Genomic DNA, 57619 nt, shown 5'->3' on the forward strand with positions numbered 1-57619 from the left:
AGAAAAAAATCAGTATTTTTTTAACATATTCTTTCTGTAACATAACACTATTCATACCTCCAAAGTGTTTTCAGCAGACAGGTGTATACTCCAGAGAGAAGTTGGAAATGTTTTGGAGGTTCCATGTCAAAGAGAATTAAAGCAGAAGATGCTGAAAATGTCTTTTTTGAAAATTGTCTAAGTGGAGCAATTGATACAATTTCAAAAGCTGGCCTAGTACTTAGCACTATAGAACTTTTTAATATGTTTGTATTATTTATAGCACCTCCGAGGAACCGTCAAGTGGGAGTAAGCATAAACAGCTCTCTATATACAAGTAGACAAATTAAGGATCAGAGATTTCAAGCTATTCTGGGTGCTTTATTTAAGTACCAGGATGCTTCATTAAGTACCAGGATGCTTCATTTAAGTACCTAGAATAATTATTGCTTTACCTTTACTGTAGGCCCCCAGCTCCAGGGGCAGATCCAGGTATCTTAGAGTAAGAGTCTAAGTTTCCTATAAAGCCTGCTGTGAAATTACTGTGTAAGAAAGAGTAGAAACAGGTACATGCGGACATGGGTACTGGGACCACCAGTGAATTGGGCAGTGGCCCGGCAGACATGGCATGCCATCCTGCCGTCTCCTGTCCCCTGTGCTTGCACTGGCACAGTCATTTGTGCATCTGTGTAGCTAACTGAAGCCAGGAACTGGTTAGTGGCATCCCTGCCCCATGTCAGCTTTTCAGGGTAGAGCACTATGCCAAAGAGGACTGTTGTAAAGGTCAGGACTAATGAAAGACCCGCCGGGCAAAGCCACGTATTCCCTAGCAAACCCCTGACGTGGGACTTGGACCTACTGATGGTGACCTTCTGGTCTCCTGGTGCAGAAGATCAACAGAGCAGGTGAATGAAGTGTGCCTTCTGTCCCCTCACCCCTTCTCAGACTGGTTCGCTTTGGGGGGCTTGACAAACCATATTCTCCTGGCCATTCAACCACTGACACTAAAGCAATGATTATAAAATAATAAAGATACGCAAATAGCTCTCGAAATAGAGCTGCACCTTTGTATGTCAGAGTCTGCGTTAATAACCTTGCTTTATTGCAAAAGCGTGCAAGGTACATGTTTCAGTTGTTTATATTCCCTGTTTCAGCATAGACTCTGTATACATATATATATACACACACACAAACATATATATGCCTGTCATGTGGCATTCTTGAATATTTTCATTTTAAGCAAGAAGAAATAGTTAATGCTTAGCAGGTGAGGTAAGAGTTGGAACCCAAACCAAGCTTTGCATTAGTAGATCCCTAAAGGCTCTGTTGTTCAAGTATTTGAGGTTTATAGAAAATAACTGCCTAGTTTCTCCTCAATGCCTGTAAATGATTCTTTGCCTCAGATTCTAATCCTTGCTAATACTGCCAGTAACAATAATACAGTGCCCGTGTGGTAAACCAGTCATTCGCATATGTATCTTCTTTAATCTTTGCCCAAATCCCCATTTCTGCGAAAGAATGCATCGGGCACAAAGATAACAGTAGAGGAAATTTAACCCTTGCCCCAAATAACCTGTAACGTACTGTAATGTTTTATCACAGGAACTGTACTTTGCACAGTTATGTAAAAAAGAGTATCTGCCTGCCAAACCCTGCTCCCATGCTTGGTGGTGCTGACCCCAGAACTCCCTTCGGTTTTGCCCATGGGATCAACTGCTATCACCCATTTCTTTCCAAAACTAGGGCCATAGGATCCATTGGTGCTCTTGCTCCAGGTGGAGACAGAAAGGGCAGTGCCAAGGCAGTGATGCTGATGTGTTTTCTGTCCACACACAACGCAAAGGGGCAGAGAAGGCTGAAAGGGTCACACAGTGTGGGCTATTCTAGTCACACAGCAGATAGAATAACCCGCCAAAAGTCTTCACACTCAACATAATTTAATCTAGTGCTAGTTATTTTCTTCTCAGGCATTGAAACAAGAAATTGTGTTACCTTTTAACCTCCTTTTTGGTATATTGGTTTTAGTCCCATGGATCTTCCTATGAGAAACCTTTGTACTTCTGAAACTTCTCATGACTCCTGTTCCACCAATCTGCTCTAATCTTCCTTTTCACAAGAGCTGTATAATCTGTGGCACTCCACCAAGGAAAAGGCTTCAACTTAACTGTGTAGGAGTTGCTCAAAATCCAAAATAAAACCCTATTTATTACTATGTGTAACAGGAGGTTAAATTTATTAGTGAGCAAAAGCATGTTCCAGACATCTCACGAGTAAACCATGTTCTCAGCTAGGTCAGCAAACACTAATGAAGCTGAAATGTCAATATGCCATTTCCATTCTGAACAAACAGACCAAAAAGATCAAAAAAGAAGTGTTGGTCTTCCGCTGAATGGTTCAGGTATTCAAATAATTTTCACAGAATCACAGAATTGTAGGGGTTGGAAGGGACCTCGAGAGATCATCGGGTCCAACCCCCCTGCCAAAGCAGTTTCCCTAAAGCAGGCTGCCCAGGTAGGCATCCAGACGGGCCTTGAATATCTCCAGAGAAGGAGACTCCACAACCTCCCCGGCAGCCTGTTCCAGTGCTCCGTCACCCTCACTGTGAAGAAGTTCTTTTGCATGTTGGTGCGGAACTTCCTGTGCTCCATTTTGTGGCCATTGCCCCTTGTCCTGTCCCAACAGGCCACTGAAAAGAGGTTGACCAAATCCCTCTGTCTCCCACACTTCAGGTATTTGTAAACATTGATGAGATCCCCTCTCAGTCTTCTTTTCTCCAGGCTGAACAGACCCAGGTCTCTCAGCCTTTCCTCATAGGGCAGAGGCTCCAGGCCCCGTATCATCTTTGTTGCCCTCCACTGGACTCTTTCCAATTTTGCATCCTACTTGTATCTTCCTTTGGCAGCTTGTATTCCTAGGAAGATCTTCAGCTCCTGAAAAGAATGGGTGGACTATGAGCTCAGTAGTGGTACTTACTACCTGTGAGAAACCATATCGCGTGAAGGAAGAGCTCTGCAAGTTGCTGTCTCACCACTGCTCCCATATGCCATATCAACACTGCTGTTAGAAGATGTAGTCATAAACCATGGGCAGTCGTGGTGTTGTTGGTGTTACCACACTTGTTTCTCGGAATGTGTTGCAGAAAGAAAGACATGCTCCTAATTGACCAAGCAGGTTGTGTGGAGGTGAGGCCTAGGTTCTTCGAAGATAAAAGTGCTACAGCTAAAAAGAAATGCACAGCTCTCAAGGGACATCAAGGTGCTTTGGAAGTGCCTCACTAGATGTTACTGTACATTTTAGGCTTTTAAACACATTTAATATCTGGGCTCTGAGGTAGTTTTCTCTTGAAGTTCTTTATGTTCTTCATATATTACTGTTGCTTACCCCTCTGAGCCAGGCAGTATAATTACTGATGGGCTGCGGATGGCTGTTAAGACAAGCCTATAGGGCAAATAACAGAGAATTAGTGTCTGCAACAAAGCTGCCAAGGGTGAAGTTATGTGTTCAGTCTTAACATGATCTAACAGCTCATTTCCAGGTACAGGAAGAGGCTCTGTGCCCTTCTTGCTGCTCTCCTTGTCTTGGCCCTCTTCCTCTCACTTGCACTGGCTTGTGCACTGGCTTCTGACCTTGCACAAAGCTGATTCCATTTACTGGAAACAAAAGAAGATTAAACTGTTAAAAAGGGGAATTATTTGACTCAAACCATGAAGGTACTGAAGAGCACCAAAGCTAATTTGAATTAGGATTACCTGTTGGGTCTGGGTCTCAGGAAAGGAAGAAGAGGAAGAGGAAACAAGATCTTTATACCAGTGGCAAGCTGGTGAGCCAGCTCTTTTTGTAATGTACCACTGCCCGTGAATAACAAAGGACCAAGTTCTGTTCATGCACAGTCCACCCTTAGCACTATTCTGCATACTTTTTTTTTTTTTTGCTCTTATGGATTTGTCTTTCACGAAGTGATTATATGTGGATAAAACTGTGACTGCAATATTACAGGCTAGCCAGCGTGACAACAGCAAGAAGGCTTTGCTCAAAGGGAAGGAGGTCAATAAAATTTGGGTATTTTGTAAGCTCATCTTTCAGCTTCCCCCAAGAGATAACTGCAATATCTCTTGCCATCTCCACAGGACTTAGGTAGGCTTTCTTTCTCCATCTTTGTTGTTGTTTGTTTGTTTGTTTTTTTGTTTGTATCTTAGATTTCTGAAAACTTCAAAAATAAACTTCTCATATTCCTCTCAAAAATCTGTAGAGAAACTATGAAGCTAGACAGCAATTAATAAATGTGCTGCCCAGAAAGATTTTATGTGATTCAGTCAGAGGAAAAGAAAGAAAGCTAATGGTTGTCAGCAAGTAGTAATCACTCCAGTGTTCAAAGTGTTTTCCAGATGAACTCGGGCATTTTCTGTTTCTACTGAAGTCAAAGCCAGTATTTCCATTGGCTGCAGCGAGAGGAGTTTTAATGTCATAAATTCTGAACTGTTCTCTTTTTCAACCTAAAATAATAAAGTATGGTATTATTTCAGAACTGATATCAGATAACTGATATGTGGATTCATCATTCATTTTAACACTTACCTGACTGTTTCCTCATACTACTGCCAAGGCTGGTTTAAAAGAAAGGCACCTCCCAAGCTATCTTCTCTTGAAAGGTCATATAAAGTTTTCCATCTTTTAAGCTCTGCAGGAAGTGGAGCTTTAGGCTCATTAAAACAAAACCACAGGAAGAACAACTCATCTTCCTCACGCAACAGCATCTCGGGGTGAGCATTGCAATGACTCATCGTTGCCTTTGGCACCCTGCATGAAATAGGCATGTGTGGTGGGCAGGTGTGTGGGAGCATCGGGTGTATGGAAGCAGATGGGCTAAATGCCAAAGGCATGTCAAAACACTGACAGCCTCAGTGAAATGGTTGGTGGGGAACAGGGCAGATGCCTGGACACAAGCTACCGAAAGTAGATAAGGCATCCACACAGTGCTGCAGATACAACACAGGACCTCATGGACCCTCATGCCCTCTGTGCTAGCAGCTGGAGGCTAGCCACAATATTCTAGAGTGTTCAAGAGGGCACCTATGTATGAAAACATGCATCTTTCTTGAATATATACAAGCACTATTATGTAGAAGTCATGGTTGGAAGATGTAACCCTCACAGAGAGAACACTTGTTGGTTTTCCTGAACAGATTCTCCTCTGACAACTTTAAGTGGATTATGGGTTTCCAATTTAGCCTCTTTTTAAAAAACAAGGTGTTTGTGTTGCTTTCTACTTTGCTGTAGTGCACCTCTTAGCAGATTGGAAGTGCCGTAGTGCAGCTGCCACTGCCTTACAGGCGGCTCTCAGCCTAGTGCTCCTGGTACCACAAATACAGCCTTCATGTTGTCTCCTGGGAAGAGCTTTGCCTTATTCCATGAGTTTTGGCCCATCTGCTCACCTTCAGGATCCTTCTAAGAGAGCAGTCCATTATTCTATGAGCATGCACATAGGCATTGGATATGGTGGTCAATTCTGGGATAGATCAGAGGGGATTGCAAGTTTTCAACTTTGCACGTCACTCTGATACCCTGGGGCGTTTTTCTGTACAAACATTTCCTACAGTCAGTCAGAAAAGTGGCAGCCTTAGGTCTTTGGTGGAACTGTGCCCGGTGAGAGGACAAGATGAACATCTTCTGGGGGTGAGCTGAAAGATGCTGTTCCCTGAAGGGTCTTGGCTGCATTTCCTGCAGAACGTGGAAGGTTTCAGGGCTGGGTCAGAAGTTGAAAGGAAAGCAGGACTAGTGCCATGGCAAATGCAGCTGGACATTGCTGTGTCTCACAACCTACGGGAGGCAAGACCTGAAAACAAGTTTTTCACAGCTTGGTTGGTCTTTGTGTTTCAGTTTCTTGTCTTGGAATATTGAGTCTTAGCACTCCTCTGCAGCTGAATGTTACCGGGAGTTGAACTTTCAAAATAAAGTGTTACATTCTTAATTTTCTATTCAGGGTCATGTTGGGAAAGGCTTTAGTAAGCAATGCAGGATGCAGCTCTCTGAATGACAGTGTTAATAAAAATCCTGGCTAGACTCTCCATAAGAAACCTCTGCTGTTCCTGTGCACTGAATGAAGCAGGGATCTCTTGAAAGGAACACTAATGCAGTGGTACCATTAAAAAGGTGTATTTTAATATATACACAACAGAGTGCCACATTAGAGGTGAACTTAATTCTGGTTATTTCATGTGATGTTAGAGGGATTGACTTTGCAATGCTAATTTTCATTCAGTGCAGGCCTATGTTGGGGTTCCTAATTTTACAAGAGAGAAGCTGCAAACACAGGCTTGCTATGTGTATACCAGCATGTGGACACTTAGGTGCTCATCGGCAAGTTAGATGTTTCAGATTTCCCGTGCTGACCTCTGCTATTTGAACACCTGCACCGAGAGAGGCTGTCCTCCCCAGGGAGTCAGTCAATGCCCACAGGACACTAAGACATGTTCCTACTGCCTCTCACAGATTACTTGCCAGTAAAATAAACCTTATTCCTGGCTCCAGAAGAAGTTGATGTGAACCGAGCACAGGACTACACAGCTATTTGCCTTTCACCATTTCTTTGTGATAAACGTGCACCTTATGCAGGTCCATCCAATAAGCTGCTGTCTTTTAGCAAAAGCTCATGGTGCTCTCTGGACAAGCTGGCTAATTCCATCTGACATCACATAGCTGTTCTTGTACCCCCCTAAAATCTCAGCTTTCTGCTTCAGCATGGGACTGCTTGGGGTTGAAAGCAATTAAAACTTGAGGATGGGTTTCCCTGTGGTTGTTCTTTGTGTCTCTGTGTGCCATACGATGGTTATAAGTAGCCATATATAACCATGGTTATATGGTTATAGTGACAAACTACCTTACTGCGTTAAGTCAGCAACAGTACTGTGAAAATCAGTTCTTTAATTCCTTAGCAGTTGGAATACGATGACACTTGGAATAATCTAAGAGAATCAAATCTTCTTTAAGAAAACAAATGAACAGATCCTGTTTATGAGTTCCTTTTATTTTTCCTTGACATACCAACAAATGAAACCAGGAAGATATGGACTTCTTTTGGGAGGAAATTGATCCATTTGCTATCTCTGCACAGCGCTGACTGAGCTATGTCATGCTCTCACTGTGCTAATAAGAAAGATGAGTGACTCAGCATCTGCTGCTTGTAATTCAATATCAGGTGAAAAGTTTGGACAGCATGTCAACATTTCATCCTGATGTTAATGTATTATCTCAAAGAAAGTCCAAAGGGCAGCCTTCTGGAATGTGAATAGATGAATATCTTTAACCTTAATTAGTTTTAAGTTGTCTGCTTGTTTTCTAGTTGGCACCTGTTCTTCCTAAATGATTAAATTACTCACTTGAATTAATAGATTAAATTTGCCACAGACTTTGCCTCTTTCCTACTGAGAGTGATAGGAAGCGGTATAAACCAGAAAAAATGGATAATTGTGACAAATGACATTTTCTCTTCTGACTAGTGTGTTGGTTTGTTTTAATCCTTTGCACTGTAAATTATTTCTAAAAGCTTCAAATGGAAAATCCAGCTGTAAACAGACTCCCAGTACTTACAGGCAGCACAGCTTGCACAGTAGTCACAGGAAAAAAAATTAGCTGCAAGAATTAAACTCATAGGAATCTCAAGTGACTTTCTTTTTGAAGCATATGCCTGTTTGTGGGCAGAAAGGGGCTGGAGGAAGCAGTCTCGAGATAATTCCCAGGGAATTCAGAGTGTAGCAGGAGCAGGATCAATGCCCAGGTCAGTGAGCAGTGTGGCCCAAATCTACTGATGAATTTTACAAAGAAATGAGAATTTGTCAAGCTGCATACTCACTACCAATTCTCTATACCATTACCCATATAGTAAGTCCTCTACTTTCTAAAAAAAAAAAAAAGAAAGAAAGAAAGAAAATCAGGCTCAATGCAAATTCCATCTAAATTTGAAAACACAATTTCTTCATAACATGGTGCTCAATTTGCTGAAGGAGGTCCCTGATCAATTTTTGTGTTAGCCTCCACTTCTCTGCAAAAACGTAGAGCCCTGCTCTCAGGTTGTGATGAGGGTCATGTACCATGTGCCCTTCCATACTGTGAAAAGTCCCTTTAATTTCTGTCCAGTCATTCCCTGTTGGCCCTGTTTCACATGAGCAAACTCGCTAGCAAACCAATAACTTCGTATTTGCACATTATGCGGGGCATGAAACGCCCATAGCCGCGTGGCACTGAGACAGGTTGCCATTGCACAACTCCCCTCTGCTATCAGCACGGGAAAGCTGACACTCCTTCATTGGGCTAATAAGAAATAGTGCCGAAGACACAGGAGAAAGTCTTCATTTTATTAAAATTTTATGTCTTTTTAACACAATGCAAGGAATTCTCTTATTTTACTACTTTTTTTCCCATCTAAAATTCCCTAGTGCTCTAATCTCAACTGCCACAAAATGGCGTTTTTCTGCAACTCTTGGTGGCCCCAGCAACTTGAACTGGATTATGTGGGCCAGTTCCCTGGGGTTTAGGACCTCTGAAGCTTCATAAGGACTGAAGATTTCCTTCTCCCACTTGTTCCTCCAGGTACAGAAGTCCTGGCTGCAGTATTTCTGCACATGGAGGCCAAGGCACTGGGGGACAGGTGCCTGCAGATGGAGATGGGGAAGTCTCCAAAAGATTGGTCTTTAACAGGGAACAGTGGATTCATTGGACAAACGTCTCGTAGACAAACATCATTTCTGAGCAGTACTTCACACCAGAGGGACTTCACTGGGATGGGACACAGCCTTGCTGTGCTCTCTGCCCGTGAGCCGACATCTCACACTTCCTTTCAGCAGAGCTGGAAGAGTGGAAAACATGAGATCCCCAGCTTCGTGAGAAGCTTTTATGGGTTTGCAGTTGCATCCAGAGGGACTAGCCTGGGTAGCTGGGATGCTCTAGCCTCATCCCATGTGAGGAATAGCCCGTGTGTCCTGGGGGCTGGAAGGAGGAGCCCCATGTGATGTTGGCAGCTGACTGCTTTGTCTGGCTTTTCGTAAAACTGGTGGAATGAATACTTTCAGAGTCTCCTCTCCTGATTTTTATTTTGTTATTATTATTATTTTTTTAGTTTGTATTCCGTTTTAAAATAACTATTGCTATTTGCAAACCATATGACTTGCAGAGCCCGGTAACAGAAGCAGTCGTGCCCTCCGCAGTCATGAAGAAAAAGCTGGAGGACTGTTCTGCCAAGGGTGAGAAGTCCATATAGGGGTAGGAATTGTATCTTTGAGCTGACATTAGCAAGAAACAGCGCCAAAAGATGTAGCACTGCTTCTTCCCTCACTTGCTCAGTCTCACCCTCTCCCTTGCTCTTGGTGCACACGCAAACGCCAAGCCCCGCACAACAGCAGGATGCAGCAGGAGGGAAGCACTGGAGCAGCAAGCACACGGCCCCTGAGTAAGAGCCCTGGAAGGGATTTCCCGGGCTGCCTCCAGCACTGAAGAAATGGGCATGGGGCCACCATGAGGATGACAAGCTGGAAGGTGTCCACACCCCAGCTGCCCTGGCATTTTACTCATGAGGTAAGGGAGGAGCATTTATGGCACAACTGTGTCTTTCAGCCCTTCTTTTCACAATGGAGTTGCACAAAGAGGACTTTTGTGTGTGTGTGTTGAGAAAGAAATTCAGTGAACGTGCTGCAGAGTTGTGGAGCACTTGTGGATCTGCTCTGCAGACCTCAGTGGGGATTTTGTGGGCCAGCTCCATGCTTGCAGAAACAGAGGTAACCCAAGCTGAACCCAGAAAGGGGCATGTAAGAGAAAGCTTCAAGGTCCTTTACAAGTTATGTTTTTATCATTATTATTATTATTGTAACACAGAACAAATATTATCATCTTGTCGAAATCCATGCTTGTGTGACTTCTCTTCCATCTTCTGGCTTTCATCACCTTATTTCTTTACCTATGACTGCAAAAACATATATCAATTGCCGGAAAAGCTTGCCAAAGACAAAAAGGTAAGTGAACTCGTTTACCTTTGCAGGATAAGACAGCTTGTTGGTACCTGCTGTCAAACAACGTGCAGTGTTTTTAACAGCTGGAAAGATGGTGGTGACACCAGCATTGGGATGCCTTGTTTTAACTGCACACACATGTGCAGAGCTGCTGAGCAGATGGGGATGGCTCGAAAAGAGGCAGAAAATGGCCTGAGGTCTGGAAGAGCTGCTGTGTAGATTTTTAAAAACTATTAAAGTGATAAATGCAATTTTCTGAATTTAATTTTTCAAAGAAAGAAGGTGTCTCAATTTGAGACATGCTATCTTTTTCAGTATATTCTCTACTTTGATGAATAGTTCTGAATTTTATGCAGGAATTATTGTGCACATCTTTTGGCAGTTTTTCATGTGGGAGATCAGACCTTAAATATTTCAATCTGATGTACAGGCCTGAAATCTACAACAGATTGAGTGATGCAAAAAATAATGTATTCATTAAACGTAGCATCTTCCTCTGTGGAAATACACACAAATTTATTTTTATTTTCTCTCACTTCCACGGTATTTTTTGATTTTTCAGCTTAGCATCCTGAGGAAGGAAGTCTTTGGTGATCATATCTGTCCACCTGTCCCCCTCTAGTAACTTTCAAACCAACTTTAAATCAACTTTCAGATCAACTGCCGAATTTTAGCATTGTGCAATAGTGTGGCACACAGCTCACAGGCACTGGAACAGGATTCATTTCACCTAAGTTTAGCTTTTAGACACGGTATCAGTGTCCTCATCTGAGACAGTCACCTTAGGTTGTCCTTACAGTTAGTGGAGACCAGCTGGCACCTTTCAGCATGATTCAAGCGGCCTGATTTAGACGTCTATTTTGGGGTGGGATGAATCACAGACTAAGACTGCCTTCCTCTCCGTACCTACCATTCAGTTGGGATGATCGGTTGAGATGAAGAATGGCTAATAGTGGAGTTTTCTACAAGACTTCTGAGGACTGGCTGTAGGTAAGAAAGGAAATGTAATGTCTCCCTTGAGGCAAAAGCTGAAGCATGTGCACAGCAGTGGCGGTGTCTGGGGAGCACGTGCCCCATGTCAGGAGCTGGAGGGAGCTCACAGTGCCCTTCACCTAGCTGGTATTTAGGTGAGTGCACTGCCAAGGTGAGGAGAGTCATGCAGGGCTTTTGGGCCAGGAGAGCTGTCAGGGTTATTGTGTTGGGTGGGTAAGAAAATAAGACACGAGTTCATAAAAACAAGACTTCACCGGATTTACTGCTCACAGAATTAATTGCTTTTCCCCATGAACTCACCACAACTCTGCAGGCTGTGACTGCTCAGATAAAACCACTTCTAAAATAACCCTTTCATCATCCAGAGGCCAAGTCCTACCTCTGATCAACATACAATGCCAATTTCCATTTCCAATTTAGTAATTTTCAAACAAACACTTCTGTGTTTTTCCTTACAGCTGCTCTCTCTCCTTAGAAAAAGCCACTATAAACACTTTCAAACTAACTCATTCTGTTCTCTGAAATTCCCCAGGCCTGCCTAAGCCCTGATGATGACTGAGTGGTTGCTCTGCTGAGACTGCTGCCTGGGACTGACCATCTCCATTTCCTGTTGCTGTCCGTTTGATGGCTCCCAGTCCAAGTTCTCTGGGCCAGAGCGTCTCACTGCTGTGTGTGGTAGAAGTCTTGGTCAATAAACCTAAGTTTGTAAAATCTATGGTAATGCAAATAAATAAACAAGAATACATTACTGTTCTGGTTCTGTTCTGAATGCATGAATGTTGGTGGCATTCATTCTAAAGTTAAGGGTCTGGGGCTTGTTATGACAATGTCTCTAAAATAGAATCATAGAATGGTTTGGGTTGGAGGGGACCTTACAGACCACCTAATTCCATCCCCCTGCCATGGGCAGGGACACCTCCCACCAGACCAGGTTGCCCAAAGCCCCATCCAGCCTGGCCTTAAGCACCTCCAGGGATGGGGCATCCACGGCTTCTCTGGGCAGCCTGTGCCAGTGCCTCACCACCCTCTGAGTGATAACTTCCACCTTATATCTAATCTAAATCTCCCCTCTTTTAGTTTAAAGCCATTCCCCCTTGTCCTATCACTACACTCCCTGACAAAGAGTCCCTCCCCAGCTTTCCTGTAGGCCCCCTTTAGGTACTGCAAGGCTGCTATAAGACAACTATATACTCTCCTCTGAAATGTCTGGTTAAACTCAATCACTTGGTTGTTTGTATGAGGAGACAGAGAAGTAAGATCGAGCCATACCTGCAGGAGGGGCAGATGCTGGCAACAGCAACATCTCACAGGAAGAAACAAGAACACAGAAGGCGTATCTCAAGAGCCTGCTAACCCCGGTGATATCACTGAATGAAAAGAGTCATCCCCACCCTAATAACCTTCATAAAGTTGTGCTTTGTCACGGTGACTTTCTGCATTTAATAAAGCGGGGCATTAATCAAGGTTGGCCTTGGTGAAAAGGCAGTTGCTCCCACAAGCATGTTCTCTTCTCAGGATCACTCATTAATGCATATTTATTTAATAATTTACTTTCTGGGTATAATTCCATTCATGTTCACTTTTTCATTATCAGCAAAGCGTAACTCATTGCCCTGCTTTTCAAAAGGCAAAACTGGGATAGCTCGGTGTTTGCTCAAAGCCAGGGAGTGCATCAGTGACTCATCAGAAGAGCAGTTTGAATGGCAGGCAGTTTTTGTCAACATTTAGTTCCAGGAAAATCAAAATAAGTCATACAGGCTGGGAGAAAAACTTCAAAACAAATGGACTGGAGCAATCAGTCCCAAGCTGATGCTGTCCATAATTTGACTTGGAATCGTACTCCGAATGACAAACAGTGAATGCTGGTTCCTCCCTTCACCTGCAAAAGCTTCATTCTCTATAAATCTCCAGCAGGGGTACTGCCCATGGTCCATGATTCCTCCTTTTGGGTATCTGTGTCCTCCCGGTGGGACAGCAGAAGGAAGCATGGCACATGGCATGCATGGCACTAGTTGCCATCCTCTTGCTGTCAAAACACAGGTCTTCTGGTCATGATATAAATGAAGAACTCATCCCTCAGAGCTTTCCAGTTTCACTGCTGCCATCCATGTCCTTGGGTACCAATACTGACCATTCCTTTGTCCTTACTTTGCTGCTTTGTCTGGTGCTCTCACATATTTTCATTTCTGCTTCACCTGTAGCTATCTGACTATTCTTAGTCTTTGCCATAGGGTTGCCTTCCAGAACTGTCTTGCAAAACACGGCTGATGCCAGTTTTCAATCACTTGGAGTAAGTCAGATATAGGAAGGCTTGAAAGGAGTCTCTGAACTAACTGTGTGCAGGTGCATCTGTTGTAAGGCTCAATAACATACGCTGTCCCTGAACAGATAGTTCAGGTTGCCTTGTGGTGGGTGAAACGAAAGCAGGTGGGAGTCTGCAATTAAAAGACACAACAGCCTCGAAACAAAACTTCAAACCAAAGAAACCTTCAAGAGCAGGTACAGATATACAGTATCTAGAGAGGAATCCAGTTCAACACGAATACCCTTAAATGAACGTGTGTTTGTAGGTGTGCATAAATAAACGTGCTGTGTTTTGACTATGGAGATCAATGGGTCAGCCAGAGGAGATCAGTGGCTTGATTCAGTCACCTAAATGTTGGTGCCATTTGAAATATTTCAGAAGTCCAAGACATGGCTGGCACTTGCAGGGAAACTTAGAGGGGAAACCCATACCCTTTCGGAGCAGCTGGATGTCAGCCCAGACACCTCCCCAGTGCTAAGGCAGTGCTGGACACTTACGGGTAAATCTTGTGTCTTGCCAACCCAGTCAGTAAAGCCTAAAGAGCAATTCATCTTTTCCTATAGCAGGACTTTGTGGGTGACTGAATAAATCACTTGATATGTCTGTTATTGGCTGATATTTTATCTTTGACTGTATCGACTATAACTGGAGGTTTAACATCTGCATATATCGATGCCTACATTTTGTGTTTCCTGACCTTGAATTTACTGCAGCATTAAAAGGCAATGCTGACAGCACTCGGCATGCTTGTTCCAAAGGAGCAGTGGCAGATATGAAAACATTTATGTTACGCGACAGATTATGCCTGCGACTGCTCAGTTTCATGACTTGCATGACTTATCTGTTCCTTTATAAGTGGTCTGCCCCTCCAAAGAGATAAGACCACATGGGAATACTTTGAACACTTACTTCTCGTACGAACTGATCCAAATTCTGTTGGTGTGACCAAACTTGCCCTGCTTCCGCTGGATGAACCAGTCCCTTTTTCATGACTCCTTGCAACAATTCAGCCCTGGACATATGCCTATCTTTAGTTTCAAAGGGTGGTTTGATAATGAAGTATTCAAGCTGCTGCTAAGAGCTTAGAGTGTTATTTATTACTCACATAACACCATGAGAGAGTTCTGCACTGAGTTTTAATACATGATTTATGGTATCTGCCCCCAGCCCCCCAGTTTTGCTAAGATTCTTTGGCAGTCCTAACAGCTTTTCTGTTCACCTGTCCTGGAACTTCTCTTTCTCCTTCAGAAGAGCTGATCTGTTACTTCTGACAATGCAACCAAAGTGTCCTTTTGCCAGAACTTGTTTGACAGCAGCAATGAAGCAAAGAGACCCTGAAATGTCACTGACGGCCGCGCTGGCTGCTGCAGTGCCTTTGCTATTGTTCCAGTGAGTGTGATCTAATGGAAAGCAGAGCATTCTTATTATAGCAAGCTATAATTCACTGCCTGAACTCTCAAGTGTATGCTGTGACCAGCGTAAGAGCTTCAGAGAAGCAGCTGGGCCAGGAATCTGCTGGCTGCACCATCCTCCCAGCAGCATGGGAAAGAATTGTTTTTCCCATGTCCTAAACTTTGGTAATTTCCAGTATGTATATCTGTGTTGCACTGGGATGAAAGCATAAAATGTATTCGCAAGTGTTGTCCTGGAGCATCTAAGAGATCAGTGTTTAGGGCACAGGTTTGGGAGGCAGAAAGCAAATCCGTTTGAAAATCCTCTGCAATGGGGATAAATATTTAATTGTTTAGCCAAACTGGAACAAACTCTGGGAGAGGAGATGGAGAAACTTTCAAAAAGGTGGTGGTTGGGACCACGTATGTGAATTTGTGAACAAAGTTCCTTATGTGAGAGCCGAAAATAAAGGAGACATATGCCCTCCCCAGCCAAAGCTGGGCGTCCTCTTTACTGTGGGGATGATGCTCTCTTGTGGTGGCCAGGCATTCATGCCGGAGAAAACTTTTCTTCAGGAAAACGTTGTCAAACTTCCTGCATTTTTGTGTAGTTCATTATTGCGTAGTATTGATTGTACTGAAACAGAATTTTTCAGTTCATCCTCCTTGAATAACCCCCTGCATTTTTCAGATCGTTTCGCCACTCTGTGGGCTGCCCCTGAGTTGCTGTCTTCTCTCCCAAAACGTTTGCAGGCAGGAGATGGACATGAGGTGAGGGGAAGCAGGCAGGACACTACTGAAATATTTTTTTTACATGATGTACCTATGGCCTTTGACTTTCTTCCTCTATTTTCCCCACTTCACTGCTGCCACCAGCTCCTCTGCCCGAAAGAAGCATTTTATGGCTTTCCTCCTGGATTGCCCCTTAGCTGTCCCGAGGTGTCTGCTGGACACTCTTCTCCCTGAGGTCACTGCAGCATTGTGGTTTGTGTGCCAGCGTCTCTGGGCACAGGCAGCTGCGTGGCCCAGATGTCTCCCCCGAGGCAGTGGCACCACGGAGCTGCCAGCTCCTTTCTTCTGGTGCCCTCCAGTGCTCCGGTCCCTTACGGGGCGCTGCAACAAGTCTCTGCAGAAAGGCGACAAGTCCCCTGCCCATGCTTTCCGATACTTCAATGGACACACACGAGGATCAGACACTGAATTTAATTGAAGTTTCAGTGCAGTTTGCTAGCATAAGCACTGTACCATTGACTAAAAGGAAGGAGTTTAAGCACCCAACTGACATTAACCCAGGCTAAAACAAGCCTTGCTGCATTCACTTTTAATTCAGGAAAGCAGTGCAGTGTCTGTGTTAGCTGAATGGTTATTCTGGGGTGCTGCCTTAACAAAGATGTGCACCGTACAATCATTTTCACTTTATTTAAAAGATAATATTAAGATACATGGGATGAGCAGTAGTGATTTGTTCTTTGGCTGGTTTAAACGATAAGAACATGAGTTACAGACTGTGAGGCTTTTATTCTGTGTTTTTCTTTTTGTTTGGATAAGTAACTTCAACAAACTCACTGCTTGGCTCAGAATAATCCCACACATAAACAGCAAGAAGATAAAAGCAGTCCTTTCCATTTGGTTGTTTCTAATTAACAGCAAAAGTCTGGCCCTACTGATCCTCGTGGTTATTCTCATATTGCCACAGGGGGATTCTGCATAACGAATGCAGGATGTCCTTCTGATGGAAGGCACAAACAAAATGCATTGCCACAGGCTTGGGTCTTATTAATCTTGTGAGCATTTCACAGAAAGCAGAAATATACCAATTTATATGCCTTTACAAACTGGATTTAAGTTGGCATAACAGACGCCACAAATGTATGAAAGACCTACAGCTAAATTATGGATAATTTAGGGAAAATCAGCTTCCTCTAAGTGAATATTTCACTCATGTTGAAGGAAAATGATGGCATAATAAGCTCTGAAATGTATCTGGAATACAGAGCAGAAAGTTTTCTCAGACCCTCAAGTAACAAGGCAAATACTATAAGAAATAAAGGATACAGCTAATGTTTACTTTACTCCATGCTTTTTACTTTAGTGACGCTGCCAAATAATGCATTTGGCAAGACTTGCTTAAAATCTTTGTCTTTTATACCATGGTTTATTTTCAATTATTATTATTTTTATTTTTAGCAGCTTTTATTACACAGATCCATGGCTTGACGTGGACATCCTGTTTTTTGCTTCCTCAAAATCATGCCTGGACTTTGATCTGCTCTACTTTAGCTCCTACCAATGATTTACGTTATTCTTTACTTTATTACTTTATTCTTTACTTTTTTTTTTTTATTATTCTTTAACACTACTTAACATCATTATTTCCACCCCAGCTACTTGAACTATTTTGAAGATTACAGCCAGAAGACGAAGGGCCTGCCGATTCAGAGACCGCTTCTAAGCCCTTGTGATGCTCTGTTAGTTTCTATCTTTCCCTTTACAGACAAGCCCCAGATGATCGTTTTACGATCTGCTCCCAACAGATCATGGCTAGCTGTGATGCTGTAGAGGTTCAGGTTGGAAATTTAACATTTCTTCCCTGTTCCCCTCTCTGGCTTCAGGAAGGAGTCATCTAGCGGTGATTCATGCCAGCAGCACATTGTTCGGCCTTTTAGCGGTGGGGGCACAGCAATACCTCACTGGCCTCACTCCCTCCTTAAGGTCAGGACCAGTGTGCTACTAGCCCTGGCAAGAGATCAAGGGAGAGCCTTGCTCTTCCCGTTCTGCACAAGAACAGGTCATAATCCCTGTCAGGCTGCTGTGATCCTAATTATGTTTCTTTACAAATAAATGTTAAAACTTTGGCTTGAATAGGTGAATGACACATCCTATACTGGGTCTCTTTCTAAAGCTTATGCCTCCATACAAAGAAATTTCCTTAGGCCAAGCAAATCAACACTGTCCTTTTCTCCAGCAACATCATTCACACGAAGAGACAAATTTGAGACTATCAAAGATTCACATCCAATATGTGAGGATCATTGGGAAAAGTTTTACGGATAAACATCAACACTTCATGCTTGCTGGGCAGAAGAAGTTCTGCGCTCACGTTCCCTGAATCTTTTGCTTTCTGCTCCACACCATCAACCAGGTGAAATAAAAGCTGCAAGCTCTGGGGATACGTTTGTTCCCTAAGAACACCGCTTTATTTTCACTGGTAAACTCAGACATCACCACTTTGAATAGATTTCTCCCTGAAGGAAATAATGCTTGCACTTAGCATTTGAAAAGCTTTCTTATTAGGATTTGAGATAGGATGGGGAAAACAGCAATGCAAATTTTGATGATAGATTTATGTAGGGTAATTACGGTGAGTTATATTAATTATAACACATAATTTACCAGACCTTTTTGGATAAGAGCTTCAGCACATTTGAAATGCTGTAGTTACCAAGGACTAGTGGGACAGACCAGGGCATGTCAAATAGGACTCGAGGGGAACATTCAGACACTTGATTCCTGACCTTCAGGCTCGATGCACAGCTGAGCACACCTGCAGGCAGGTAGCATCTTTTCAGGCGACCTAAGGAGACAAGCTGCTAATTGCTAATCAGACATCTACTCTGTTTTCATGTCTTGTTAGGCATTTTGATTACGAAAAATGACTGCGAAATGCATTGTTAAAAGAATGTTTTCCTTGTGAAAAAATGAAAAAGACAGGATAAAAGTGGCTTCACTGTCATCCTGTGTGGCTCATTGCGACGGTGGTTTGACAGCCAGGGTCTAACAGAAATGCCAAATAGCTGCTCTGAAAGCAGCGATCAGCACAGGGCTCGGAAAACAAAGGAGATTTGAACTGAAACCAGGAGTTAGCCAGGCAGAAAGAGAGTCTCAGAGTTTCAAACTGACGTGACAATAAAAATAATTTGTTTGCTCTACATGTCAACAGTTTTATTTAAAGCATACAATGAAAAATACTGACATGCTGGTTTATTCCTCTTAACAACAACTGCTGCACCACATATTTTAATTTTTAAGTAGTAACATTCTCACACGACATGTATAGATTTTCCTGTTGAAATATGTTCCCTTGTGTTATCACAGTCCATCCTTAAAGTGTGTGATTAGAAAAGCTATTTGTATAAGCAGGATGTCTAACAGTCATAAGCCAGGGAAATGCTTTACACAAATAAGTTATATTTTAAACTTTTCTTGTTGACAACAAAACTGCCAAGGCAGCAACTAGTGTAATATCCAGTGTATCTAAATGTGTGTGTTCCCATTCTTACCAACAGATATCAACTATGTCTTCCTCACAAGTATACCAACTGCCTGTATTGTTATTGAAAATTTCATTTCCATTGACACAACGAGCTCATACTAGTATTTTGCTTGGTAAAACTCTCACTCAAGCTATATAGAATTGCATGTGTTTTCCTTTATTTTTCAGGGAACTGCTGGGAACAGAGCTCTGAGCAGTGCCACACTTTCAAATGAGCTCCAGCGACTCACTATTTACCCCTTTTTCCCAACAGGCATTTCAGAATGTGATCTTCTCTCTCCTGTGGCCACCAGCAAAGAGATTTTTTGCATTAGACTCACAGATGAGCTTTTATGAGCTCTACAACTCCATGCACTACAAACATCTGTTTTGGTGGACTGTGAGAGAGTCACTCAGTTACGGAAAAGAGAAGAGAAAATTAAAAAGATATGGCCTCATTGTGGCCTTTCTATACTTAAAGGGGTCTTATAAAAAGGATGGAGAAGGACTCTTTGCTCAGGTAGATAATGATAGGACAAGGAGGGGTGGTCTTAAACTAAAAGAGGATAGATTTAGATTACATGTTAGGAGGAACTTCTTCGCTGTAAGGGTAGTGAGGCACAGGAACAGGTTGCCCAGAGAAGCTGTGGATGCCCCATCCCTGGAAGTGTTCAAGGCTGGGTTGGATAGGGCCTTGGCCAACTCCATCTAGTGGGTGGCGTCCTTGCCTACAGAAGGGGGATTGGAGTTAGATGGTCTTTAAGGTCCCTTCCAACCTGAGCCATTCTATGATTCTAGGATAAGAGATACTTCTCCTGCATGGAGGAGTCAGAGATACAAATCCATTCATTAAAATGTTTTTGATTACTTATACAACGTAGGCCTTTGACAAAAGGATGAGAAGATTCATTACAAAAAGGCCAGGGGACTGTAGTAGGACTATTGCATTCTCCAAGCGGGCAGATTCAGAACTTAAAAAAAGATCTCCCAGCTTGGGTAAGCCCAAAAAACAATGAAGTCCCTGGAGCCTACACAGGATTTTACTAAGCAGTTAACCCCAATGAAATAACCCTTATGGGGAAATCTAGTCCCTAAAAATTTCAGGTACAGCATGATAAGTAGGTAGCTGAATGGTAATACTGAGTATCAGTCTAATACCTCCACATTGGCCTTCCTCGTGTATTGATGCTTGTCTCCCCATGGATGTAGTTCTTGTTTGTTTTTTACTTTGCCAAACATAAATGCATAAGAATAACTGTATGTAAGAGAAGCCCCACTGAATTCAAGATGGTTTGCATGCTCATACAATTACGTGTATGACTGTTGGGTTTGCAACCAAACCCAGCCATCAGTAGGGAAATACTCCCTCTAAACCCAGTATGAGTTTTGAGAGTTAAAACTGTAGGCTCAATGAATCTAGGTTTCAGGGTAACATAGTCTTACTCAGTCATTTCATTCATTATGTACTTTTCCCTGCAAGAACTGCTTTTTAAAAATCTCAACACAGAACGCTTTTTAACACTTTATAGCTTTGGTTGATGCTAATTTCGTCCACTTCCCTCTTTGACCAGCTGGATGTTGGCACTTAATCTTACTGGACTCTTCACTCATACATAGATGATCTTACAGCTTAACTACAGGAAAAGATTAAACAACCGTGGTCTCATCTTGATTAAGAACTATGCACAAAAAATTCCTTTCAGCATAACTTTGCAACCCCGTCACACACAACCTCATAACACACTCTCCCATGCACCTATACAAGCACAATTAAACAAGAAAGTAAAATATTATCAAACTGTTTCATTCACAGGCTGAAGAAAGGTCATTTTCAGATTTGAATTCCTTGGAAGCACAGATGTTGTAGACCCAAAAATGCATAGGCATAAGGAATTTTGAAGAGTTTTTTTTTTTTTTTCCTTTTCTATCTGTATAGCATTAAAGAAGATTCTTATAGTGTTTTAGCAACCTGTGTCTCATACAGTTGGAAGTTCTGCTTTACTTAATATTATCATGTCCAGTACTTCCTAAATGGCATTTTAAAATTTCTTTTCGGCATATACAGTATTTTAAGTTCCAGTGAAATGTTCTTATTATATATTTGGAGACTGAAAGAATGGTACTGGACAACGGAAGAGCACTGTCCCATAACACATAACATACAAACCACTTTTTACAGTTCTAACAAAATGAGATTGTACATAAAAATGTCACACCGCTCAATACATTGGTATGATCATAGCAACATTAAGTTCAGCTGATATTGCCATATATTAAAGGCCAAATCCTGGCTCAATGTGCAGTTGAAGCCTAAACAGATGTTTAGAGAAAATAATGAAAATAGCACAATGAAGTGCTATACTGATAACAATACCTTTTCTTAATCTACCTAAGATTTTTGGCCTACGGCACGTACCTAGTTTGTGCAATGGAAGCAACATGTGGCCAGTGGTGCTTGACTCCTGTCCTAGGACACCTCCTTATGGATTTGTTGTGGCCAAGGGCAGTGAGGGCTGAGAGATCAGTCTTCCTTATGGGTATGACAGTTTTGGCAGGCATCTGTATGTATTGTTCTGCCGGAATTTGGCCAAGAGTCTGAAATCCTGTACATCTTATTCAACAGTCCCAGGGAAGTCAATGGAACTTTTTTTTGTGAGTAAGATGAAAAGGATTTGGCCCCCAAAGTTTTTAACCCTTTAAGTAGTTAAGAGAATAGTTTCATTGCACTTAGCCCATCATCCACAAATAACTTTCTATCCAAAAACAGAAGATCAGTGTTGATGTATAGGAAGCATTGGTTCATAGAAGAGGAAAGCGTGCAGCAACATCTGACTACTTGTATCATTTTGGAACTGAAGTCCTAAAGGGAAAAAAGTGACACTTGCATATGACACAATCTTATCCCATATTTATCTGAGGCCAAAATGACTGTTTATTGAATTCCTAAATGCCATCTTAATGGGTATCTTAGAACCGCTAAATAAATAGTGTATCTAAACAGATATAAATGAATTTGTGTATGTGTGTCTTTATTGACCTGGGTGGATAAGCAACTACATCTAATAGTATTACAATATTACAAAAATTATTGGAGCAGATGGATTTTTTGAAGAGCATCTTAAATATTTCCATATAGAACATGTGGTCACGACTTTGGGAAAGGTTGGACCAGGTGACCTGCAGAGGTCCCTTCCAACTTCTGAATGCTTTTGACTGGAGTGGGCAGGAACAGCATTTTTGTATTTAAAACACAGTGATCCTACTCTGTTATACAATTCCATGTTTTGTTCTGTGACTGCGGATTTGAATTACTATTATTTGGATTAGAAAATACAAAGGATAACTATATGCAAATTAAATTAATCAGAACAATATGACTGCTACTCTGACTACAAGTCATCGCAACGCAGTATATTCTAATAGCACGCAGTACTCAGAAATAGAATTTGGGATTTAACTTTGTGTAGTCAGGATGCAGACATGAATTCTAAGTCAGAACTGGAAAACAGGACTGAGTACCATGCAGTGTAATCCCGAAGGACAGGGTGAATCACATCATCTCTAATACTGTGTCATGCTCATTGCTGATGCTCAGTATGTAGCTGTAACAAAGTCCTGTAAATGTTTGTCTCAACAAAAGTCTGCACATACAGACAGTTTTATAGCATTTTTCTTTTGCAAATGACATGAAAGTTTGGCTGCCTTGTAAATGTTGCTAAGAGTATGCCTTCTTATTGGCACTGGAGCCTGGAGGTGTCAATTATAATCCAAGGAAACTGCATGCAAGGCCTTTATGAATTGGTTGAAGTGAGTGAACTTCTACTGTTTTGGTTATATTAAATCATTTTAGTTCCTTGTATTGCCTCTTTCCTTCTCAAACAGCAGGATGTGGACATTTTGTACTGACAGCACTCCTTCGGTATCAAGTTCTAAGGGGACATTATGGGCTGTATGTCCCTTTGCTTAAGCGAGTAGGATTAGGTTTCATAATTCACTCCTCCACTGCATGCTGAGACTGGGAAAAAAGAGTTCTTGGAAAATCATCTGAGTTGATCAGAGACTTCACTCACTGGGAAAACTCCACAGGATTCAGCAAGCACAGCATTAGCCTAGCCTTTGGAAAAACCTGAGTTAGAGCTCCTCAAAATACAAATGAGGCTGTAACAAGGGCTTCAAAAGGAGGTACCTAACAGTATGTCTAGAGAAAGGTTAGTTTGGGTGATGTTGTGTCTACACCTGATAAGAAAGGTGTTAAGGTATCTCTTTGTCACTTCTAAGGAAAGCCTCTTTGATTTCATCCACTTTCCCATTATTCACTGTTCTCCATATACATACACTATGCTTAAAGGCAGATCCTGCCGTCTTTATACATACTTCGTTCCTCACTGCACTGGGAATTTTTCAGAATAATACTGAGTAGGAGAGATGCTCTGTGCGTCTTCTCCACCCTCAGAAACCGCGAGCCTCGGTGCCTCCTGGCATGAACTCAGCTTCTAGATTTTGCCCCTCTTGGCTTCTGGCTTCTCAGAAGCCAGAAGTAACCCCGAGGTACATTCCTGCACAGATGGGTAGAGCAGGAACAGGAGGAGACATACTGCATGGCCTTCACACCTTCCTCTGGGAGTAACAGGAGAGTCTCCCTGGCATGAGGAGGAGGACAGGGTGGCGGTCTGCTCCCTGGTGTACACGTGGGGGTCAGAAGAGGTCTTTGGCACCCAAGGCAGACCTCGGGGCTGGCCCATAAGGCTTACAGGAGCTAATGTATTTTGTGGATTCAGGTCTTGATAAAGCTGTGTCACAGCATTAGAGAAGAGGATTGAAGTGTCTCATTGCAGAAGATAGGGATCTCTTTCTAGCTTCTGAAGGAGAAAACATTGTAAAAAAATTCTGTGAATATCACTGCCCCAAAAGGAAAGTATGTACATGCTATATGCAATTTTTTCTTGTTTTTTCTTTCTTTTTTTTTTTTTTTTGGCTTGTTTCTCAAAAAATAAAATGCTTAGAAAAGAACAAAACTGATAAATTTTATAATGACATGGCACATTTCCAATGTGTATTGAGATTTATTACTACTAATGTTTGGCTTTCATTTTGAGTTCTGAAAGCATTTAAAACTCAGTATTAAAAAAGCCTCACAACAATCTTCTGAAGCAACTTTATCTCTATTTTACAGGTAAGGAAACCAAGTCACAAATAAATTATTTGCCACAGATAACACAGTGAGTCAGTGGCAAAGTCAGGAACAGAATAAAATTCTCTCTACTGTTATGGCTTAACTCTTTTCCTGCTAAGAAAATTCATCTTATCCCTAATATGTTGTTTCACGCCACCTGTCTTAAAGATCAGGAAAAATGGCCAATTTGCACTGTTAAAATTGTTGCAAAGCCAATTATTTTTTTCCACATAAGCACAAAAATGCTACTTAAAGGGTTAATTAAACTGCTGTGCTGGTAAACATTTTTACCGGTTGCTGGTCTGACCAGTGTTTAAATGCTGACTGGTACAGAAGAGACTGAGCTCGCCCTGGACTCCCTTGTCTTGGTGTTGGGCATGGATATAGTACAACAGGATACTCCCACAGTGGCCTCAGGCAGCTCGTCTTCCTCTGTCCACTCATTGAGATCTGGGTTATAGCACTGAATGCACTTCTTATATTTTTTCTCTATCTCATTCCAGCCCCCCACCAAGTAAATCTTCCCGTTCAGCATGGAGGCGCCGGCCGTGCTCACTCCGGTTTGAAGGGGCGCCACGTAACTCCACTGCCCCGTGTAAGGGCTGTAACACTCCACGGGGAGGACGTCCACCCTTTCCCCTCGCCCGCCCAGCTGCGACCCACCCATGACATAGACCCTCTCCAGCAGGGACACGGCGCAGTGCCACCCTCGTGGAGTGCTAAGGCTGGACTTATCCTGCCAGCTATCGTTGCTGGGGTCATACGTGCACACTGAACGGGAGTAGGCGCTGTTAATGTAACCTCCTGTGACCAGGATCCTACCATCCACCACAGCGCTGGCGTGGCAGCAGCGGGGCACCTCCAGGGGTGCCTTCATCTGCCACTGATTAGTGGCAGGCACGTAGCACTCAACCGAGGAGAGACAACCCTCTGAGTTGCGACCGCCCACTGCGAAAAGGAGGCCATTGAACACGTTCAGGCTGAAGTGGGTACGCTTCTGATTCATGCTCGCCAGGTGAATCCAGGTGTTGAAACGGGGATCGTATCTGAAAGCATTAAAAACAGAGGGTAACCATCCCACGTGCAGCTATGGTAAGTTCTACAACTCCTATATCTGTCCCACTACTACAGTGGCTGAGGAATGCTAAATCGCTATTGTGTTCAGCTATTTCTTTAGCCTGGCAGAAGTCAGTGGAATGACACTGATACTCCTGTTAAATTTCAAAATAAATTTAGTTTTTTATTGGAGAAAACTGTGTTTGTACCATCCACATCCAATATTATTTCAATAAAGTAAATCTGTCTCCTTTCTTAATTTGAGTTTGCATAATAACCTCATAAGAATATTGGAAAGCAATAATTTTAACATACAATAGAAATTTTAAAATGATTGCGATTTATGCCTACAGCAAAGATGACAAAATTTACTCAGACAGTCTTAAAAAGTGTTAGGTGGTGGTTTATATTTGCTCCTTTTTAGTAAGGGTAAGTGTTCTTTCCCTGCCACTCCTATCAAGTAATATTTATGTGGAGAGGATATCTTTGTTTCTGAACCTATGTGAAATAATATTCTCTGTCCCTGACATTTCAACAAGCAATTTAGAAGTAGCAAATAGAACATAACAACTCCTTTGGACAAGGAGTTGGGTGAGGTGCATTAGTAGACCTATACATTTTTCCCTTTGCATGCCGAAGGGACCAGAGAATCACACAAGAAAAAGACTATGAGGAAGTGAAGAGTAATCGCTAGCTGTTATATGGCATTCTTATCGGTAGCTCTGAAAGCAAGTTCACAGACACACTGATGTGAATTGACATTGTCAGGAATAAAGGCTGAAGAGGGAGCAGAACACCAAGTGGACCACAAGGATTCCCCCACCTCCTTCACACAACCTGGGTGTGCAGCGAGCACACAACTTGCTGGAGAATGTGAGGCATAGCTTCGAGGCAGAAGGTTGGGAGAGCAACAGTATAGTCTCCTTTAAGTGATGTATTTTTCTGAAAAAGCAGATTACACAATAGAAATGACCTAGAGAATTTTCCTTATTCATTATCTTTATATGTTAGTGGACCTCTCTGGGAGAAGTTATCTTAATGTTCTTTTCCGGGAGCAGAAAAGGAAGCACTGGTAGGTTGCATATTGGCATTGCTTGTCCATAGCCTGTTACATGGTCTGTTACTAGATAAAAGATGAGTTTTCTCACCTCCAGCCTTTGCTTCAAGCTACTGTGTGCCATCAGCTTTTAGCCTGAACTAATCAATAACTAGCACCATTCATCTGACTACTGCATGTTAGGCTACATACCCTTTTGCCCTTGCAATCACCAGTATGGTTGTTAGATGATGACAGATAAGAATTGTAAGCAAGGTATTGTTTGGAGTACCTTGGAGGATAGAAATATAGCTTTCAAGAGGCTATGATGTAGTTTCTAAACTCATCATAAATAAAAAAGCCAAAGGATATGAAATGCAGTACAAGAGCTGTTAAAAATATGGTGAATGGTGCACAGAAAGGCAAGATTATAATAACTCAGAGAATTTTTTGGAACTTTCTGTGAGGCATCATCAGCTCTTGAAATTTAAAAAATCTTACCTTGCCTGATTTCATGCATTTAAATGTTACCTTAGAAACTCCTAGAACTCCTGTTTATTCTCCCATTTATTTCCTCCACTTGGAATATGTTTTCTCAGTCTTCCCGTCTTCTCATTGTGCATGGGTAACCATGGTGAAGTTTTCACATATTTCAGTTGCGTTCTTCTGTTCATTCAAACTCAGTACAGAACAGCATCCATACCTCCTCCACCCTGTCCTCCTTATAGGTACCTGATATGATCACATTGCACATCACAACCCAGCTCAGTCTTCTCCCTGCACTGTGTGGAATGAATAAATAAATAAATAAATTTAAATAAATAGTTACCTGCAGAAATTGCTGACTGCATGCTTGGCTTGGTTCCTGGCATCATTCTGGTCTTCCCCACCGGCCACATAGAGAAATCCATCCATCACCGTCACGCACTGGTTAAAACTTTTAGCAGGCATCTCACTAAGCTTCTTCCATCCCTTTTCAGGATCTCTGTATAAGATGTCTCTGCTAAGAGACTTCTCTGTTAGAGCAGGGCGTCCCCCAACAGTAACTAACACTCTGAAACCTCCACGAATCCTTGTTCTTCTGGACTGCAGTGTATTCTGATGATATGGAAGCAAATGATAGTTCATGGCATCCACCAGGAGCTTATGGCAGTCAGCATCTTGCATCATTCTTGGAACAGTTTGAACATAATTGACAAGGTCTTGAGCCGAGATGGTACCAAAACGGATGTTGCCTAAGAGATCAGCAGCAAACTTTACTCTTTTTTGGTCAAATTCCAGCCATTTTATTGCAATCTGGAATGCAACAATTTCAGAAGGAAGCTGTAAGTCATCATCCGCAAGAAGTTCATTAATCTGATCAAAAGTAAGTTTTAAGAACTGATCCGTTTCTGAAAATTCAATGAAGTTGTCTCTAATAAATTTGTGTGCCGCCTCCTTGGTCATTTTTAGTCCATACGTTTCTGCAATATTGGCAATGTACATACAATTCTCAACACTGATTTCTTGGATTAGAAAATCACAGCACATCTTTACAAGGGAGTGAATCTGAAGATAAATTGCTGTGGAAATAATACTACCTATTGTATAAAGCGAGAGAGTAAGTTTTCCAGTGTAAGCATAGGTGATAACAGTAGCTAGACCCAATGGGGACACATCATTGAGGTCTACTCTTTGGGTGGATGGATCTTTCTTTAAGATGTTGTGAAAGTAGTCACTGATTGAAGCCATCACCACCTTATGAACACTGAAAGATTTGGTTTTGGTACTGATAGTCAAATCACAAAGAAAATTCTCTTGTCTCATCCTGCTTAGACCTTCCAAGAGATTTGGGCTATATGATGAGTCAGAAACTTCAGATGAGATGCAGCTGAAACCATTGCCTCCTTCTAAGAGTCCATTCAAGCCATTTAGTTTACTGAGGGGACCGTCTTCCACAATGATAGTCGTTTCATTGATATCTGCTTTGTTCTTCTTCACATTCTTCTTCTTAGGTGCCATGACTGCAATGAAATATTACAGCCAAGAGGTTGCTAAAAATAAAATGAAAAAGTTTAGAGCTACACTGCAGTTGTGAAATTTAGTATCTGAGTGGTTATGCAACAAAGCTAACCTTTGTCAATACATATAAATGCCACAAAAATAAAACACGTGGGATAATCTACCTCTCTAAAAGCTATTATAAGGTCCTAAATTGTAATGTGGCTGCTTATTCATAACAATGGATACTCAAATTATGAAGAATAGAACTACAAGTAATTTTCCTTTTTTAATAACAAGATCATAAAAATAATATTTCCATATTGTCATCACATTCAAAGAGTTAAATTATCGTCCTAAACATTAAACAAGTTTGCCAGAGTGTAAAATTTTGGAAATATATATTTAAGTCAGCCAGGCTCTAGATCTGAAACATAGGAAAGATATGGTCCAGCTTTGTTCTAGGGCTAATACAGATTTACAGGTAAGTGAATTCAGAGTTTGACCAAGAAATATTGAGAGTTGGGGAAATACTTAAAGAAAGAGTAAAGTAAAACATAAAGGAGAAAGTGAATTCTGGGTATAACGTTATCTTGATTTTAGATTTAGGATCTGCTCCAAATTGCTTCAATTTTTTATAACTTTAGATTTATGAGACTGATGATATTCTGTTTCCCATGACAGATTTGCAAATACCTTCTACTTATAGACCCTTTGCTTGCTTTTCGATGTCAGTAATTTGAAACTATTAAACTTAACCTTCCTTTTAGGATTTTGAGGACATTTAGGGAGAAGAGATGATGTCTAACTTTTATCTGGAAAAAATGTGATGCAAACTGTAGCCGAATGTATTACCTTAAACAGGTTCTTCATGTGTGAAGGAAATAATTGTTCACATACAGTTATCTTAGAAGAGATATTTGAACCACACTTATCAACTCTAGGCAAGTTCAGCTTTTGCTGAAATGAAGACCCAGGTTTTTGTCAAACACAATGTGAGACGGCTCTTAAGTAATTCTCAAAAGGCTTATTTTAAAAAAAATGTGTATGCAAACATACAGTGAAGGAAAATGCTGGTCTTCAATAACAGATTTAAAACAGAATTGCTGAGATCAGCATGCAACCTATTCAAATATAGCATTTCTCTTTGATATATCCATTGATTTTAAAAGAATTTACACAAGATTTTTTTTGTGTCTTGTCTTACACAAGAATTTACACATTCTTTGTGATCCTTGTGCTCACGAAAGACAGAAGATGAAGTATTGTTACTTAATGATAAAACAATCTGGATTACTTCAGATAATTTATAAGAAGTCATATTTCAATGCAGTCACATTTCAGTCTGAAATCTCAGCACATCAATTTTCCCTTAAGCCCGCAGCATGTAAAAAAACAGTAATTTAATTATAGAAAGGAATGGTTGCTGCCTGTGAGTACCAGGATTTTTTTTCTTCTTTTACCGGGTGATGACTGCGTGCAGAGCAGCAGAGGGAGAAGGCCATCCATGTGTGCTGGAAGTGTCAGTGTCAGCGCAAGCTGACGTGAGCTGCGGGCCCTGAATGTCTGGGTGCCAGCACATGGGTCAGCTGCTCCCCGCCTCCCCCTGCTCCGGCTGCATTCCCAGAGCTGCATCTGTTGAGAGCTATCAGAGTCACCTCCGAGAATAGCAACCTCCTAGCAGCTTGCCATTTTAAGACAGGTTCAATCGGAGGTGCATCTGGTGCTTCAGTCTACTTCGTTGTTTAACGCAACTTTTTGCAATAAAACTATGTTATCTCCCCTGCAGTGTATGATTATTGACACAGAATAAAAGCAGAACAGAACTTTTGGATGTCTTTGTATGTCAGCCACATAGTTATAGCTTTTCATATTAATAGCCACAACTTCATAGCTGGCAAGGGCATATTTGTTTGGCAGTCATATTTGTGGTTCTATGTATTTTTAGAGACCCATAACTTAAAAATTTTAATGCATGCACCACTTAATGTTTATTGCCTCACTAAATCATTGCGGAGCACATTTAAATATGTGTCATTTGAAGCTCTCTGTTAAAAAATGTCCACTTTCCAAAGTTTTTTCCTGAACACTACTTTTCTGTCAGCAGAAATTGCACTAGCTAGTTTAGTGTATAAGTGCATAAGTGACAGGAAATGCAAAACCAGTGAAACAAATCAAGCAATCCTGTAACAAATCCAAGTTACTGAGCTTTGAAATCCCTGGATGATTTGGTTTCCTATAGCTGTTTGCCTTCCCCTAATTTCCTTTTGCTTTACAACAACTTATGCCAAAGGACATTGAGGGTCCCAAACCAATGCATTCAAACACACAACCTTCCCCCCTTTAATATGTTATCTTCTAAACACTATCAAAGTGAGGCGTTAAAAACCCCTTACCCTCCTCAGAAAAATGTTGTCCCAGAGCTGTCCAAGAAGCTGTCAGTGAAAATGCCTCTTCCTAAGAAAAAATGAGAAGACAAAGAGACGAAAAGTGGTAAAAAGTAAGGAGAAAGATCGGAGGCCACTTGGTATGTCCCAGCTTGTGGTTTCTAGTGTGACCCTTTTCTGTCACAGTGAGCAAAAGAGACCGGAGCCTGCGCTCGGTGCTCTTTAAAATGACCCCTCCTCTCGGTGCCTTGCTCTCTGCCTCTGCCCAGCCACGGGAGTTAAGTTTCCCTGGCCTGCCCGGCCTTCAGAAACTAGGGGAACAAACCTGGATACTTGAAATGCTCCGGTACAAGGCAGAAAAGGAGGTAGATGAAAATGGCAGACCCACAGCAGACAGTGATTGTGCCAAGTAAGCGTAGGGTGGACCATCAGATTCCCCATCTTTGGGTGCCCGGGCTCCCTGAGCAATGCTGGGAGACGGTGAAGTTTAAGGGTGGGATGTGCAAAAGCCAGTATGCTCTGGGGGACACGTCTAAAACAACCATCAGGTAACACCACGGAGAAGTTGGCACTTTAGTTCCACTTTTCATCGGAATGAGGTGTTTGCCTCCAGGCAGAGGGAAGGGAGCAGACTGACAGGGATTCACTGTCATGTCCTATTTCTCGGCGTTAGCTCACTGCTTCCATATAGGCTTGTCTCGGCTTTCAGGGATACTGGCTCACAACCCCTGATATATTTGCGCAGAGATCTGAGCTCTGATCTGTCTCTCAAGAAGGTATCCCGACTTGTGGGTTAGAAAATACACCGGAGTGTTTTACCTTCAAGACGTCTGGCCAGAAATCCCCAGGAAAAATTTAAAGCCAAGTCTCCACATCCCAGAGGAATTTCATACCATGGGGGTGATAAAGGGGGTGGGGGTGACTGCATGGGGAAGGAGGGACATAGGGGGATACAGACAGCACAGAAAGGGAAGATTTTCTCTTGGCTGGACTTCATGTAATGCTTAATCCGATAGATTTATTAGATTAGCTTCTGGCTTGGATGGGCTTTTACAGCAACTGCTGCAAAATAACACTTGTCATTTCGAACAAAAGGGCATTGCTCCGCTAGCGTAGTTACATGACAAATATGAAAAAACAGAACGGGGAGTAGGATGTTGTCAAACTACTTCTAATAGCTCACAGCCAGACTTTTATCAATTTGTGTAATTAAATGATGCCCTAAAAAGCCAACATTTTTCAGAGAAGGAATATCTTCTTTGTTATTTTTCAGTTAGTTTATTCATTAAAAGGGGCATTTATTCTCCAGAGTGAATATGCTATCATGATCTGTAGAAAATAAAAGATCACTCTAATTTTAATACCATATCATAAAAACATATTTGCAAGATGTAAAATAAATTTAAGTCTTATTCAGAATCTAAAAATGTATTTCTAGCATCCCTATATGATTCACTGTGAAAAAAAAAAAAGCACACAAACTACAAAAAGGAAGTATCCCCCCTGAGAATACAAAACTAATTTCTAATTTCCAGAAAACACTGAACATGCTTTGAGCTGTGCTGTGCTGTATAGAGATAAGCATCACATGAGGCATGCCTCAGCATTTCAGTGTATTAATGCTGACACAGTCAAACATCTCCCATATTTCTGAAACTCTGGTTGTACCTTAGGGCAAAGCCACAAAAACTTTAGTTACTTGGTCTTCAAGATCAGAACACAGCTGATACCACATGTAGCTGTTACACAGCATGCAAGCTGATCTTGGAACCTGTCATTCTCATTTTCCATTAATTTGCATACAGCAAAGTCTCTTCAAAGGTAAACTGTACTAGGATTAGCCTGGCATTGTGATATGTTTTTAAAATTTAGACTTCAATATTTTTTTTAAGATGCTGTTATAGTTAAACAGATGTTCTTAATATTATTTCCTTCAAATGACCTTCTATCTTGCTGATTATTTCCTTTCCAATGGGATAGAAATTAATTACTATGAAAATATTTTGATAATTGTCTACAGAAAATGTAAGTCCCTGCAAACTAGTTACAAATGATTTTCTCATTTAAAAGAAAGGATAGTACATATTTGGCAATATTTTAAGCTTGTCAATATGTATCTTTTTAGCTATAAGTAAATCTCATAAAAAATGAAAAAATAAAATAAAATTGCTCCATAAGCAGCTGTGTGAGTGACTAAGGACAATACAATCAATCCATGCAGCAGTAGCACATCATGTAGTAATGTTTTAACATTCTTTAGGGAAAAAAAACACACAAACGTTTCAAGAGATTTGCTCATAGCCCAACAAGCAAGAATAATTATTATCTGCTCCACACACATGAGCCAGAATTAGCAATAGGGAAGGATCTTTTATCAGCAAACATAGGCCTCAAGGCAATTACAGCAATTATATCCTTTCTAATCCATGTGCAATCACTACTGCACTCTTTCTGGTAAATGTAAAGCCTTTTCTCTAAAGTCAGCATGTCTCAATGTGTTTGTGGAATGCTAGCACCACAGCCATGGCTACATGGAGACTTACCTTGTTCAACTAAAACTGTTAATAAAATTATGGCTCCGCTTTAGATTATTATTGCTTTCTTGGCTCTGAACCCTTTGTGCATACTCAGCCAAGTATTATGCACCTCAAAAGCCCATATTTATTTAATGATGATAATTAGTTATGAAAGATATCTTTAAATGCATTAATCTGAATGTATTGAGTAATCTCACCCATAATGACTTCAGGAAGGCTGAAGCTCCTTCTGCAGATTGGAGATACCACGAAAGCATATTGAATTTCTGTTGCAACTGCAGTCTTTTTAATAAAATGATGGAAAAGAAACATATATTTTCTTTGTAAGCAACAGAATAAACATAGGATAAACCATCATGGTGTAGAATCAAATAACCAGGCTTTGATTTCATGGATGGTGGCTCAGAGAAACTGAGTGCAGTAAACCAACCAACACCTATTTGGTCGGTCAGATCTCCCCAACCACAGAGAGCTCCCATAATACTTGATCATTGCCTAATTTTGCTCAGCCAAATCTCTCACATCAGTTCAGCCCTTGGAACTCCTTCCTAGCTGTTCTTAGCTCATGCAAAGCCAACTTCTCTTCCTGATTCACAGTTTCCTAAGAGCACAGCTGGCAGCACACCACTGTTCTCTGGCAGGTAGTGACACAGAGCAATTATCAGAGCTAGCCTGTGTGCAGCACCCCCACTTCTTCATTGCAGGAGTTCCTCTTTGCAGTCAAACAAATCTTCATGACAGTTGGCATTGGAGGGCCTTTCTGAAGGACCAAGTAGGCTTGTCACTTTTCTCTGTAAAAATTATGACAAGTAATATGAGAAATTTTGCAGTTACGCCTGGGTAAGACACGTATTTCTTGTTCTATTAATGTTCTTGAGATCTTAAATATTTTCTTCTTCACTGGCATGAAATTGTGATCTTTCAGCAGATTTGTGCAGAAACACAGGAAGGAGATTTTCTTCATTCCACAAAACCCAGCGGCTTGATAATTAAGGCTTTCATACAGTGTACGGGAAACCCAGCTTCAATCACATCACTCATATGATGACCCGAGTCTCAACTTCCCTACTCAAAGATGACTTTAACCATAATGCTGCTGTGGGTTGAATCTCTTTCAAGATTTTCTTCTGCACAAATTCCACTTTGTGTAAGTAATTGAATATTATTAGGGCCAGAAAAAAAAAAAAAAAAAGAGCGAGCAACCAGTTGTGGGTGGCTGATTCTAGGGCAGGGTTAATGAAGACTGTATACATAATGAAGATGAGCTAATTATTTCTGCAAAACAAAAGATGAGGATGTGAACCAGAGAGCCAGTCCATGACAGGAAACTGGATCTGTTTTTTCCATATCCAACCCGAGTGCTCTACCTACTGCTTTGCACTGCTGCCTGTTTTGGTTGCTCTACTGATAAATTTGCTACACGCTGTGCCAAGCTGTAATGAGATCTATTTTGCTACGTAATGTGCCAATACCAGACATAAAGGTAATCCTCTTTTGCCTACTTAAAATTCACCTGTAATTTAGACTGGATACACTCTTTTTAACACTTCTCCCAAATGCTGTTTTAAGGAGTGAAAAGTGACCTACATATCTAACTATTCTAATTATATCTACAATAACCTCCGAGGAAATATGGCAAACCCACAGATTTTTTCAGAAAGACTCATTCAGCCTCAAGTCTTTCAAGTGCTGAGCCCCAGTAAACTCTGTGCCAGAGATCCTATTTCGCTTTCACAGTAGACAAAGACAGATTCCCTGCCCAATGTTTTTTGTGACCTTATGTACCTTTCAGAGAAGCCATGCTTCAAGTTGAAGGGCCCAAAAGTGCTTTGTTCTTCTGCAACAGTTGCATTAACTATCAGGCTATAAATAAGGTAGGACAGAAAGACAAATAAGATGCTTTCTTCAGCCTGGCTGCTACCTTTACCTGGGGGTTAAGACTGCAGCAGTGTGCTTGCTGGTGCTGGGCACGTCTTCATGCACTTGGCCTTGCTACTGCTACGCTTGCCATCGTACTTAGCAGCCACTAAGCAGCCTTACAGCCACGCACGGACAACGGACACACCACAGGCCTTGAAATGACCTGCTGATGACCGAACAAGTTCGCGTGGGCAAGTGTAACTGCCCCTGATGCTGCGTCCCATCCATCAGCTGCTGTAGTGGGGACTATGACCACACACCCCTGCAGGGACGCTGCCCCAGCCATACCGATGGATTCATCTTTGGTACTCTTGAAGGACATGTGGAAGGGCCACCACGGGTCGTGGAGCAGGCTGCTGCTCTCCGACTCAGAGCTGCAGGCATACCTGAATTATAACTGTTTGCTAAGTACTAACCATAGTGTGTGTTTAAATAAAGGTAAACCTGAGAGAGGCAGCACAAAGCAAAGCATCTAGTCCATATTACATGCTGATAACAAACATGTGCTGGGAATAGAACAACCAGGTCGACCACAATCACCACCCTTGCAGCCAGCCCCGTGGGGCTGAGGTGCTTTGGGCAGGACACTGTTGGCTGTGCCCTCAGCAGCAGGACAGGGGGATGAGACCCTGCAGGACATGAGGATGAGACCTTGCAGGGCTGAGGCTGGGGCAACCGGGAGCCTGAGCTCGGCACTGGCAGCCTACGGAGAACATGGAGGAGCGGGATGAAGGCGGCGCTCCCCCCAGAGGCCGGGGAGGGCACGGCAGGCAGCCGGCCGCGGGACACCGCCCATGGCGCCGCTACAAGAGGGCCGAGATGGCGGACGTGAGGGCTACGTGCCTGCGGCCATGGCGGAGGGGCCGAGCGCGGCGGGGAGGAGAAGGAAGATGAGGCTGAGGAGGGTGCTGGAGCTGAAGGAGCGCCTGGGCCGCGCGGAGCAGCCCGCGGAGGTAGCGGGGGGCCGGCGGGGGTCCCCCCGGGTGGCCTTGGGGCTTCGTCCCCGGCTTGGGGAGCATGGGGGGGACAATGTGCCTCAGGTCCCTTTGGCACCCTGAGGTCGGTGTGTGGCCGGGCTCTGGCTGCATGGCGTCATATATAGGGGGCCCAGTGTAGGATGAGGTGACAAGGATCTGTGTCTTGAAGCTAGACATAACACTATGTATCAAACCACCTGATGGGTGGTGCTGGTGGTTACATGTCTTGTCCTGGCCAGAAGCTCAAAGCTGAGGTGCTGAGCTCCATAAGAGCTTTTTGTAGCAAAATAGGTGTTTCTGCTGTGCTGTGGTGGTGCACAGAGGGCACCGCATCCTGCACTACGATTCCTGGTACGCGAAGAGCAAAGCTGCGCTTATCTGAAATAAATTAAGTGACCTGTAGGAGAGCAGGGCTCTCCTCGGGAGCTGCAAGAAGTAGATAAGGAGGGCTTGAAACAAGAAAACGTCCTCTGTGAAGTGGGGCAGAGCAGCCGAAGGAGGCAGAGCCTGACACTCGAAGGTACCAAGGTGCAGGGAAGGAGATGAGCAGGAGGGAAGACACTTTGTTCCAGCAGAGGAGTAAGCCCCAAATTTGACTTACTGTTTGCTAATGAATCATGTCTGACCAAAGAAAGCGTATTCTAAAGGAGCTTTTTTCTTTTTTTTGAGGGGTTGAATTCAGCTTGAAAGTACAGAACATGCTTCACGTGATAGATTTCTGAAGTGTTATAACTTGATGCAAGTTAGTGGAAGTGTTTGCAAACAGAGGGCAGGCATATCATTTAACTGGCTTTGTACTTTGTAGTTAATAAAACTTAAAAAGCATCATTACTACATTCATACCTAGTGTGTGTTTATGCATGTGCAAGGAATACTGATTTTCTTAGCCAGTAAAGGTTTATCTTCCTCCGCTGGTGCTGTAGGCTTTATCTGTCCAAAATGCAAATATCAGAGTGCAGGTACTACTTGAGGTGCTACACCTTCCAATTCAGTAAAACTAAAACTTCTTGTGCTCTAGAAGTGATCAGATTTTACTCTTTAATATATCTTTTAATACTTATGTTTGGTGATGATATGCTATTATGAACAGGAGATTGAAGAGGAAAAGAAAAAAAATTATCTCTGGAATTATTTCTAAGTGCTCCCAAAGCGTTAAACTTAAAAACACATTAAACTAAGGAGAAAAATATGACTAGCCCTGGCAGGTTTGGCTCTGTTAAAGAAGGAGATGCCCTGTGTTTGTAGTATGACCAAAAGCAAGTGCTGCATAAAGTAGGTCTAATGGTGGTGCTGTAGCGCTTCCACTGTTCCTGGTAAAGCTGTGTCTAGTGAAATAGAAATAGTTATGGGTAAGGAGTGGAAGGGAAGGGAGAAACTGATAACTGTAAATTGGCAGTCATGAGATGCACTACTAATAAAAGATAAACCTACTAGTAGAAAACATGTAGTTACGTTTAAGGCAAAAAGAGGCTTTAAGGATGTCCTAAATCCTTATTACAGATACATATGTTGGTGTTGTCAAGTATTTCTGCTTCATAGTTGAGAATAATCTTTGTCTAATCATGTCACATTTTTTAATAACTACTGGTTACTTTGATAGGCACCAGGGAAGACGCAGAGCATCAATTGTTTATATCAAAAGCTTCTTAATATGCGAGGTTTAATAGCTACCTGGTGAGTTTTCAGGCAACTGACTAAAAATGAACAGAACTGATGATTTAGAGGTTGAATGATCCTCAAGATACTAGGGAAGTTCAGCAGCTCTGGAAAAAAATTACCGTGCTTCTGTTTATACAGGTAGACGAAATGAGCCCTGTCCCTAAAGTCCATGAAGCAATGCAATGAGCAGCTGCAAAATCTTGCATGTAAGATGTGACTGGTGTAGAAATAAAGGATGGTACCATGAGCCAATGCACTCAACGAGACTTCATGTAGATATGTACTGCTAAATTTATCTTGAATTTATCTTAAATTATATTCAGCTGACACTAGCTGTCATAAATATACATAAGTCTCTTAAGGAATTTCACTTGCTGCTGTATGATGCTGATTACAGTAGCAGTGTTACAGGCCTGATGTAACATCCACAAGATGGATTGAAATTACACTCAGCAAAAATAAGTGACAGTCCTTATCAGAAAGCAATGCTGTTTATTTTTTGGGAGTGTGGGAATAGGAGGGGGAGCAATTATCCATCTCATCTTGACATGGCGTTACTCAAATCTTTCTTAATTTAGAAGACAGCAAGCAGTGCGGGGAGATGTTACAAATACCAAAGTAATTTGTGTCAAATGAAGAGGACTGTTCTAGAAGGCAGCCTTGGTCATGTGCTAGGCTACATTCATTTGAGTGGCGTGCATTCTAGCATGGCTCAGTGGAAAGTCACAGCTAGGAGCCATGAATATAGGTCACTCAGGATAGGAGACTGTATTTTGGAAAGCATTGACTCAGAAAATGATTTGGAGCTCTGGTGTATTACCAGTTGAGCATGAAATTGCAGTACGAGGCAGTGGCTTATGGAATAACTGCTATCTTCGGGTAGCTTAGCAGGGTGGTGTTATTACAGCTATGTAGTATGAGAGGGGCAATTACAGGAATATTATGTCCTGTTCTGGGGGCTGTTCTTAAAAACAAGGCTGCCGAGCTGGAAAGATTTTAGGACAGCAGCAGAACGGCTAGAGCTCTGGTCAGCGTAACTTACTGAAGCTCAAGAACTTGGTCTGGTTGGCCCTAAAAAAAGACCAAGAGGTGACCAATATGCAAAAAAAGACCAATGTGCATGATTAGTGTTTATATTTGTGGGTTATATAAAATATTTGAGAGAGGACTCCCTTTAGTTAGCAGGAAGAGATGATGAGATTCAGTGGCTGAAAACAAAATCAGACTTTTTAAAGGAAACTTTTTTTTTTTTAAATTGAGGGCAACCGAACGTAGGAGTGACTTGCTTGGGATTGTGTTAAGACTTTTCTAAAGTGCTGTCTTCAGAGACCTGATACTATTTCAGACCAGGTGGCTAGCTCAGCACGGAAGCTGGTGAGGGGTCTGGAGAACAAGTCTTAAGGAGGAGCGGCTGAGGGAGCTGGGATTGTTCAGCCTGGAGAAGAGGAGGCTCAGGGGAGACCTCATCGCTCTCCATAGGTACCTTAAAGGAGGCTGTAGAGAGGTGGGGTTGGTCTATTCTCCCACGTGCCTGGTGACAGGACGAGGGGGAATGGGCTCAAGTTGCGCCAGGGGAGGTTTAGGTTGGATATTAGGAAGAACTTCTTTACCGAAAGGGTTGTTAGGCATTGGAATGGGCTGCCCAGGGAGGTGGTTGAGTCGCCATCCCTGGAGGTCTTTAAAAGACGTTTAGATGTAGTCCTTAGTGATATGGTTTAGTGGAGGACTTGTTAGTGTTAGGACAGAGGTTGGACTCGGTGATCTTGGAGGTCTCTTCCAACCTAGATGATTCTGAGTTAGGGACCTGGTGGGGTTTCACCACCCAGCTGGGTTGCTGGGTCCCGTCCTGCCTGAGCAAGGGCCCAGCTACAAGAGGCGAGGTGACCTCAAGGCTCACGCAGAGAGGCTGGAGCAGTGCTGGTGCAGTGGGAAGACACAGACCTGGCACAGCTGGGCCTCTTCATATCATCCCTCTGCTTTCAGCTTTCACTCTGGAGAGCTGCTTGCTCACATGCTTCTTGCTGTTATTCATTGCCTGGGCCCTCTGCTTCCCAAATGCCTGTCTGCTTTCCCTCCTCCCCTTCATCTTATCTTGCTCCTGCTCCTGTTGGCCCCCGTACTTGTGTCTCAGGCTGGTATGTGTGTGCTTGTCCGTGAGGCTCTGGTTATGCTGCACACACAGGCACACGGGGCTCTCTCTCCTTTGGCAGCCCCTCTCAGGCATGGCTGCTGGTCTCACTGCAAGCTGAGCTGTTCCCAGCTTTTGGGAGATGGGGATCACTTCTCTTAACGGGATTGTTAGTGTTTGATCAATGCTTTCTGCTTTCTACCTAATGAAACCCTTATGTTTGTCTTAATTCGCCAAATGGGATACACATTTCAGGAAAGCAAAATGAACAGCGTGGGCTTTGGCTTAAAAATTAAGAGTTTTGTCTTACATTAAAATGTGTTGACTGCTCTCAGACATGCTTGTCATCCAGGTACTTTTGTAATTTACCCCGCTGTTTTGAAGCTGCATTAATAGTAATTGCTTGCTTCCTGAACCCATTTTAAAGATTCTTCTGTGATGAACTCAGCTTCATGAACTAACTTGGTCCACAACCCATCAAGAGGAAATACTCAAAATCCTCATTGTCTCTGTAGCTTGATGAAAGCATCTTTTAGCATTCTTACATGCAGGATTGTGTCTGGGCTGTGGGATTTATTCCCAGTTGGTTTGCACTGCTTGAGTAGCCAGTCATCCTACACAGCGAAGCCCATCCACTTAGCAATGGGCTGCCTCCTTCTGATTGCAAAATGAGTTAAATGCCTGGGAATATCATTTTAGAAAGAAAATCAACTAAATTGACACTGATACCTTAGTTTCTAATGCTTGTCATTAACATTGTGGGTATGTTATTTATACTTTTTTTTCCACTTAACTTTGTAAGCATCTTTGCAGTGTATTTTCTTCCTGATGGGGTTTATTTAAAAGAGTCTTCATCTTGTAAAATGTGTAGTCTATGCCTGTGAAGTGTCTGGGAAAAGTTAAATATTAAGCTTGTGTTGTCCTCAGGAGGGAGAGTCACTTCCTAGAGCTGCAAAATTGGTTTTAACTTAATTGTGCATACGCTTAACACAATCTGCTGGGTCAAGGAATATCTTTATTTTAAATAGGAGATGAGCAGAACTTCACGTGGCTTTTGTGTTGGTTCTGGAGCTGGCTGTGCAGTATTTCTCCTGCACCTCTGGGTGTCTCAGTGACACTACTGCGGGGCTGATGCCTTGCAGGAGAACCACATGCCAGGCGTATGGATGGAGCCCACTGCGCACAGTGAAATTCACAGGGATTCCACTTCTAATGTATTACAGGGACAGTGAAAATTAGAACTCTTATAGAGAGAAGTGACTATTATTAAAGCAATTATTAAAGTTTAAAAAGTTTCAGGGTTGTTGTCTTGCATCCCAGGAGGTTCCTGCCATTGCATTTAGAAGTGGTAATGGTCTGAAAAAACTTGATAAGTATTCCAGGCTTTGTTAGAGCCCTGTGAAGTGCTGTTACTTTAGTTACACATTAATTCTGTCAGCTAGATAACATAACTCTGTAGAAATCTGTCAAAAATGATGCAAACTGTGTAGTCAACTGCAAGACTCAGGTGTGCTGCACACCCATTGCCAAATAAGTTCATACTATTTATAAATGAAACTTTTGTATTATTAAAAAACCTCTCAGAGTAAGATAAGCACTTTCATATTTGAAAAATACTCTTCTGCTTCTACAAAACTCAACATTTTAATCAAAGGTTTATATACTTTGCCAGCGTGAAACAAAGCAGCTGTTCTAGCTTGATTTGGTCTTGTTAATGTACAAATAGCAGTGAAGGCTTCAAAACCTGATAGTCTTTGCAAGCTGAACTCCCACAGGCTCTTTTTTTTTTAATTCTTGGCCTTGAGTGGTGCTGCTGGCTGGGAGACCTTGTGGGAAACTTGCTTTTTTTCTTTTTTTTTTTCAGGGTGCTGCTTCTGCTTAGTGCAGCCTTTGAATCGGTTCGGTGCTGATCGGTCACTGGTACACCAGGAGTGGGGGCATATGTGTAGCCTGAGCTGCTGCATTATTGATCTTTGATGTAATCTGTGTAGCAGTAAAGTCAAACCTGTTGGGATTTCTGGTGTTACTGCTGCTGGGGGTATCACAGAGCTGCACTGGTTCGCAGAACACATTTCAAGCATAGCCCTTATGTACAGTAAAGGAGTGCTTATGTTTTCCTGGAGTTACTGGATATTCCTTCTGTCAAGGTTTTTTCTTTTTTTTTTTTTGGATAAGCATGGGAATGAGGATGAGAAAAGCAGGATGATACTTAGGAATGTTATCTTAAAAAAAAAAAAAAAATCTAACGTTTCCTTCCAGATTCTAAAAGCACTTGAGGTACTACAGGATTTGGATATATCGCTGGATATTCTAGTGGTAAGTGACCAGTAATACATTACACAATCATTCACTAAAAAAGAGTTTATGGGGTCTGCAATCCCAGAAGCAGTGGGCATTGTTTCATTTGGGAATTCTGGCTCTTAGCATGGTTCATTTAAAGCTCTGTATAAGAAGCCATGGAGCCTTCTCCAAAAACCAGCTGGAAGCTGGGCTTAAAACCTAACAAATTCAGCGTTGTGACAAGTGTTAGTGGTGAGCAGGGATCTGAACATATAGGGAATACTCTTACTCAAGGCTGGTTTCTTCTTACTAAATCTGCTTTCAAATCAGTGCTTAAGATACCCCAAATATGGGTGATCTGTTCTTCAGGCCAGTTGTCGAAATCTTCTGTCTCTTATTAGCTGGTCAAGGTGAGTTTCTTGCATCTAAAGAGCAGCCATCCCTAATTGTGGAGTAAGAATACCTGTGATTTGTATCCTTAGCCAAGGTGCATCCTGTCACGTTTTATATCGGAAATTCTCAGTGTTTGGGAAGCTTCTGGTTACTATGGTCAATGTATCTATGTTTTGGGAAGAAGATTTTTTTTTTGAGAGGATTTTTTGCAGAGCAAGAGAAAAATACGGTAATCGGAATATTTGGCCGGCTTATTTGGGCAAAGGCACTTGCCTGCCTAAAAACAGATTGGCCTCTACTATAATTCACCAATATTTTTATTGAGAAATCATCTGAACTGTTAAAAATGACAAAGGGCTTCTTCAGATAATTAATGTTCTCAGCATGCTTCCATCATAGTCTGCCACATTGTAACATGAAAGTCTTCAAGTGAGACAGAGGGAAGAGATGTCTTAAAATTGAGGATTCTACATATTTTAAAGCATTTTTAGGAACATAAATTTCTCACATGGATAGCTTTAGGAAATCCTCCCACCAGTTTTCTCACATGTATTTGCAGTACACTGAACCTTCAAACCAGTGCTTCTGAATGATACAGAAACTGAATCTCTTTAAAGCAAAATTATTTTTCTGAGACTTTAAGGAATTCCCTTCTAACGCCTGAGCTGAGCCCGGAGGAGTAGTACTTGTATAGCTCTTACTCAGACTTCACAGGAGTATAATTTCACTGGCTAGCGAGAACATTAATAGGTTGCTGTTGGCTTTGCAAATTCCGGGGTTTGCACACAAAAGTGTGTCTTAAAAGCGGGGGTTTGTGAGCTGGAGATACTAATAACAGGATTAAAAAATTCACCTGTGATACTTATATATGCACAAAGTCTGCAGGGTAGTTCTGCTTAGACAATGTAGAAATCATTAGAGCAAGATTTGAAGACAATGATAATGTGAAAATAATTGTATGGTGAGTGAACAGAACAGCTAACATGGCATCTTAAACATCAGGGGATTCTTCCTGTGGCTGAGACTTGAGTTTAGTCACATGAACTGTGCTCATCTGGCACCTCTGCCCCATGGTGCTTCATGTTGAGGCTTTTAGATTACAATACACTGATCATTTGTGCTCTTTAACACGCTAACCTGTACCGGTGTAAGCCTAAAGGAAACTTAAATTGATTAATTTAATTCGCTTTAGCAGTATGCATTTTGTGAGCGTAAGCACTCAAGCCAAGTGAGCTTTCTGAAATACATGCATTTAATGGAGAGAAGTAGCTTCTTTTATGAATTAAGGCTGCACTTTGTTCTCAGTATTTTGTTATAAATATATGCTTTTCTTTCAGTTCTGTTTGTAGGGTGAGAAGTGTTTACTTCTTTAGCTGCTGTAAGACTGCTCAGACTGCTATGCTAATGCTGCTTGTAGCAGTTTTAGAGAAGGTTCTGCTTGGGATGTTAGCTGTGATTTATTCCACCCATCTTTCTTGCACTGTCTTCAACAGGAAACTGGCATAGGCAAAACAGTGAACAGCTTTAGGAAACATGCCACTGCTGGGAATGTAGCTAAATCCCTGGTGAAGCGATGGAAAAAACTTATTCCTCCAGAAAATAAAAGGTAGGTATGGGCTTTTTTTTCTAAAGGATTAATTGTGCTGTTGCTTAATTTAATAAAATACTACTTGGATATATTAGAATAATATTTGGAATGACAAATATGCATTATGAAATATACATGAATGGTAGGAATGAGTCTCTTATCAATTACTAGAAGACAGATCAAAGCAACCAGTGTTGGTTTGGCCAGCCAGCACTCAAACTTCACCTGCTTTTTGACCAGCACAAGTTCTTAGGTGCCAACCGGTGTGAGCAGCACTAAGCCAGTGATGGGCAGTGCTCTCCACTCCTCTAGAAAAGTAGGAAGTTTGCTTTTTCTTCTCAGCAATGAGGCTGTTGTTAAATGAAGTATCTCTCTAGTGATTTGGTTGTATACAGGACTTCCCTACAGTATTTCTGCAGATTGAGAAGGGTTTTGTGTGTCAGGGCAGTCACACTCGAAGAGATGTGATTCCTTCTCAGGAGTCCGCCTCCACTGCCATCAGCAGGTTGACTGTGCTGTAGGTGTTTTGCAGTCCTCTGGCAATGGGAGAAATTGATCTGAGAAAGCTGAAGCTTCAGATTGACGAAGCAGTGCATTTTAAATTTGAAGTTGTTGAAACAGCTGGAAAGTGGCATACCAGAGCACATGGGTAATAACAAAGTATCCAGGCTGTTTTGTACTCTTACCACCTACAGAACATGTTTTAAATTCTGCCTCCTAGTTATTTCAGGTACTATCTCTGTATTATATAGCATGCAGGGAAACTTGTGTAAAAGCAGTGGTGTCAAAAGCATTTTGAACAAATAGTACTATGTCAAACATTTTCTTACTGATGCTTATGTCCTTACTCTCCCCTTGCTTTGCTCTCAGTTTCTTGTTGCAGTAGTTAGTGGCGCTGGACCCAATGGTGACTTCCCTCAGATTTCTGTGCTGATGTGGAAGCAAAATAAGAGCACAACAGAGTGCGGTTCTGGGTTCCGTAAGAATTATGCCACGTGGTGTGATTTAAAGTTTTTGGTTTCACTAGTGTAAATAAAAAGATTAATTCTTCAAGAATTTAGCATCAGATGTAGCGTGGGATGTATTTTTTCCTTTGTGTTGCAGTGATCACAGAGGAAGAAAAAATACTGAAAAAGAAAAAGATGAGACAAAATCTCCTGTTTCCAAAGGAACTAAGCCTTCAGAGAAGTCCAAAGCATCTGTATTGGCCTCCAAAAGCTCCAATAGCTCTCCCCTTTCTAAAAAGTTGAATAAGCAGCATACTTACATTGAAAAAAAGCACCGAAATACAGGTTCTGAGTCTCAAAAAGGATGTGATAGTAAAGAATGTAGCAGCAGTGGTTCTAAACATGGTTCCCAGGGTACTGATCCTCAAGCTAAAGAAAGGGACTTGAAAGAGAGAGCCTCCAAGGGCAGCAAGGAAGGCTCAGAAAAGAGGCGTTCCTGTGTAGCCAGTAAGGATGTATCCCCCACGAAGGAAAGGCCTAGTAAGGATGCTCCCAAACAGGGAGATCCTAAGCATGTGAAGAAACCAAAACAAAAGCTCGTCACGGGAAGCAAAGCTAAATTACCTAGCGATGAGGAATTTGAGCCCCCTACTATGTCTTTTGAATCTTACCTTAATTATGATCAGGTTACAAAAAAAAGAAAGAGGAGAGCTTGCTCTACAGGTGAATGTCCAAAGAAGCGCAGCGAACAGAAGAGTAGCTCAATACCGCAAAAGACTTCAAAACTTTGTCACGCAGATGAGGGAGAAGAGAAGATCCAAAACTGTGAGGGTGATCAGTCAGAAACTCCCAGTAAAAAGGTAAACCACTGCATGCTTGGAATAATAGCAAATAAACTGCAGGCAAAGGAGTGTTCTGGTCTATTACTTCCAGCAAAATTAATCTGTGATTAATTTAAGCAACAAATGTGTGGCTTTGACATAGGCCACGTGGCAACGGCAAATAATTATAATTGGGACAAAAAAGATTTACAATCAGTTTCTTATGGTTTTTATGATAACTTCCTACGCAGCAGTGGTCTTTAATTGGTATCAGCTAATCGACTTTTTACCCCTAACTTCATTCTTGACCAGCTTGTTTTTTGACTTTAGCAGATGTTGGCATAGCACAGCTGTTTTGTTGGAAGCTGTGGTTCTGTATTAGTTACGGTCTGTAGTGGAAATGAACAGACTCTTCTTTCAATGCGTTAAAGTAAACCACATTATTACATGTAAGAGTAGCTTATATGAATTCTTAAAGTGAAATATCGTAGTCCCTTGAAGTGGCAGAAAGCTTAAGTAGCTCCTTTGAGCTGAGGTAGATGTAAACATGCTTACTAATTAGACTTTTTAAATGAAGCCCTTTGTACGCAGGGAATTAGAGGTCTCTTCAAGTCTATTATCTTTGCTGTGATGTGAAAGCTCCAGGCTTTATTTATTGTGCAAGATCTGCGATAGGAATGTCTTCTATCCCAAATAGAGGGATATTAACAGGGAGGCTTCTACATGATAGCAGCATCTAGGAACTGGGGAATTGAGGGAAATCTTGGTAAAATTGAGAGGAAAATGTTGGCTGTTCAAGTTGCAAAAAGTTCTTACAGATACTGAAATGAAGTTTAGGGAGATGCAAGCTTTATGTTGTAAGTGCCTGGCTTACGACTGGAAGACACCCAAGACTTAATTTAGATACTGTATGCAATGCTGAGCGTTTGCAGGAACACTTTCCAGACTCCTGAATCTTTAAGTCACTTTTTAAGGCGATATCTGGAAGACTGTATTGCTTATCCAGCACGATGCAGGAGACGAGGTAGAACCAGGTATAAAGCTGTTTCTTGTCTTTCAGGATGGCATTTAGCTTGCCTTTAAACATTTAACTCTGCTTTTTGTCATCCTGCAGTTTTGTCTCATTTGCTGCATGCCTCTAACCTCAGCAGCGATTTATCTGAAAGCCTGTTAGCTGAACACATCTGCTCCTTTCTTTAATCCCTTATTATGTACTGATTGCAGATACCCCACTAAGTTCCTTTTGTGATGTAGTATCGGTAAGCGGAAGATGAAAGAATATGCTGAAATACAGGAGCAAATCTTAGTGCAGAAAAGCAGTAGTTTTGGTTATCCTAGGTAATTTTGGGGCTTGCTTAATTTATTTTGTAGTTTATTTTAAGCCTTAGTAAATCTGAATTTGTAACAATGAAGCAATGTTTCCTTGACTGTGTGCAGACCAAGGTGGCGTCCCTCCAAGATCTTCTTAATACTCCACTGCCTAAATTTCTGCCAAGCATTTTAATCTCATCTCCCCCATATGCTGCTGACTTTAAGGGTAAGTAGTATGTGAGGCTGATAAATGTGAAGCAGTGCATGTTTTTACAGCTCTATCTAGGGTAGTCTTCATCCCATTTCCTAATAAACTATAGTAACTCATCTGTCTGTGGCAAAGAAATGTCTTCACTTGCTCCTCTGTAGAAATCGTTTTGAATCTGAGGAGAGATATAAAGGCTACCCTCTTACAGCTTGCAAGTAAAGAAATGCTGTAGAAGGTTTCCACAGATGTAGAGGAGGTGTAGATCCTGTAGTCATTCTCCAGGCTCCATTTGTCTTTATTCCTGTCTATGCCTTATGCAACTGTAGTAGAAATTGTCACCAGCTGTAGCTTCAGCCTAGAAGCTTGCTAGTATTCTTATTCATAGGTGGCACAAAGTGCCAGTGGTTTTCCCTTGCAGCTCCTGTGAGGTTTCAGTAGTTTCACGTCTCTGTGGGCTAGAGACATCATTGCTATTGCAACTTCTCTGGGATAACCCTTTAACATCAGTAGCATGTGGTGGACTGGTAACTGAGAGTATCTAGATGTCAATGAGTATCCCTGTTGCAAGGGGAAGGCTAAGGGCCCAGCCTAGATGTGAATCTGACTTGTGTAGACCTGAGCTAATTAATGTAAGGCTGGTTTGGGTTCATGCAGATAAAATTACATTTGCAATGTAGTTGCTGTATTTCTGTTAGGTGTATGAGGGGACCTCTGTAACAGAGTACCTGTAAGGGATCAAACTCTAGCATAATAACATTATATAACATTATATTTCGAGAAGCAAGAATATATTTGTCCTGCCAGGCATGTTTCTCTGAATGTTTAAAGCCCTGTAAAATGTCAGGAGCCAAAGAAACCCCACCTGATGTTTTGTTTGATTTCCTTAGCGCCTGTTGTGGAAGCACCCCAGCAAGTCAGCGAACCAGTTCAATTCACGGGACGGAGACTGAACTCTAAAATGCAGGTTTACTCCGGGTCTAAACCAGTCTGTCTTCCAAAGATGCTTACACTGTATGAGCAGTGCATCCGAGTGCTTCAGAATAATATTGATTGTGAGTACTTTAAGGGATTTGTAGCAGGCTGTACTGAAAGACTATTTGATTTCTTTTTTTCCTCCATGCTGGCCTACTGGAAGATACTGTTCCTTCCTACAGACAGTGACTCGGAGCTGGTCAAAAGGCGTTTATAAAACTGAACTTATGATCATGCTGAAGTGCAGTTTTGTTTGGAGGCCTGCCTCTTTTAAAGCTCCAATTCTTAGTTAAAATATCATGTCCTATGAAGTATAAGCCAAAAAGCCTGCTGACTTTTTTTGCCCCTCCAAAGTGTTTGTTCACGTAAACTGGAATGTGTGATCAAGAAACTGTTTATTCCCTTGTGTAGGCAGAGAGGAGACTGATACAGATCAGTAAAGATGGGGCAATAGCTATTCCAGGATGCTTTCTCCATCCTCAGATAAAAACTACCATTCAGTTATGAACTGCTGATTTATAGCTTCATACCCTGACTTCAAAACCTGTGTTCTGTTGGTATTTGCTGAAGTTAATTTGTATTTTTATTTTTTAAACTGTTGGTAAGTGGTGTTACACACCAAGTGAAACAAATGAGCTACTAAAAGTACTGTCCTCTCTTGTAGCGCTACATGAAGTAGGAGGTGTGCCCTTTGAAATTCTTGAGCCTGTGCTAACACGCTGCACACCAGAGCAGTTGTTTCGAATAGAGGAATGTAATCCGGTAAACTCTGCCTTGCTAAATTCAGGGAACCACGGAGGACTTTAGGCATCTGTTTCTGCTTTCCTTGCACCCCTCTTGATAAAGATTCTCTGTGTGTTACGCTGTTTCTGTGTCTTGTATACCTATTTCTTTGAGTTCAGCTGTCATCAAACCTCCCTCTCTTCGCTGTCAGGATGTAAAGCATTTGAGAGAATTATTACTGATGACTAAGTGAAAGCCACTGTGGGTGGAAATGTTGCTATTTTTGAAAACAAGAGAAAACAACAACAAAGAATATTTGCTAGACACAGTAAGAACAAATGTTTTCAGGCTTAAAAACTGTTAAGGCTGCAAAGCATACATGAAATTTCACTCCAGATATTTCCCAATTTGCATCTGGTAGATTTCTTATCTGTAGTGTTAAGACTTCAGCTCCATGGTGCATTTGGACATTGATGTTCTGAATGCGTGGCACTCCTTAGTGCAAGCTGGCCACTTCTCTGCATGCCTGAAGTTGAGAGCTGGCGTGGCCTGAGCCTGTGCTGAGAACACAAATCTAGCCTGTAAGCATGGCTCATGGACTCAAATATAGAGCTCTGCTCTCTGAAGCTACGTGATTTCTAGACTGACGCTGACATCTCTGTGTGGCACAGTCACGCCTCATGGTGGGGGTACCAGTGAGGGCACCAGGTGGGATTTGTTCTGCACCTTCCTCCACTGGGTGATTGGGCTTTGTCGACAGGCTCAGCCAAGCAAGTAGTCTTGGAAATGTTACTCTTAAATTCTTGATCTTAAAATACCTTGTGTTCAAACTAAGATGTTTACAGAAGTGTCTGACCACTTGTGGAAGAAACACTGCCAGAGGGATTTTAAAAATGAGAGCCTCCTGGAATATGAATCTTGGCGTGAAATGTACTTGAGACTCTTCAATGAGAGGGAAGAGAAACTGAAGACGCTTACAAAAAACATTCTTTCAGCTCAGTCTGAGAAACCAAAAGGTAAAAAATATGTGGGTAACCTTCTGGTTTTCAAAACCCAGTCTCTTCTGTTCTTGACACTTACTGTGTAGTGATTAGTGGCTTGTTTGCACTGATCACTGATGCTGTGTCTGAGGGAGAAGGCATCAGGTAAGGATGCTGTTCCTTTTAATTTACAGGTTGCACACAAAGTGAACATATACATTAATACAGTACATTAATGCATAATGCTTGCAGCATGCTGTACACGAATCTTACCTTACTGGTTAGGTTGAGGATTCTAGGCAATCGTACAGAGTGCAATTTTAATAACAAATACCAAAAAATACAGATACAATTACAAATATCAAAGTTAATGTGAAGAAATACTGTATGCGACTTGCTGTGGTTCAGTTACTACTTTGGTACCATATTCTTTTCTGAATGATTTTTTTTGGTATTTAAACCTAGAAATTGCCACACAAATGTTCTCAACTGACTTTCAAACATAAGTAAGGAAAAATCACATCCTCTGCTCCTTGCTTCTGTATTAGGTCGGCAAGTGAAAATGGCTTACATGACTAGTGCAGCAAAACCACCCAGGAATATTCGCCGAAAACAAGAAATCCATGGGACAGCAGGACCTGTCACCCAGCTTCATCCCACGGAGAAGTGCAAGTAAGTGTTCTGTACTGTGCGTTTAATGAGATTAAACATCTCTGTCAGTGCTAAAATTTGTTGGCAAAATATCTTGCTTTTATAAATAGCTCTTGGTTTACTTTTTTAAGCAGCTAGCAGCTAGAAGCTAAGTTGCCTTTTAAGTCTTGTATGCTCCTCTGCTGTGTGTGCACTGTCACCACGTGTTTCTCCAAGTGCCAGGGATGAATTCACCTTCCCTGCTAGTGAGTGAGCAGCCTCTGTTGTTTTCTTCCAGATTACATTAATGCTGCTTGACATCCCAGGGAGATCCCAGTGTTGATGTTTGGTGTTTATAAACCTGCCTAGTAGTTTCACGTGTTCTCCTGTTTTCATAAAATCCCCAGTGAGCTGTCCAGAGTGATATAGCTGACCAGAGTGAATCTCAGCAACCGTTAATACGCTGGATTGTGGGCTTCCACTTTGGCAGCCTGAAGGAGTGTCTGGAACAGCCAGTCAGTGGCAGTAGCCAACACTAATCACTGGAGGAACAGAAAATTGGGATTCTTCAAATATTTTCTTTGTACAGCACAAAACCAAGGTCTCCTCCTGACAACTTCATTCAGGGTAGTTCAGCAGCCATGGGAACCAAAGCAGAGATGTGGGATTTGTCCTGCCATTCCTGCTGGCCTGATGAACTCCTCTTAGACTCAGGAGAATGGCTGCAACAGGAAGAAAAAACAGCTGTAGCACCAACTTCCACCCCCTTTTCTCTTCTCAACTATGTGGAGAGACTCTTTTTGTGTTTATATATCTGTTCTTGTCCAAAAGAAAATCAGCAGTTTGATTTAAAAGCACCCCATGGGTTGGTAAGTCCATGTATCAGCAGTTGGACTGTAAAAGCAGTGGAGACTATTCACGCTGCCTGGATGTGGGCGTCTTGTGCTGCGGTCACTTACTTCACTGTGAGGAGCATTGTGCCTTCCCTTCTCCCCATAGCTTTGAGTGTTCCCTTGTTGGCATAACTGTTCTGCAGCTACCTCTGTCAAAAATGATCCTCTTGAGGGGGGAAAACTGTTCTAATTGATCTGGATTACTCTTGAATTAGCAGATATGCAGACTGGCAAATATGTAAGTGGAAAGTGACAGGTAGCTGGGGAGTATAAAACTTAAGCTGTTGCAAAGATGATGCAAGACACTGACAGTAACCGAAAATGTCAGCAGTCGTTGTAAGTAGTTTCTGTCCTCGTGCTGCAGCATCTGCAGTTGTGCTGAGTAATTCTTCACGTGCCTAAGACTGAGCTGACCTGGGCTTATGGGAGAGGGGAGAAAACACACAAACAAAAACCTGGGGAAGAGTGTGTATAAACATATTTTTATATATTATATATATGTTTTTATATATGTGTGTGTGTATATATATATATACACATAAAGTCTGCTGGTATCAGGAACTTGACTTACAGTTCAGCAGCCTACTGTATTGCTCAAGACCCTGGTGGTATGAGGCAGGAATGACAGCCCACATGTAGGAAATCCTTAAAAACAGCTTTTATGCTGCAGATGATCTTTTTACAGCTGCACCTTTAGGTGATTAAATTAGGAAACTTCTTTCCAGACTGTTGCTGTTATTGGTGAAAAGATGGTCCAACACCAACGCAGTAGCTTAAGGCACTTCAAGTTAGGCTTCTGCTGTTGGTTACCCTGTGGGAGGTTGTATCTGTTGTGACAGACTAGCCTTCCAGTTTAGGTGCTTCAGTACAGTAGTGTAAGTGTCCTTTCTGTCCCAGTAACTGCCTGATGTACTCAAAGCCCTGCATATTTTTTTTTCCACACATGCTAAATTAGGACAAAGTGCTGTTGTGTGAAAGGAGCTGCAAGGAGGGTCACTGGTTTGCCTTCTCGAGAAACAAGGCTTTGTTTAGACATGATGAGTTAACTTCTTTGTTTCTTTGAACATATCCTCTGAAAACCTGTCAGTTTTACTATGTACAGCTGAAATTTTCACTTTTGAAGCTGGTCTTACAGGAGCTAAAAAGGTCCTGTGGCACATGTACAGATCCCTAGCAGGCTGTTTACAGTTTGGCATGCAGTGGTTTATGTTAACTGGCAGCAGGCCTCGGTGACTGGCTCCAAGGCATACAAGGCTGCCCAGATTGCTGGGCAGTTAAATGCTGTGTTGGCTTAACTGTTTTACACAGAGCTGATGCCTACTGCAACCATCCCAGTCCTTGTCCTGTTGCCCTAAATATTAGGTTGGAAACACCAAGCTAGTTATTGTGCCTTTTCCTAGGCATTTCTAACTTAAAGGAGGAGAAAAAAAAAAAACTGAAAACTCGAGTGTGAATTTTTCCTAATTTTCTGGCAGAGAGACAATTAGTAGTTCAGCTGTATTCAAAACCAAACAAAAAAAAATCACAGAGCAAACTAGAACACAGGCCAACAGCCTATTATGAGTCATCATAATAGCTCCATCTGTCGTAAATTCAGATCATTTTCTTTTAAAGACAAATAAGAGGTATCATCTAATGAATGGAAAAATTGTGCAAGAATGGAAATGGACTAGATGACCTCAAGAGGCCCTTTCTAAGCTGAATTATCCTATGATATTAAATGTATCACAGTACTGATGAGGAGACAGACTTGTTAAAATGCTGTGACCTTTTTTTATCAAAATGAGATGGAGCAAATAGTAGGTTTTTATTTTATTTTTTGAAAAAGTTAATTTTCTTTATTTCATGGTTTTAAAAGAACACGCATTCCAGAAAGCAGAGACAGAAACAATAATTCATCAAATCCGAATGCTCCTAGCAACAGTGGAAGCTCTAGCTCAAGTGGAACAACTCAAGATGGGAAGAAGCCTATCAAAAGTAAGTGGAATTTCCTGAAATTATCAGAATAATTGCTTTAACTTGCTGGTTATCAGTGTATGCTTAATGTTATGCTACTATCACTTTGTCATTCACTTTATGCTGTTAATCCTAACTGATCTTTCTTTTCTTTTTTTGTTGTTGTTAAAGAAATTGCGCCAATCATGAGGAAAACTTTAAAAGCACTGAAGAGTAGAGCAGGACGACGATGAAACGAGGATGCATATTGGAAGCTTACGTGAATATTTGTATATCGTGCTACAGCTAATGGAAATAACATTAATGTAAACCTTCCCCGAATTACTGTAGTTAAAATAGTTATCAAGTGTTGCAGGAGCAAATGACTTTCAATAAAAATGAAACCCTGGACTCCCTTTGTAGTGCTGCTTCCTTCCTCGTGAATGAGGAAAACTCAATTGAAATAAGGTCAGTACCTGCTAGTGGCAAATCATTTTGTATGGACTTCTATTGATGCTGTCTTTATCAGTTTGTTTCCACATTTGAATAAGCTTTTGATGAAAGCACTTAACCAACCTTGGCAAAATACATCCATGGCTTATGTTTTAGGAGGAGCCACAAGGTATATTTAGATACAATTGCAAAGAGGTTTTGGTGTCTCCAGCACAAGAGTGTTTTGGAAACTTGGTATAATTGTTTCTGTAAAGGTTTCCATAGGGAGACTTCTGTATGTTTCTTTCTGTTAACACCTGGTTTGGTTGGGTTTTAGTTTTTCCTCTTCTGGATGAAGACAACCTGTCTTATAAGACACTCCTGGAACTTCTGACCTGCTAGAAGAAGCTGCTCAGGACAGCGAATGGTGTTTTTTTTCTAGTTTCTGAGAGACAATTAGTCTGTAAAGGAGAGGTGGGAGGAAACTGTTAAATTTCAATTGCTTTTTTAAAGCAGGATGTATAAACTTCTGGGGTAGATAGGGCAGGCCATGACAGTGAGTTAATGAAAAGCCACGTGTCATTCAGGGACTCTTTCTGGTTGGGATATTGTACAATAATGAAAAACAGACCTCTGTGTGAGACCCACTAAAGGCACTAAGAACTTGTGTGGGTAATAGTGTTTTGGGGGGAAAAAAGCAGAAGGGAGGGAAGCCATCACTGTCATCAGCTTGATGTTACGGTCACCTTGTAGGAATCTTACTGACTTCAGAATAATCCTTTTGAGTCTGGAGATCAGAGAAGGTTTGTGTTATGCTCTGATCTGCTACTCTGAGTATGCTGTGAAGAGGCCTAGCTCACAACCTTGAGGATGGGCCCCTTGCATTTGAAGTGAAAAGCTGTCAGGTGTTAAATAGCTGTCCTTTCAGGAGTTACAGGCTGCTGAGGTTTGGGGTTGGTCTATGAATGGGCTTGCTTTTAGGAGTGAGATACTTTCTAGTTGCTTCATTTAAAATAGTTCACTTGCATAAATCGAAAGTCAGGCTTTGTCTTAATGGCATGGCTTTCACATGAAGGGATTCTTTCTATAGACAGCAAGTAGGTTTTGTTTCTAATCTCATACTTCTGTAGGGCTCTGCATGCTGAAACAAAGGGTAAGACTGTCGTGAAACCAGCAGCTGTCTCTCTTTCAAGAAACCTTATGTGTGAATTTCCTCAATATTCTTTTCTTTTTTTTGAATAAAGAAAAAATGTTGCTGCTAAAATTGGCTCTTATCAGTCTGCTAAGGTAAGTCACCCATATATAACGGCTTGTGTAAATGCTCTATTTATAGAGGGATTTTAAGTCAGCAGGTGTGCTAGTGTGTCATGGCTTATTGGGCAACGGAACAAGGACAGATTTTTCTTTGTGTGTTATAGTTGCCCTTTTAGTGCAATGAATGAAAAATGAGAACAGGAATGTTGACCTGCAAACTCTTGTGCGGGGTTTTTTCTGTCTCTGGACTCAAATAAGCATCAACTAGTAGGAGGGCTGTAGTGTTTCTCATCCACATCAGTAAAAACTTCTGGGAGGAGCTGTTCAGGATTCAAACATGGCTAAACAGTCAGTGTACCACCCGTTGTCCATCAAAAACACTCTGGTCATCATATAGTTGCTAATCAGTTGGTGGCAGAAGTTTAGCTCAACTACAGGCTTGTATCACAGTGTGAGTTGTTGGAAAAACTCTGGTTTTATTTATTTATTTTTCCTGAATTGCTTTTTATTTGCTATAGATGTTAATGGTATCCTTTTATACAAGAGACAAGAATGCCATAACAAAGCCTTTTTTTGGACTTGAGCTTTAAAGGACACAGCTGTTAAGCCAACACTTTGCACAGCTGTAGATGACAGGACTGCAGCCCCAGGAGGTTAAAGATAAATGGTTGTTTTAACTGGTAAGCCTGTTAGTTGCAGGGCTAATTGAAGTAGGAGAACTCTTCCTATCCTTGATGCTGATGGCAGAGCTGTGTGGAGGGCGAATTTGACTTAAGAATAAATGGAATTTAATCCATCTTTATAGAATCTCTATAGAGATCTCCTTGCTTTCTCTGACTTCAAAGGGCATAGACCCATCTCTGGTAAGAAGGTAACTGTACGGTCAGATTTTTTTCCTGACAATTTCTATATTTGAGAATACTGCAGCCAAGCAAATCTCTTTAAAGCAAGGTAGTCTGTGCTACAGTCATTTTAGACTAGGGCTTTTGTTTCACTTCAGACTTGCTCTGATCTGTTCGTGTAGACTGGTTGCCCAGCTCAGACAGGTGCGCTCTTGGAATGTGTCTTCCTCTTTTTGTGGTTTGACACTGCTTCATGGTGCAAATCAAAGTTTGCACAGAGGTAAGTAGAAAGCTTGCTGCAAAAGCATACCCTTTGAATCTGAACTAACATGCTAATGTTGATGCTTTCTTAGTCTCTTACCTTTCATGCTGTTTGCAGTTATGCTACTAAAGAATAGTTCTTAGCTCTGCATATTCTTAGCATCTACCTAACAATACAGTGTTATTGGAGTATATTGGTCTGTGGCAGATCATCTTCCTTCTGCTGGATCCATGGAAAACATTGTTGCTTGTTATCTGCTCCCCAGTCTGGTTCTCACATCTCTCTTCCTGATAAGTCCTGTACTCTCCTGTTGTGTGTTTGACTTGTTTTGTGTTCCAGCCTACGGCTCTGAGCTCCCAGGTGGAGAGCTCAGCCTGACTGAGGGCAGCTTGGAGGAGGAGATGACCTAAGATCCTCATCAGGTAAGCGGCTGCTTTGATGGAAAGTGGAAGCATCCTGAGTGTGCGATGCTTCTAAGGAAGAGAAGGACACACTGCAGCTCCACGTGCTTCTGGAGTCCCTCAGCAGCATTTCATCCCAGCAGCAAAACTGCTTTTTCCTCCTTGTCAAGAGCAAGTTCCATGTTCATTTCTGGCAAATTAAATAAGTAACGGGAGAAAAAACATGGCCGTGAAAGGAAAGCCCTGTTGTTGTGGAAAAGACCACAAATGAAGGAGACTTCTTAAACTGTCCATTTCATGCCTAAAACCCACTTCCCACATCCTGCCAATGTTTCACAGGACAGAAGACAAATATTCTGAATGTTTTTAGTGGTTGAGCCCAAGCAGAAAGCTCAGCCTGACTGCTGCTCCATTTTAAAATAAGGATGCCTGATCTTACACTTATAACAGACCTTATGGTAGGGGGAGAAAACCCGATTTTTAGGTGACTTCTTTCTTAAGAGACCTTGCTCAGAGGGGTGTGAAGCTCCAGGAGCTGAGCTCTTCCAGGGACCACAGATGTTCAAATTCTAGGTTAAGTCCTATTCTAAAGCCAGGAAGGGGTTTAGGATTTGGCATGATCCTTCTGGAAGAATTTGGACAGCTCAGTGAACACAGAGCCCTATGCCTAGTCTCCTCAGTTGTTGCTGTCCCAAGGATCAGTGTTTGAGGTGCTGCTAATGTGCTGCATGACTGCCATGGTATCTGGGGCTTTTTTCGGTTTTTCAGATTTCTGGTAGCCATGGGATAGTCTCATCAGAGGGAGAAGGATCCCCTTCACATGATGTAAACCTCAGACTTGTCCTCTGAAAGCTCAGGATAATGTCTCTGCCAGGATTTAGTGTGGTGCAAAATACCACTGGGTTGCAGAGAAAGAAAGAGTGCACCTTGGAGCATGTACTGAAAGAAAATGTGGCTGACTTTTTTTTACTTCATT

General features: G+C 41.8%; 2 protein-coding genes across 3 annotated transcripts; one reads left to right on the forward strand and one right to left on the reverse strand.

Moving 5' to 3' along the window:
• Positions 1–23767: 23767 nt before the first annotated feature.
• On the reverse strand, positions 23768–34186 carry KLHL31 (kelch like family member 31). Of its 2 annotated transcripts, XM_040553956.1 has the most exons (4): positions 33285–34186; positions 30560–30620; positions 27013–28216; positions 23768–25137 (listed from the first exon to the last, which is right to left on the reverse strand). In XM_040553956.1, exons 3-4 carry the CDS (start codon positions 28182–28184, stop codon positions 24405–24407), a joined length of 1905 nt encoding a protein of 634 aa, XP_040409890.1. In that variant the 5' UTR covers positions 28185–28216; positions 30560–30620; positions 33285–34186; the 3' UTR covers positions 23768–24404. The 2 variants fall into 2 exon arrangements, with proteins under 2 accessions (XP_040409890.1, XP_040409891.1); XM_040553957.1 differs by lacking the exon at positions 33285–34186 and having other exon boundaries at positions 30560–30708.
• Positions 34187–35565: 1379 nt separating this feature from the next.
• LOC121068623 (elongin-A-like) lies at positions 35566–53851 on the forward strand. Its single transcript, XM_040553958.1, has 11 exons — positions 35566–35960; positions 42031–42087; positions 43938–44050; positions 45137–45839; positions 47238–47337; positions 48207–48371; positions 48956–49053; positions 49850–50030; positions 50543–50666; positions 53376–53494; positions 53645–53851. The coding sequence occupies exons 1-11, from the start codon at positions 35802–35804 to the stop codon at positions 53704–53706; spliced, it is 1881 nt and encodes a 626-aa protein (XP_040409892.1). The 5' UTR covers positions 35566–35801; the 3' UTR covers positions 53707–53851.
• Positions 53852–57619: the final 3768 nt, after the last annotated feature.

The sequence above is a fragment of the Cygnus olor genome, chromosome 3 (genome assembly GCF_009769625.2).
Source record: "Cygnus olor isolate bCygOlo1 chromosome 3, bCygOlo1.pri.v2, whole genome shotgun sequence".
Lineage (NCBI taxonomy): Eukaryota > Metazoa > Chordata > Aves > Anseriformes > Anatidae > Cygnus > Cygnus olor.

Coding starts and splice junctions, on each gene's coding strand:
- KLHL31 (XM_040553956.1), bottom strand. CDS start 28,184: ATGGCACCTAAGAAGAAGAATGTGAAGAAGAACAAAGCAGATATCAAT. Junction 25,138..27,012: donor GCAGTCAGCAATTTCTGCAG/GTAACTATTTAT, acceptor TAATGCTTTCAG/ATACGATCCCCGTTTCAACA.
- LOC121068623 (XM_040553958.1), top strand. CDS start 35,802: ATGGCGCCGCTACAAGAGGGCCGAGATGGCGGACGTGAGGGCTACGTG. Junction 47,338..48,206: donor ATATGCTGCTGACTTTAAGG/GTAAGTAGTATG, acceptor TGATTTCCTTAG/CGCCTGTTGTGGAAGCACCC. Junction 53,495..53,644: donor TGGGAAGAAGCCTATCAAAA/GTAAGTGGAATT, acceptor TTGTTGTTAAAG/AAATTGCGCCAATCATGAGG.